This window comes from Taurulus bubalis, assembly GCF_910589615.1.
Source record: "Taurulus bubalis genome assembly, chromosome: 12".
NCBI lineage: Eukaryota > Metazoa > Chordata > Actinopteri > Perciformes > Cottidae > Taurulus > Taurulus bubalis.
Window position 1 is genome coordinate 23459958 of NC_136600.1, and position 60948 is coordinate 23520905.

The 60948-nt window shown below is 41.0% G+C and overlaps 2 protein-coding genes across 2 annotated transcripts; one reads left to right on the plus strand and one right to left on the minus strand.

Moving 5' to 3' along the window:
* Nucleotides 1–34367: 34367 nt before the first annotated feature.
* On the plus strand, nt 34368–35983 carry nrsn1 (neurensin 1; the record flags this gene model as incomplete). The annotated part of the gene is made up of 5 exons (XM_079227624.1): nt 34368–34466; nt 34581–34673; nt 34777–34895; nt 35601–35788; nt 35880–35983. The coding sequence occupies 5 exons, from the start codon at nt 34368–34370 to the stop codon at nt 35981–35983; spliced, it is 603 nt and encodes a 200-aa protein (XP_079083750.1).
* Nucleotides 35984–40576: 4593 nt separating this feature from the next.
* On the minus strand, nt 40577–59715 carry LOC306744683 (uncharacterized protein; the record flags this gene model as incomplete). The annotated part of the gene is made up of 9 exons (XM_079227365.1): nt 40577–41359; nt 42219–42307; nt 53409–53589; nt 53798–53852; nt 54653–54802; nt 55187–55321; nt 55486–55562; nt 58716–58770; nt 59429–59715. The coding sequence occupies 9 exons, from the start codon at nt 59713–59715 to the stop codon at nt 40577–40579; spliced, it is 1812 nt and encodes a 603-aa protein (XP_079083491.1).
* Between the last annotated feature and the right edge of the window lie 1233 nt (nt 59716–60948).

Here is a 60948-nt window from a genome sequence, read left to right on the forward strand (position 1 = left end):
TCCTCTCCCAAAACAACCCATAATGGGGGACTGGAGGCTGTCTATCTATTTTTTTCTGCCAAGAGAGGGAAGAGGGAAAGAGAGAGCAAGTGAGAGAGAGGGAGAGAGAGACCAACCGTGAGCTCATCATCCTTGATTAGGCCTGTCACCACCAGGTAGGAGGCAGCAATTAGCCTTGGCCAGGCCTGTTCCACTGAGACACACGCATGCACACATGCCCACACGTGCTCCCTTACACACACATGCATAATTACGCAGACACAACAGACACTCATTCACACACACACACCCGTACACTTGGGAGACCGACTGAATGAGCGCGGCATCTGTTAGAGAGTGATTTGGCTGCTGGAGAGAAAGGAAGGATGGATGAATGTGTGGCGAGGAGGAGAGGAACAGTGGCACTCTGGCATGGAGGGATGGAGAACGGGAAGAGAAGTCATGGTGAAGGACAGGAGAGGGAAGAGGGAGGGAGGAAAAGTTTTTAAAAAATGGTTGGTAGACAGAGGACAGGACAGGTGTGAGGCAACAACAAGTGGAGGAGAGGAAGGAGGAAGGAAAGTGAGGATGCATGGATGTGTGAAAAAAAAAGGTTTGGAATTGGGTGAGGAGTAATGGAAGGAAACGAGGGAGCAGGAAATGAAATGGGGGGATTAAAGAAAAGCACGTGGCTGCTTGAATTGATAGTTCGTGTTAGGACAAAAGAGGAAAGGATGGAAGGCAAGAGGAAAATGAGGGATGAGGAGGTAGAGAGAGAGAGAGAGAGGGAGGGGGCGGGGCAGTAGTGCGGTTGAAAGAAGAAAGGAGGACGAAAAGGGAGAGGAGGTGGGGACAGATGGAATGAGGAGAGGGAAAAGGAAAGCAGGCATGGAGCAAAAGACAGGAGGAGAGGAAGGGTGGGGGGGGGAGAGAGGGAGAGAGAGGAAGGAAGAGCAGGGTGCTGAGATGGACGGGGGAGAGGAGATTGGCTGTTTGGTTTTGATAGCATGTGCCAAATCGATTGTGGCTGACTAATCCAGTTAGTTATGGCAGAGGCATGCAGAAGAGGCGCTTATGGGGGTGTTAGGTTATAGTGTAGGGGTGTGCGCGTGCGTGTGCGTGTGTGTGTGTGAGAGAGAGTGTGTTGGTCTTTGCACAATTGTGTGTCTGGTGTATGTGTTCTGCCCTGTGAGTCTGCATGTGTCTGTGTGAAGCATGTCCAAAGCGGACATGAGGCAGAGCTGCTGCCATGCTGTGAGACTTCTCTCTTGGAGATAACACACACTAGTCAGAATGCACTGACACAAGCAAAGGATAAGCGCTCAAACTTTTAGCTAAATTAAATCACTTTTTATTTATTTATTTTTTCATTAAAACATGATCATGACAACAGCAATGCTTTTTTCCTAAATGTTGTATTAATTAGATTCAAGATTAGTGAACGTTTTTAAGCACACACACACAGATGAGGACAGATGGAGCCTGCTGGCAAATAGTAGCAGTTACAAAGTGGGGTATTTAGCTGTTCAGTTTTTCTTCTAGACATTTAGACTCAGTCTACATCTGAGAAATATGGCACAGAATGACAATTTCTCTGTCATATTCTATTTAAGATGTTGTCAAAACTTATTTCTGTGGCCGCAGTCATTACAGCGGCAGTGCTATAGGGTGCTTAGCACGCTCTGGTCCCTTAGTCTGCTCTTTACAATGAGCCACTTATGTAGAGAAGGAACACTGGCATGTTAAATCACTTCATCTATAATTGCCTGCATTTACTTCTCCTTAGAGGGCTAAACATAAGACATTCTCCCAGGCCCAATGAATGCTGCTGCTGACCGTATTTCTGATTAGGAGCTGGGGGCGGAGGAAAGGGTTTGACGCTCATTTTTCACAAACAATTTTTCCATTTTTCTTCACAGGCAGACAGTTGGCATTAGATTAGGCCAGGCCTAACAGAGGCAGGGCCGCTAGCAAATTGTGCGGCTTGAAGGGCAAATGCCCCTCTGAATTTATCAACTTATGGCTCCAGTGAGCTGCGAGGGATGGTGATGACCTTAAGATACCCTCCTAAGGATGCCTTTTACCATCACTCCATGCTACATGCAGAGGCTCTTTACAGGGCCATAGGCTATGAGTCTGAATGTTTTTTTTAAGTTTCATTTTTAATAAATCTGTAACTAAAATGGCTACATATAGCTACAGTTGTTTCATGTGGTTTCACCACTAAACTGTACACAGCAGTATGTAACATTTTTCTCTGCGTAATGCTTTTAACAGTACACACACAACTGGTGTACTGGAGCATATGGGTGATCTAATGTCAACATATTACACGTATAATACAAACAAATACAATATTTATAACGACGGTTACTACTTATATGGTTCTGAAAGTTGTACTGCTTGGCTCAGTTACATCAGCAGTATTATGTTAAGTTATGATAAGTTATGATGCTCTTTATAGGACATCGGACAAAGTTGGGATACAGCGAGTATGACAGAGACGAGTCTGTGCACACAGGAAGTGTGTGCACTTGTGTGAAGATTGTGTTTTCCCCAAACTCCATCACTCACCCTCTGTGACAACTCCATACAAAGAAGTGTTGTTCCACCGGGGTCGTAACTTAACTGGAAGGACAGACACAGTGGAAACACACACATTACGCAAGGTATTCCAAAATATACTGCTGTCATGACTGTCAAGACCTGTTGTGTGTTCGGATTAAATTCATTTGAATGAATGCATTGTGCCTTAAAAACCATCCCGCACATTATTCATCTGACATGTGGCCATGACAGTGGATACACACACACACACACACACACACACTCACACACACAGGGACACACTTAAACACGCAGGCAGAGGATCATAAGCGTGGAAAACGGTACCTGTAATTGTGTCTAGCTTTAGTAAAGGTAGAGCTAGATGCACCAGATCTTTGACACTCAGCATCGTGTACTCACACAGCCCGATTGTCTGATTATGTCTTATATTTAGCTCATTGTGATAAAAGCTGGCCAACAAAATAAGTTCTTTGCTCTGTATAAATAGTCACAATGTATGAGATGTTCTGTGTTGTGTCACTTCGATGGCTCACTGGCTTGTTTTTGATTCAGAACAAAACGTTCCTACATAACCAGAATATCACAACCCACACATTAAAGGGACAGTTCACCCCAAAATAAAAAATACAGATGTTGTCCACTTTCCCGTATGCTATTTATCAATCGAGATTGTTTTGATGTGAGTTGCCCAGTTTTGGAGATACATGCAGAACAGATGTCGGCCTTCTCTTTAATACAACTATGTAGCCCGAAGCTTGTGGTGCTCAAAGTGCCCAAAAAATGAACAACTCAACAGCCATTTATCTTTCCAGAAATCATGACCCGGCTACTCAAGATAATGCAGAGACCTTGTTGTGAGAAGTTACTTATATGACAAAAAAATCTATATTGTTAAATAGCACGACAGCAAAGACAAAAAATAGTGTATTTTTGATTTATGTGTGAACTGTCCCTTTAACACTTGAAAAACACTGTGATGTTTTTTTAAGGATAATAATGTGATTATCACGGATATATTGCATGGGTATGATTTAATGCTCATACAGAGTCATTTATTCTTACTGTAATTATCATGTAATCTAGATAATAAAATTGTCCGTTAGTAGTTTAGAGTGAAAGGTCACCCTTACTAATGCCTAAAATGAAAAATGAGGCGTTTCAATGTATGCTAATGTCATAAACAGCAGCAACCAGCCACCAGTGTGAGTCACTGATCATGTCCCACTTCATTGTATGATCTATACTGTCATGTTGTATCTGTATAGAGAGGCTATAGAATGATGGGTGACTTACATGATGTTTTCATGAGCAGCATTAAGAATATTAGTCTGAATGTAATCCAGCTGCAGCAAATAGACAGGTAGCAAGTAACGTAATGAAGAAACAGATTTAAAGCCCTTGTGTTTTGTCTGAATATAAAATTCTCCACTTCATTGTGATAGCAGTGGAGAATTTTGGTGGAGAAACTAGACCATTATTGAGGCAATTGTTTTTTTTGTTTTTCTTCTATGTATTCCCCATGCACAATGTCTTGAGCATGAAGGAGGGCCTCAATGAAAACAAGAAAGGGACTTCCTCAACCAGAATCAACTGCACTACAGGGGCCACTTCTTCAGTTACTTGTCTTTCACAGGTGGGAAGAGATCTAGAATATCACACAAATATTGTCCAAACCAAAAGACGGGTACTGTGCAGTAAGCGCATAGAACAAATGATCAATTATTAAACATTACTGCCGTCCTTATTTTAGAATCAAATGTAGAATAAAACATCACCGAAGCAGACAACGTGGACATGTATAAACAATATTTACTTAACTCCACGGTCCACAGACACACATATTAGCCTCCAGCAAATTATTCATGGTTTTTAAGTTATTTTAATTAATTTTGTTCTGTGGTTTTACATACTGCGTTGTACGCACACACAACTTGCTCGGCTGCAAAGTGATTATTGACGTTCTCATCTAGAGAGTTCAGCAGTGTGTTGTTTTTACTTGTTTAAGATAGATGAAACATTTTAATTGTATTTAACTATGCCATGGTACAATTATGCTAATTCTAACCACACCCCATGCAATCATTCATTTATTTGTGCTTGAGTTAGCCCCTGCCTGTGAACTCGGGCCACAGACGCAAATAATTCTGATGTATAATTTCCGGACATGGAACTGCCCATCTGCTGCTACCTGCAGCATCTTCTCTGCTGGAGGTGCTGATTCATCTCTTTTCTTCTGTTCCATCCCCACATTTATTCGGACTTTTGATTTTATTTGACTCTGTCACGGATGCGACATGACATGTAGCAAAGCACACTACTTGTGATAGGTAGTACTCAAAAGCAAAATTTCAGAGTTGTCAAAAATACTTCAAAAAAGTAGATCTGGTGAAATGAGGTCATTTATTTTCCTGTTCCTCTAGGTGGGTCGGTAGTTTGTATATGTAAAAAAAAAGAAAAAAAATGGAAATATCAGTTAAAGTACATATTTACTGTATTATGTGCCTGTCAATATTTCCAAATAAAAAAATTACACAAAAAACAATTTGCTAAAGTAACAAGAGTAAAGTCATTTGGTACTTCCACCCCTGCTCTTCTACAATAACGAAAATATAATCCTCCGACCTGACAATCCACGCTCTCGTCATTTTCTTATTAATGTTAATTAATTAGTCAAAGTTATATCGGCCTACAGTCTGTGGTCCTAGCAATGTTGGTGCAGCATTGCAAAATGGGACTGCAACTTATTTTTCATTCTGACCTTTTCTTTTAGAACAGAATACGTGTGATTGACAGAGTTCTGGCAAAACTGATTGAAGACTTTAAAGCTCTTAATTAAACAAAAGCGCACATATCAAATAGAAGGGGATCTGAATAACATGGAGAAGGGATTAGGTCTCCAATTTCAATCTGATGTTTTTATTTATTTTTAACATCTGATGATGCTTGCTTTCTGAGTAACTGATTTGAACTATGTTTGTATAAGTTTATACAAAGTATTAAATATATATATTATCTTCATTCGTAGACTGATGTCCCCTTCCACAATGTCGGAGGCATTTCTCCAGCACCAGCATTTACAGATGAGGGAAAATCTCCTCCCTGTTTTAATGTTGATGGTAATAACATCCTTAAGAATCAACTTTAACATTCATGTATGCAAACAATTCATAAAGCACTCCCTAAAGTCTCTCTTAAAAGGTGTGTTCAGTTTGATCCATTAGATCTGTTGTTGCCTGTGGCAGATTGTATTATTTTAGCATTTGATGAATGGAAAACTGCCTCGCATTTAAAAGTGCAAAATGCAGTCACGCATGGCGGTACTCTCACTTCACAGTCTATAGGATATACAGTCTGATGGAATTTACCTTTCTGAGCATAATCAATGAAATCCCGACTTCCAATACAGTTTATATGATGCCTTTTAAATTGAAGTATCTCTGTCTTAAGCCCAAGCCATCAATCAAATGGTTCAGACGTATTAAAGTCTGGAGATATTTTCATGTTATGACTATATGACGTTGAATCATATGTGTGATTGACTACCTGCATATGTGTGTATATTTGAATAGACGTGTGAATAAAGACACCCCCAGGCATATATGCACATTGCTGAGTTTTACACTTCATAATATGCAGAGAAAGATTCCATTGTTGCAGAATTGTGGCCTCATGTTATTTGTTTTCCCTCACAATAAAAGCAGAGCATCATCTCTGTGAATATAGTAATTGATTAACATAGTGTAATGCATATGCATTGATTAAAGATTGACGTGTCTTTATCCATTATTTAATGTTTGATAGAGTTTTGTCAAATACTGGGAGGTAAAGGGAGATGCCATGCGATGGCTCATGGTTGGATCAAAACTGTAGAGGTTGTGGTTTTTACGGTGCAGTAGTGCAAGTGCCTCATCCATCAATCACCTCTTGAGGTGTTCCCAGGGTACCTGGGATGTATAATCTATCTAGTGTGGGTCTGCCCTGGGGGTTCCTCCAGGTTAGGACGTTTGAAATAACCTCGACAGAGTGCATCAGGGAGTTATAGTCACCAAATGCCTCGGTCTTGAGGCAGTCTTGCCTTGTCTCTCTCAATGCGATGAGGCTGTGGCCCAACTCTGACCTCCTGACCCCTTCCTGAAAGGTGAGTCCTGACACTTGGCATGTTGACCAAGTGCAGCGACCGTATAGGTCTGCTCACTTCATCGGTTGGCCACTAACCAAACTTGGGTTTGAACTGAAGTTAAAGAGCATAGACGTCCGGCTCATTCCTCACCACACTGCTGCTGCACAGCGACCACGAGTCTGCAATTGCTGTCATATCGATCTCACGGGGAGAGTTTCAGACTCTTTGGCAGTTACTCACCCTCAACCCAGGGGGGGTACTAATACACACATTCTCTACAAATAACTGTACATGTCCACTGAATATAGCACCCACTATACAGAATAAGCTTCACTTGACATAGTGATAAGTACAAGCTTGAAAAAAGGACAACGTATTCCCCATTTATGGACAAATATGCTTCAAACAGAAGTGCAAAAACAAAGCAGATATATTTAGTTTTGACTGTTTTCTCATTGGAAATGTGAAGACTAAATGCTAATGGTGGAATTACTGTTTAGAGTCCAGAGGTGGAGTATTTACAAGGACCCTGCAACAGCCATTAGCACTGAGGTGACCTTCTCGAATTGGAGAAACTCCAACACTAAGAGCTCAGCTGGGCCCCTGTGAGTATCCTCACCACCTGCTCATTACCTCTCACTCTGAATAACTCCAGAAAAAAAGTCCAGAAGGTGGTGAGGACACAGAAGTCAGAGGTGAGCTCAGCTATATATATATATATATATGTAGCTGCCATCATAGACGTAGCAAAAGCCTTAAAACATCTGATCATGCACAACTAAGCCTCTGAAGAGTATGCACATGCAAGCACACATTTGGTTATTTACAAAGTAAAAGAAGCCATAATGAAGATCCAAAGAAGAGGATTATCAAAAAGGAAAGATGCACCAAGCAGAAAACACAAGCCAAGTTAAAGGAAATGCAATAAATAGGGACAATCTGAAGGTTAGTTTTTTATTAAGTCATGTGGGGAAAAAACCCAAGCTTCCAACTGCAGCGTAAGTCTAAGATTACAGGCTGTTGTGTAATGTGAAGTAATGACACATGTCCGGTCCAATCTTTGTTCTTACATGTATTAAATCACATCAGCCCTAGATGTAATAAAGAAAACCATGATCTTTTAGAAATCAATGCAATTACTGTGATCAAAACAATCAAGCTATTGCAACGGACCTCTGGGAATTGAGCGAGCCAAACATATGAGTTCCAACTACATGATTGTCTTTGCTTTCGCTGTACTCGCTCTTATGGCTGCATTAAATTAAGAGCTCTGTTTCATAACCCCAGGTATTGCAGAGCTTAGCAAAGCAACGGATGATTCAATTCACCACACATAAAAAAAATGAAAAAAACTGGGACAGGGGACTGTAATCAATGGATAATTTCCACGGTACATGTCCGGTGGACTTCTGGGGTGTCAAATACAATCAAAAGTGTCAAAACCTGTAAAACTTCCTTTCAGCGTGTGTACGTGGGAATGTGTGTGTGTGTGTGTGTGTGTGTGTGTGTGTGTGTGTGTGTGTGTGTGTGTGTGTGTGTGCGCACTTTCGCAGACTGCTCTTTGAACAACAAGGAAGCAACTGCTGTGGTGTAAATCCAATTTTCAACACCCAGTAGGTGTCATTGTGTGCCTCAAGTCAATCGCTCTACTTTGCACATTTACATCATTATGACTTCAACATTGCTTTTGCATATTTTCAGAAAACAGAGAATTACATCAGTGCTAGATATTTTCACTTTCAAAATAACTATCTAACTACTGACATATCCCTTTTCCAACATTGTATTCTGCACTAATGAGCATGTCAAACTCTAAGCTGTTTTGATTATTGTCCACATGTGCAATGTGGATACATTATTTTTTTGTATTGCCACAAATGCTATTTAAAGGCACAGTGTTTATATATGCTTAAGGGACATACCTCTTTATCAATGTATCATTAACACAGTAAGTCTATCATTTAGCATTAGCTTAGCAGCAATACATGTAATACATACTGTACAGTATGCACATCAATCACATTAAATAATTTCAAGAAATGTAATATTCCCTATGATAGACATAGGAAAATATGACTTGTTATGAAATGTATCTTAACCACTGCACCCTCTTAAGACATGAGAAGAAGAGAAATTATTAAATGTATCTTATTTTTTTGTGCTTGCTAATGGCATTACATCTCTTTGTTATGCCTCACTGGTGCAGGCAGCAGTCCCTCAGTAATTAAGTACAAACGCCAGAGAGAGAAAGAGAGCGAGAGACGGAGAAAGAGGCAGGCTCAGCTGGTTCCCTGAACATAAAAACAGGTCTAATTAACAGCGTTGACTTCACACATGAGATTGACTCAAAGGGGAGTGAATTGCAGGCAATTACTCATACAGCAGAATATAATTTATAGACAATTCATTTGAAAACTGCCAATTTATTCATTTAAGTGCCAAGCAGATTCACCCCGAAGCAAAGTTTAGATGTTGTGTATTTTGGAAAATGTATCAGGTAAAATAATATATACATTAGTGATATCTCCTCTAAACACGTATGGAGATCAGAATCATTCTTTACATGATTAGTTGTCAAATTCTGTTTGGTTTAGAGTGGAGAGTAAATAAAATATATTTAAATTTGAACACGATATTTAGATAGTGAATACTGCACAATCCACATTGATATGACTCCATCATTCACTATACTGTACTGTTGTTGGGACAAAGGAATACATGTATTTCTCCTGAAATGTAGGCCAATTATCGTCCCTTATTTGGTCTTTGTATAGAGTTGTTCCAATTTCACAAAGGGGAATTTACCTGGTGTGTGGATAGTGCTTTGTCATCAGGTTTGTCTGACAAGGGATGGGAAAAAAAACTTCAGTCCTCTCTTCTTTTCTTTTCACAGGGAGGTGTGATAAATGGCTAGTCAGCATCCCACTAGAGAATAATATAACTCCAGCCTTTGCTGTCTGTCCAAGCCTCCTGTCTCTACCTCTGCCAGTATTTTCTATTTTTCTCTCTTTTTTTTTCTTCTTCTTTTACTTGCAGTCTGAGACACTCCACCTCAGTACACACACACACACACACACACACACGCACACACACACACACACACACACACACACACACACACACACACACACACACACACACACACACACACACACACACACACACACACACCTCCCACCCATCTTAGCCCTATCTCTCTTTACTGTCTGGAAGACTATTTTCTCCCTCATACCTCCCCTTTCCCTCTCTCTCCATCATCTCCCCTCACCCTCCTCCCCCACAGAAAAGAGAAAGAAGCCAACATTATTCTAGCAGAGGAGCAGGTGAGGGTTAAAAGGCGACCGCGGCCTAGTCTTCCAGGAATTAAAGGGAAAGAGCTCGGGGAGGGAGGGGATAAAGACGGGGCCTGTTTAAAATTCTGACACCTCTCCGCTATAAAGTAGGATTTCTGAGCCACTTGGGGCACAGGGAGGAGGAAAAGAGACTTAAGCAGATGCAGAGGGTAAATGCAAGGCTTTGTTATTTCTGACAAGCCCACAGAATGGAAATGTCATTAACTGACTGTAAATATTCAAACTCCATGCCTCTCGTTTTTACTCTCTGATGGCGGTTTTTACAATGTTGTTTTGTCTTTAGGCATATGCATAGATAATCCACTTTGTGCACGGAGAAGAAATTCTCTGAGACTTATATCAATTATTCAGGCGTATAGGTAGATAAAAAAAGAAACACGTACGTGAGTCTCTGCGCGAAGAATTATTCATTTCCATGCATTTTGTAAGTGTGAGACTTTTTTGAATTATAAAACTTTGAAATGAGAACAATGTCTTGCACAGTACAAATGGTGCAGTTTATGAAAATGATAAGTTTTATGTGAGCAGGCAGCTGTATTACATTATACTGAATTTCTTTCAGAAGGATTTCATTGCATTTATGTAGCACAGTTAAACTTGAAGACTATTAGAGTTAAACTTTGAGTGTATTCATTTCATTGTATATTCTGTTCAATAACCCTTAGCTACAAGCTTCCGTTAACACTTGGGGACTCATTAAATATCCTATATCGAAATGTGATTTTGCTCGTTTACCTTTCATATACTGTATCGGAAAATGTGATGGAAAGACGAGAATACCTTAAGGATGGGGAAAAGGGAAGAACAGGGATGAGTGTCCCAGGGATGAGAAGTCCAAGAACAAGAGAAGAGAGATGTAGAGTAGGTACTGTACACACACAAACTAGGCACAAAAGACAACCCAAGCAGATGACAACATTTTCAGCCAACATCTTCAAGGACAAATGGAATAGTGCTGGCAGTCACAGAGCACCTTAGGGCAGCCAGCAGAATCACTCTCTACCACCAACAACATATATTTGTCATTTAGCCCATGGCAATTCAGTCCCCTCGAGACATTTGGAATGCCTCATCAAATGATGCCGATGTTCCCTTTCGCTGGTTTTGTGTTGTGTGCCCAAAAGCTGCAAGGCACATTCATCTTTGGAATAACCCAATCCCTTTCTTTCTTTCTCCCCTTGGGTATGTTGAGAGGCCTGCTGATGTGGGTTATTTGTCCCCTCATGCTGAACACATGGTGTAAGTGTATTTGGGTTGATGTTGTTGCAGTGCACTCTACACTATTGCAGCAGATTGGAAGGCTTGAAACCATAAGGAAAGCTATGGCTTTGTTTTTGTGTTGTTTGCCAATGATTTTAGACATGCTAGCGGCATGGCTTTAGGGATGGAGATGTCAGACGATCAGTCAGTCCACTGCATCTGTCCAGACTGAAATATCTCGAAAGTAAATGATGGATTGCTAAAATACTTTTTACAGAGGTTCCTAGTTGTCTGAAGTTGAATCTTACTGAATTTGGGGATACCCCAACTTTTCCGTAAGCGCCCACCAGTCGTTTGAATTTATTGACTTACGTTTTGAATGACCATAACATTTTGTGCAGACATCCATGGTGCTCAGAAGAAGAATGCTAATGTCCTTGGTGATCCCCCCTTGCTTTTCCTCTAACACCCAATATATACATCCACAAGATGGATTGGTAGATTGGTACTCAGATATTCACGATTCCCAGACAATGCATTCTAATGACTTCAGTTATTGTGTAACCACCATGGGGTCGATGTGTCTGTATTTGAGTGAAATGTCTGAATATCCACTAGCTAGATTATCTTAAATTGTGGAACAGGTGTGTATGTATCTTGGCATTTGAGTTGTGTATGTTTTAGCATGGGTGGTTTGACACCAGCATTATTTGCTTACGTATTGATAAGGAGAGTTGGTCTTGCTGCCCCTTTCTGGATCGCTGCATTGTCTTTTTTTACACAGGCTGGTGAAAGCGTGGCAACTTGTAACTGCTTGCATCGTCTCACGTGAAATCCGACCTCCTTGGAATAATCGACAACATGCTCCTCAGCTAATCGCTCCACCAACAAGACCAAAAGTGTGGCTTTTGTTTATCGGCAGCTGCACATTCTAACGCCCACAGCCATAATCTCTCGGGGAATCCAACCTATTTGGAGGACGCGAATGGCGCACTTTAACCGCGGGTAATTTGAAAGTAATAAGCAAAAGGAACAGGGAATTTAACGCCGCTAACCAACACGCCTCAACGGTACATGCCTCAACGGGACACTTGAGCTTCTGTGTCAGAGTGTTGAATATATGAGGGGTAAATAGGGCCACTGCTGCATATTTCCCCTTTTCTGTTCACAAGCATAATGCAAGCATATCACAAATGTCCAAACATTCTCATTGTCCAAACAGGAACAATAAAATAATAGATGCCATGCTCACCATGTCGATGGACAGCTGGTTATTACGAGACGTTTTCTTGCCTTGTATCAGCGCCAGCTGGCAAAACAGTTGGAGAAGGGAGGTTCTGACCTAGCTGCTGCCAAGCCCTCAGTCCTGATAGTTCTCAGATCCCAGCTTCATCTTGCCGCCTCTCTGGACAGCGCCTGTCCTGGGAGATCATTGGGGTGAATCCCTTGGTGGTTTCCACTATGCCTCCATAGTAGTTTCTGTTTCCGCCCCCACTGACGGGGTCAGACACCATTTTCTGTTGTGGCAGACTCTCAGCACAGTTGGGTTCTCTGTGCAGAGGTCAACTCTCCTCTGGTCAAGAAGACTATCAGGGAGTTGAAGCAGAACAAGCAGCAGGCTGGGTTCTATTCATGTTACTTCCTCATTCCCCAAAAAAGTTGTGCAATTCAGACCGATTTTGTATTTGAGATGGCTCAACATGTTTTTGATACCTTTGCAATGCAATATTTGTCCAAGGCAACTGGTCGACCTGGAGGATGCACATTTTCAGATCCTAATATAGGAGGGACACAGTCGCTTTCTCAGGTTCACCCTCAACAGTTGAACCTGGTGGGCAATCTCCCTCTACTTTCATTGGAATGGTGGCAGCCATGAAGGCAGCCTGTGTTGGGCTTGGGAAACTGCTGAGCCTGAACCCCACGTTCCACCCTAAGGTTTCGACTGAATCCCTCGTCACTCAGTCTTTTGATCTCCAGCCAAGCGCTGACAGTGGAGATATTACTGTGTACCTTCATCAGACTTGTGCCCATAGGACACAAGACCAGCTCTTTGTCTGTTACAAACCTAACTGCCGAGGACAACCAGCATCCAAGACTAGGCTCTCTCATTGGGTTGTGGATGCAATCCAATAGGCGTACAAGAAGGCAGGAATGCCTGCCCATCATGGGCCATATGACGAGGTGCCTCTCTGTCTGAATAGCAGCTGCCACCTCATTCTCTCAGCGTGTCCTGGGGTCAATGCGGTAGGACATGGTCTGACATACCATGCCTCATGGACCAAGAAGACCTTGGCTCGGACTGATGTTTTCTTCTTTCAAAGTTAGCCTTGCAACCTGACAGGCTAGGTGGCCTTCCACCCATTTACAACTTGCCTTAGCTATCTGGCAGAGCCAGCTTAGCTTTGGTGGTGTCTTGCACCGAGGCATGTAATGGGTGTGTAAATATTGTTATTTGACATATGAGCACATGGGTGAGCACTCTGGTGCCGTTGACATCTCATTTGAACTCAACTGCCATTGCATGCTCCCACAGAAGCAGCTTGGTCTGCTTAGTTTCCTTGTGGTGTGTCTTTGAACGTATAACTTTTCAAACAATGCCACCATCAGCTCAAAATCTTAATTTGTTTAATACTTTGGTTTATGATCTGGTTTAAGAAACTAATGGCATTCCAAGCAGCTTCAGTGATACTAAGTCTGTAGTTCTATAATTGACAAATGTAAGCATGCTAACGTGCTAAACACAGGCTGTGAACTTAGTCACCTGATGTTATAACTCAGCCCAATGAGCCAATCACAGAGCCTCTTGCATGACCGTAAACTGTCTTGTTAGGATTTCACATAACTTTGCAACCATAGCCCAATGCATTATTATGGTCAAGTAGATAACAGGGATCTACTGAATACATGGTGAAACACCAATAGACGTTTGAGATATACACCATAAACAGCCAAACAAATAATTGGTGCAAATCGGTATATTGTGTGTTACTCTGTTGCTTTGTGAGGCTGACTCAGGTTAAATGATTATAAATATAAGTTGTTGCAATACATTGCTAAACCAAGTAAGTGGTAAACAACGGTTAGAATAATTCTCTATTTATAATAGGATGCAGACACAATTGTAATGGAATAGGCATGCTCATTATCTATCCATTTAAAGTCAGAGGTATTCATTCTACACACTGCAGTTCTGTGCAGGCAGCTCGTTATGAAGAATGGAAAGGTACTGAACATCAATAGCATGCATGACTTCTTTTATGAGCCTTGCGCACGGTTAAATTGGTGACATTTGGCCTTTAATAGGCTGACTGAAAACTCATATCCGTTCTAACTACTGAATAAGGACTTCTAATGAACACCCAGCCGGCTAAGAGAGTTAGCGGCCAGTACTCACTGAACTGAGAAACCAGGAAAGGCAATTATCAAGGTTCCCAAACAGCACTGATCGAGGATTGCTGCCCAGAGCAATGTTTTTAACCTTGGTTTTAGGACCCTGGTTTTACTGCAGCAGCCTCGCAGCAGTTTTCAATATTAAACAATTGCCATTGCACTCTCTTCATGGACGTAGTAAATCTGATCCTCCAAAGCAGCTGTAAATCGTAAATAAAATTAAACACACTGGCAAAAAGACATAACTTACAATCCAGTCTTATCAGAAGTTGACATTCAAGCAGTTTGGAGTCCTTAATCACAGCTGAAGCAACCAAACCTCAAGATCAGCTCGTTCATGATTATCTGAAAGGCCACACGGCACCAACTCACTGACCCAGCTAGCTGTGAACTTGCTGATGGGGAACATATGCCACATGTTTTATACTTCAGCATCACTTTTCATGCCGTCATTTTTTAGCACGCCGACTGTGCTATTGATCTACGAGCGAGGTGATTGGATGTTGCGATTAATGACCTTAGAGGAAAGAAGTATTCCTCTGAGCTCCATTCCCTGAAATGCCACTAGATTACCTTCCGCCTTCCACTAGAGCTTATGATCAGTGTGAGCGATACAGGGGCTGCAGGTCTGAACAAATGACGGCGCCTGAGTCACAGGAGACCCGTGAAAGTGTAAAGGTAAGGTAATTTTTGTAAAGAGCAGAGTCTCCATCTCTCTCTTTCTGTCATTTATTCATTCTCTCATTCTCCCACTTCCTCTTCTCCCTGTCCCGCATCTTCTCTCTCTCTCTTTACTCACCCCTCCCTTTGCACTCGCTCAAGTCCTCAATTATTTTCAGACTGCCAGGCAAGGCACTGCGGGGGCACAGGGGACCATTTGGACTTAGTACATTAAAGAATTCATGATTTGAAACCACCACAGCCCACCCTGACGACTCTATGATATGACTTTTCAGTGCCTGAAGCTCCTTCCTTCTTTCCCCTTTTTCCACCAGACTGGCTCTCATTCCCCCTGACGACTGACATTGATCTATCCTTGAGTCTTTTAGCTCCAGGACTCCCATACCTTAAACTTCTGACTACTGACCATTAAAAGAAACAGAGCAGCCGATATTTATGAATCTGTCCGTAATGATTTCCTTGTCTGTTTCTTGTGTCGCCATCTGTAAATTGGCCTGTTGGTATCAGGCACATATAGCGACAGACATGACAGCAGACTGCTGAAAAAGAGATGAAATGTCTCAGCGTAACACAGGAAATCAATCTATAAAGAAAGTGTATGGGTGCGTGCGTACGTGTGTGTGTGTGTGTGTGTGTGTGTGTGTGGGGGGGGGGGGGGGGGGGGGGGGGGGGAGGGGGGGCGGGAGGTAAATAGAAAAGGGGTTTTCAATCTTAAATAAGAACACAAAATACAATGAAATATTGGTTATAGTATTACAAAATGTGGTTTGCAATTGGCTGCTTGCCAAAAGGTCTGAAGAAATGTGAATCTTTTTTTAATCCTAATAAAGATTAGATTTTCTCTAAATGTTTGATTAGCCCAAAATCATATGTTGTCCCAATGAGTTTTACAAGCCCAAACCGCAACATAACATCAACATGTGTTTTCTAAGATGATAAGGACAAAAGAAGAAAAAGGCCAAACCTTAAACCTTGTCAAAATCAATATCGATACTACTAATATACATGTATTAGTGAAATGATGGGTCTACCACCTCCACAAGTAAATATAATTTGGAGTTTTACCTGGCAGAAGTGTTATCAACAAACAGTATAAGTGCATCTATGCAGAGACTCTGCATCCTCATGTGCACCTGTTTGCTCTTCACAAGAGGGGATGACATCACCGCTTTTCTCTACCGCACAGAGATAGTTGAATGAAGACATTGCAGACATCCACCGGTACTACTCTTCTCACATTGGCCTCATTCATAAATTTCTATCAGCCACATGCGCAAGAAAAAAAAATAGCAGTAAGCAAAACTAGAAAAATGTCAGGTGTGCAAACAACTTATGCTTGTAATGTGATTGCGGTTTTCACGATAGTGAGCAAAATATAACATTATAGATGCTGTAAATATTTCCAGCTTCTCAGATAATGTGTTCAAATATTGATGTAAAGCACACAAAGTAAATGAGTTATACAATGAAAAAACTGCTTATGTAGTGTTTACTTATCAATCTGAAGTGCAACATCACCACCTAAAATCACACATCAGGTTGTCTGTAAGTAGTTAACTGATGTGGTTTTTCATATTGTTTGCATGATCAGAGTACCAACACTACATAAATGCCAGAACAGTAAAAAGCCTTGGCTTTTAGGCAGTCAACCATTCAGCCTCTACCTTTTCATTCAAGCCCTAATGTGCATCCAATTTTGTATGTTTTTGTGTGAAGCATCCTGTTTTTATAAGACTGTGCAACGCATGCTGTTTGCAATATGATGGGAACATAGTGCCATCTCCTGGACAGAGTGGCTACTGCCATATTCTTTAAAGGAAATTATCTCACTGTCTGAAACATCTGGTTGCAGACATATAAAGTTGCTCAATTCCTGGAGACTCAGTCTCTCCTTTGCTTTTTTCCCTATCCAACCTGGTGTTTCTATTCACTTGTGCGTTCGTCCGGCACGGCGAGAAAGAAACAAAGCGAGGGAGGAACCGGTAGAAACGGAGTGAGAGTCCTCGTCAAGACACTGAATGCCCTAACATGTGTTTCCAGAACACAGGGGCATTCTTGTCCACAACGCCCGACTCCAAACAAGCCCTCATCACTGTGGGCGGTATGCTGCTCTCAGTGTGAGTTCCCTAATGGCCATAATGGAGGACAAGATCATTTATTATTACTGGGGGGTGAGGTATGTATACGGCTACAATTAAGGAGAAAAACATCCTGGTGCTTGTAAAGGGCAGTAATGTGACTCGGGGAGTGATGGATGCTGGGGAAATGAGTCTCGCAGGCCAGTGGGAGTATCTTATTATCCAAGGCAGGTGGGGGATCCGTCATTGAGGTAAATTAGAAAAGGGAGAGAGAGAGAGAGAGAGAGAGAGAGAGAGATAGGGAAGGAAATAAATGGAGTAAAAAGAGAGCTATCTTGAAATTGGAGAGAAAGGAGAGTAAAGGGGTCAAAAGAGGAAGTAAGAGATGTTCAGAAACAGTTGCACAAGACAAGTGGATAAAGATAATTGCAAATCTACTAAAAGAACGAGCTGCACCACAATGTGGCCTTAAAGCAATGCCTTTAATTTTTCATTTAGTATACTCCACTGGGAATTGCATCATTGATGAAATTACTGTAGATCATTTCACTCCAACAATTACTTCCGCTGGTGGCGATGTTTCTAAGTGTGCAGCATGTGACGGTGAGTGAAAGTATTCTTTCTGTGTGTGTGTGTGTCTGTGCAGCTATCCAACATAAGTATTACACGCATATTCATTATGCAAACGTGCAGAGAAACAACAGGTGTGTATGTACACATGTGTACATTTGTGTTGATGTAATCATGTATCATGTTTGTTTGCACGCACATGTTTCTCTGCAGCAATCCAGTGAAGTGGTTGTGTCATTGCAGGATCCGCAGTCATTAATTTGTGCCTGGAAACACATTCTTGCATGCATGTACAGAACATGCCTGTATATGCTTTTTTCTAATATGTAGCTATCTGTTTGAATTACTGTATCTGGCTGCAGCCACAATCACTATCTTACCCTCGGGACTTAGTCAGACAGACAGTAAGGGTGGTCAGTAGCGAGCCAATCTCAATTACACTGACAGGTGACAGTGAACTATAAATTATTATTGCGTCGACAGAGTGCAGCCGAATGTATCACAGCCTGTACAGCGCGTCTGTGTTTTCGTGGACGCCTGGACACGTGTGTTCCCTCTCGGGATGAAGAGCCATATGCATGAATTCATTCTGTGGGGCAGAAAATGCCAATGAGCTGCCTAATGGCACCATTAGGCTCTGACAAATGAAAATACTAACTTAGTCCAAAATGGAGATTCATGTGTTTCACTGCAGTTGGTTTCGTAGCCATCCCTCTTGGGTCAATCTTATGATTATGTATGGCTGTGACATTTTGAACTGCCATTGATTCAAACGGGACATTCATGCCCATGGATCACTGTGATTCAGGTTCTACAAGAGGTGGAATTGGAGAATGTAATGTGGAATGATTGTATTATCATTGGTGATTGGTAATGTCCAGCTCTGATATGAAACAAAGTCTGTTAAAGTCTGGGAAGGTTAACTTCACACTCGCTTCGACTTTGAAATACCAACATGTTATCAAACTATATGTAAGTAAATCCAATTGAACTAAACTCAAAATAACACACAGCTTCACGCGATACAGATGGGCACATGGACTCACAAACACGGTGGTTGTGAATGTGAATAACTGCTCTTAATAGAAGTCCACATTATAATGCATCCGCAAATGAGTTTTTTTTAAACATGGATTAGGTTTTGGTACAGTGTCACACGATGGGGATCCTCATTACCATTGTTAAATGTGTATTCATGTGTTAATTTAATTGCAAATTGTCATACAGTATGTATTTATTTTTCAGAAATACAAGTTATATACTAAACAGAAAAATATAACCGTAGAAAAGCAATTGGTATTTTGCACATGCTTTGAAAATCGGGGACTCAGGAACATTCCATTTAAACCATGCTGATACGCTGTGTAGACACCATGCAACATTTTTTCCATCTCATCCTTATCTGGATAATCCCAAATTCCCAAAATGGGAATAAAATGTCACAGTCCTCTATCTCATGTACATACCCATGACATTTCCAGAGCATGGAGTATAAACTTTGTTTATCCATGTGTTTGCGTGTGTTTTGCGTGTGTCTATGCATCTGTGTCTTCAAGTGTGTGTAATGTGTGTTTATTGTGTATATAACCTCTGTTGTGTTGTGTGTGTTTCTATGTGTGCAGGTGGACTTTGTAATGTTTTTTTTTTTTTTCTTGGTAGATGTCCTTGATTTGCAGCATCAGTGGCGTGCAGTGAGGGACAGACCAGTTTAATGCACAAATAGTTAATCCCCAGTCTCAGGGTGGATGCAATATGATAAGAAATGTATTGTCGTACTAATGTGCTTTCATTGATATCATCATATGCCAAAAGCAGAGCGGTAGAGAGAGTAAAAAAACGAGAAACCGACCGGCACAGGGAAACAGACAGAGGACAGACACTAAGTCATAAAATGAGACAAAATGAGGACGGGCGAGAATTTAAAAACAACAACATTCAGATATACAGACAGAAAAGACAGTCAGACAGCAGGAGCAAGAGATGGAAGGAGGCAGATGGGGGACATTAAGTCAAAGTTAAGTAACCATCGTCTGCTTCTTTATCTCACCCAGATATGCTAATCCAGTGAGCCTCTGCTGATATGAGTTTAACAGCCTGGCTGGTGTGTGTGTGTGTGTGTGAGAGAGAGTGAGAGAGAGAGAGAGAGGAGAGAGAGCTTGAGTGTGAGAAAAGACCCAGTTGTCCATGCTCCCAGTTACACTAGCACTGCTTAGCCAGTACTGGATGACACAGTTATAATCTCTTTGCAATGGAAAAGTGAATATAAATCAGGTCTTAGGCACTCAACAAAATTCAACTGTGTGTGTGTAAGGCCAAGGGAAAAAACAAGAATTAAGCGTGTGTGTGTGTGTGTGTGTGTGTGTGGGGGGGGGGGGGTAAAAGAGAGCAGAAGTGTGGTAAGTTCATGGAGGAAGAGATTTATGTGAATATGTTGCAGAGGCAAAGCGACAATTGGTGCATATACATATTTAGAGCTGGAGGGTGAGGTCATTTTTGCTTGAGTAATATTCAAGGCAAAGGTGTTGTTTCAACAACGCTGATGCATTTGGATCAGCTTGAGCCGAAAGAAAAAATGTACCCACTTGTTCGTGACATTGTAGTTGGATGAACTGGCACAGACAATTAAATTCAGTCCGAGATTAAATACAATGCTAAATACTAGCCTTATGAGGAAATCTTTTTTAATACACGTGCAAGCAATGCTGTGCAGTATTTGCTCAATAACCTAAATGTGTTTTTTGTGATTACACATCTTTACCTGGTTAGATGTACAGTGAGAACATTCAGATAGACCAGCCCTTATTACCATTTAAAAAATAAAAAACGTGTCTCAAATGAGCCAGCTGTATTTTGAGTGTGCCTCCTAGTTATTAAGAAGCTTTCCTATAGGTGCTCTGAATGTTAAACAACCTATGTTTTGTGTCGCTTCATCCTCGGTAAAATTGCCTAAAAGGCTTTCCATACATATCAGAAGTTTAATATCCGACAACCCGCAGACACTGCAATTTTACATCACATGGCGACACATTTATCTTCCATTCTTGTGGCCAATCAATCGGACATGCATCTCGCTATCTCTGAGACTTGACCTAGTAACACATTTAGATTATAATCTAAACAGCACTTTTCATGTAAGGACATGTCTCGCCAGAGACAAGCTCTCATTGCTGTACTATGTGTGTGTAGTGTGACCGATCACCTGGCCCATCTGATTCCAATATACCTTGTTTCATTCTCAGTGACACATGTTCATGGGACTTTGGCATGCCACGATTAAGCGTGTCCAATCATCGCTCTCCCCCGACGACTGGAGGAACATATAACAAAGTATAAACCCCTGTACATGGTCACATGCTGTGAAATCCATGGCACATCTGCAAGCACAGACATGCACCAAGACTCATGCATGTTCCCCGACAAGCAGCAGAGGTTTCACAACCCGCGACTGGCAAAAATGACTATTTCAGGCTCCGATGGCCAAAGTGAATCAAGCTCCATTAACTCTGTATCTCTTCTTTTCTCTATAATTCCCTTCATTTTCCTCTCAGCTTCTGCGTTTATTTCCTTTCTTGTCTCTTCTCTCTCTCTTTCTCCTTCTCTTTTCTTCCTTGCCCCCTGCCTTCTATCCATCTAACTCTCCTTCCTCCTCTCTCTAATATCTCCCCTGCAGCCATTTTCCAGGACTCTACAGGGAGGGAAGCAATCTTAGATTTATTTTACCTCCAATTTCCAATTTGAGAGACCCCTGCTGCTGGAGGCGAATCTTCAGCGGGTCTGATGTGAGTCGTCCTGTTAAATTAAAGTCTGCAAAAAAAATGGCAAAATATTTCAATGGCCACCCATGTTCATAGGGAAACAAGATCAGAACACCATCCATGTTCTGTACACAGAGCAGTATGCATCACTTACCACCTGGGCTTCTAGGGCTTAACAAGTTCTCATATGACATGAGAAGTAACATGACTCAAAGAGGCTAAACCCAGGGTGAGACAGAAATAGGCCCAGAGCTAACAAAATCTGTAAAAACACTGCCTTGAATGGCAAGTGAACCTCATGTGACGTGTTTAGCTCCTTCAAATAGAGACGTTCGGATAGACTGGAAGATATATATTCTGGTCTTTGTATTATGCAACTTTATGCTTGCTGAATGCTTTTGTATTACATTATTTGTTGCATAATGTGTCTGGGATATATACTGTATATCTTCGCTCTGCCGAAAACATCCAACATTGGCGATAGAATGGAAGCTTTCTTAGTCTCTGTGTTACTGCTAATCTGACCCCCTGCAAAATAAACCCCCATCTATTCCCAAAATGCCCTTTGATACTCCATTACTGCTGAAAAGAAAACAGTGTGCCTGTAGTCTCCATATGTTCATTCTCAAATCCTCACATAAAAGATCCGCACACACACTTTCTTTCTTTTCTTGCTCTTGATCTAGCAGGAACACAAACTGTCTCCCTCTCCCAAAAAAATAAAAACACACACTCTCCCTTCCACCCACTGTGCTCTTGCATTCACACTCACACAGCACACGGTCCTCTATCCCCAGTATAAAGCCGGGAGACAGGTGTTGGATTAGCTTTCTGGAAGAAAAAAGCTCAGCTCCTTTGATAGGAGTTGAGCTGGCCTGGAGAACAGGGAGGCAGGTGCACCACGAGAAGAGAGGAGGGGAGAGAGTGTGTGTGTGTGTGTGTGTGTGTGTGTGTGTGTGTGTGTGTCAGAGGATGCAGCCCAGTCATCCCATCAATTGAGAAGAAAAGAGGGGGCTTCTGGCAGAGGTGTCCACTGTAATTGGAGAGCTTGGCACGGCCAGAAGTGAAGCGAGCTTGGTTGTTGCCACGTGGTGACAGTTGCTTGCCAGTCGGCACACACACACACACACACACACACTCACACACACACTCACAAATACACACATTTAGGCAGACGTTTAAACTTTTGAGTGCCTTCCATTGACTAGCATTTGTGGTAATCCTGTCCTTATTTTTTCCCCACAGCAACTGCTACTGTACCTTCATCTTCAAAAAATGTGATTATCAACCTCCTGTCTAAAAATATTTTAAAAAAGGATATCATCAGAATGGAACTTTCATTAATTTTTCAAGCAAGATATTTCATCTGCAGAAGATAGCAAATACTGACATTACAGGCTCACATACTATACAAACAAAACACAAGCTGCCAGCCTGTAACCACGGTAACCGAGAGAGCAAAGGAGGCCTCTTCCAGATGCTTTTGTTCTTAAGGACATCCTTTGGACGCCGTCTGCCATATCTCCATGTGACTGTCTTTCTCTCTCTTACTCACTCATGCTAAGAGACAGAGAGACAGAGAGAGACATGTTCCTCTAATCCTACAATTTGAGGCTTTTTTTAATGACCATGGCAGAGACACAGGGAGAAAGAGAGGGGAAGAGAACCAAAGTAGAGGGCACTGCGATTGCAGATGGATCTACAGAATACAAGAGGAGCAGTACATGGGAGGGGCATCGTGAGCTGGGCCGACCATCGCCCTACTGCCCGTGAGCAAGGTGCAAGATTGCATAGGTTAAGGATTCAGGGTAACTCAGTCAACGATAGCATTGTTTTACAAAATATGCACATAGTGTCTAGAAACTAGTTGTATGACATGTTTAAGATGCCAGGGCAGGCCACACAAATCATGCATTTTGAATTATAGGCCATCAGAAAACACCATATCTCTCCAGATTCCGCTGTAGGGATAGGCATCGATACTCAGATACCAACCCGACACAAACTCTTTCCTACAGCTAGCCATGATTGTAATATGGAGTGGAAACCATGCCACTGAAAGCCAACAATTCCTCAGAAGCCTGGCCTGATCTATACTCTTTAAACGTATACTTTATTACATTCGTCATATTACATATATACATAAAATTTGGTCTCTGCATTTAACCAATCCGAAGCAACTGGGGTTTCAGTGTCTTGCTCAAGGACACGTTAACATGCAAACTATGGGGAGACCAGGGATCGAACCGTGAACCTTGCGGTCGCGGGACGGCCACTCTCCCCACAGCCGCCCCAACTATAGTATGGTTTCCAAATAGGATGTTTTGTTTGGCAGTTCTCACATAAATGGCTATAAAACAAAGAATAGGGAAGTATGAGTGTGTGTGAGAGCGAGAGAGACAGTGTGTGTGTGTGTGTGTGTGTGTGTGATCTAGCATGAGTAATTGCTATTAAGTGTGTCTCTCATAAGTGATGCTGTGCCTGGAGAGCAGAGCAGAGACTATTACAACTCAGACTCATCCATCAAGCCCCATCGGCCGGTGACTGATGACCACTCTGTAAATGTGTGAGATGGTACAATTAAAATATGGGGGTAGCTGCATGAGGATCACTGTAGGAACTCAAGGCTACAACCCCAGGAACGGTGTGTGCACATGTGTGTGTGTGTGTGTGTGTGTGTGGCAGGGCCAAGAGGTAAAGAGTTGTCCAAAAGGCTTATAACGATTACCCGTTGTTTATGAGTGTTGTTTATGATTAATATATGTACTATCATATTTCAAACAGGAACTTTTAGTTTTCTTCTGCCAGACTTTCTAGACGTGTAAACTAAAACATGAGGTACTTTAATTTCCATAAACACTTGTGTCCCTTCTGCACACAAGTTTGACATTTATTGAGTAAAGGATGTATGATTTATGTCTTCATATGATTTCTTGACCTAATTACTTCCATTTTAACTCCTAATTTCATGAATAATTTCAACATTAATATGATATTTGTTCTAGAAGATTCTATATTAAAAAAGATGTAAGTTTAATTTGTATTGGAAGCCCAAGTGTCTAATGATGTTATACTTTCATTATAAAGAAAAATATTGTAAAATTATGTTTTGCCCGTATAGCGCTACGCCTACCGTAGAGTATTTGTTTGACTGATCTGTTTGGAACTGCGGCTTTACCATCCTAACCTGATTCTCTGTATTTCCCCTGAAGCTTCTCAGTTTGTTTATAAATGATTACATGAAATATGAGCAAAGCATTCTCATAACTAGATTTGTTGATGGGCAATAAAACAGAGAGCCTTTGGCCACCGTTTTAATATATTGATATCATAATGATGGGGGCGTTTGTGTTAGAATTATAATACAATTTGCACCAGTGTTATCTGTATCTTTTGTTTTTTTTGTTATTAAAAAGAGAGCAAAGTTGTATTTGCTTAAAGTACTCTGACTTAAATTAGAAAACTGGTCTTTTTTTTCTGTACTTTTCTTGAATCACAATCAGTGATTGTTGGTACGATGTCTCCAATATTCTAATCGGGGCACATTCGCGAGGCTAAAGATTGATTTAATTATGGCAGCTTTCCAAATAATGTATTTGTGGTTTTATTAAGATGTTTCCTCACATGGTCCGCCATTCTTTGAGGCTGCATAAATATTGCCACACTTTAATGCCTGGATAGCCATAACTTTGACAGCTTTCTCCCACAGAGAAAGATCCCTTCCATCAGAGCAAGACCTTTTTGGCCCCTCCAGTCAATATCTTATGAAATACAGCAAGGCCCAAGTGGAGAGACCGAGCTTCCAGCCCTGGGATGGCAGAATGACAGAGGAATCAATAGGATGAAGAATGGACAACAACACCAAGGCTACGTTCCCTGACACGGACAGATCAGATGTCCCTCCCTGTCATCTAGCATGAAATATAGAGAGGTGATGGAGGGCTAATGCAAGTCAGCTCAATTCACATATGCATACATCGGAGTACAAATTTGAAAGACAGTTGTTATCGTATTTAAGAATTTCTACAATAAACCATTATGTATTACTTGTTTGAGTGGAAGCTTAGATTCCGTTTTAGATGGACACTGTAACCTCTGTATGTTATGTCATCGTCTTGCATCCTCATTATATTATGTCAACGGAATTCAGTTTATTTTGCATAGCCCAAAATCACAAATTACTCATTTGCCTCGGGGGGTTTTACAATCTGTTCACATACGACATCCCTGTCCCGGGACCTCACATCGGATCAGGAAAAACTCCCCCAAAAAAATAGAAAAAACCCTGAAAGAGCTATTGCATTATAGTGTTAACATACAGGACAAAAGCTCCAGTTGTTGTTGATTGTCGCACAAGCATGTTTGACGGATTGAGTCATGAAAGTTACACAAATATTAGAAGTCATTAAATGACTAGCAAACAGAAAAAGCTTGCATGCCTAAATCCAACATTTGTGAGGAGATGTATCATTATAAGGCAAAAACATAATAATGAATTCTGAAGGTTAAACTGCTTCCGTAGTTACACGTGCTCACTGTTGATGCAGAGGCCCGTATGCCCAGCAGATGTCAGCCTTGCTGGTTCAAAGTAATTACTGACTCCAGTGCTGCTGTTTACATTGGGAGTTAAATAGACAATGATGTGCTGTGGTTAACTGCTTGAATGGTTTGTCCGTTAATCTAGTTGATAGCGAGATCCCCACCATCATAATGGAGTATAGATAATCAGAAAACACATCATAACAACACACCATACGGAGAAACAGGGACACCATTTGACCAATAACAGAAAGAACACCCCATGTACTGTCTTAGACTTTATACTACTAAATCAATTTGAATATGTTTAGTTTTTTCTCATGCCAAATGTACAGCACCTGTGAATACCCACATATTCCCCATAATAAACTAGTCAATGTTTGACCTTTTTATTAAAATGGTGCAATTGCATAAACACGTATATGAAGACCTACATACATAAGTCAGACCCCACTCAAATTTAAATTTGTTTCTTCTGTTTTTGTATTTTTTAATGAGTGAGACACTAATGTGTCTCTCTCATGTGTATTTTGGTCTGTAGCTCATCAAGCATGCACGGGGAGTCGTGGGTGACGCATGAGAGAGTAACGTAAATGACACACACTTAAAGGAAACATGGCCCTACTTAATTCAAAAAGGTAGCCGACAGCAAATATAAGATACAACTAATGACTACAAGTTGGCTTAAACCCTTTTTGTGGTGAGTGGTGATGAAAAAACATATGAAGTCATTATTTTCCCATCCGTCAGGCTCCCACCCTATCATCATTCAAGCAAGCCCTCAAAACCCACCTCTTCAAACTCGCCTTCACCTGCTAACCCCTGCTCCCTACCCTCCACCTGCTAATCCCTGCTCCCTAGCCTTCACCTGCTAACCCCTGCTCCCTAGCCTTCACCTGCTAACCCCTGCTCCCTACCCTCCACCTGCTAACCCCTGCTCCCTAGCCTTCACCTGCTAACCCCTGCTCCCTACCCTCCACCTGCTAACCCCTGCTCCCTAGCCTTCACCTGCTAACCCCTGCTCCCTACCCTCCACCTGCTAACCCCTGCTCCCTACCCTCCACCTGCTAACCCCTGCTCCCTACCCTCCACCTGCTAACCCCTGCTCCCTAGCCTTCACCTGCTAACCCCTGCTCCCTACCCTCCACCTGCTAACCCCTGCTCCCTAGCCTTCACCTGCTAACCCCTGCTCCCTACTCTGCACCTGCTAACCCCTGCTCCCAACCCTCCACCTGCTAACCGCTGCTCCCTACCCTCCACCTGCTAACCCCTGCTCCCTACCCTCCACCTGCTAACCCCTGCTCCCTACCCTTCACCTGCTAACCCCTGCTCCCTACCCTTCACCTGCTAACCCCTGCTCTCTACCCTCCACCTGCTAACCCCTGCTCTCTACCCTCCACCTGCTAACCCCTGCACCCTACCCTCCACTACATGACTCATTCCGTTGCAGCTTCTCCAGTTTTCTTTTGTGCCAAAAAAGTTCTGTTTTTTTTTGTTTAACGGCTGCCTGTTATGCTTATTACTGCCTTGTGCAGAAGAAATGCCTAATGTAGCAATGTAGCTACAGCATTGATGCTAATGGTCACGATGTAGCATTAGCAGCCAGGTAGCATTATCCTACATTAGTCATCTTGTTTATGTCTGGATGATTTTCCAACCAGGCATGTGTGACATACTTCACAGACATTTTATTAGATCAATGTCTCGTGTGTTTCTTTATTGTTTCATGAGTTAGCTACATGGCTACAGTATGTTCAATTAGAGGGGACAGTCGACAATTAGCTCAGTGCAAAGTCACATCTGCTCGGCTGCTACTATTCCTGCTTATTTTTTTATCACTTATTACTTGCTATCTAGAATCTAAGTGTGCATATTGTATTGCATTTGACATTAAACGTGTGTAATATTTTTGGTATGGATGTTCTATTGCTTGTTTTGCTCAATGACTAATAATCCCCTCACCACCCCACCACCCCCAAACCCACCCCACCCAATATTTATTTTCCTCTAATGAGCTGCGGTCTGTTATCAGTCATTACAGGAAGCCTGATTATCCAACTGGCATTCTGCACACGCTCACAGAGAACTTCCTGAAGGTGACCTTTTCACGTCGCCATAGAAACCTCCTCTCTCCGCTCGGAGATGCTCGGCTTGTACACAGAGAGGGAGGATGCGAGCGAGATGACAGAACATTTTCTCCTCAACAAAAGTGCATTAGTATACTGTGATGTGATGAACACGTCTACGTGTGATGTAACAGCACAGAGTAGTGTGTTTACCAACAATGAATAGGATGAACTCAGGGCATTCAATGCTTACATTTCTCATTCTTTTTGGCACCTAATTTATCTTAAAAATCTGTCCTTGACTTAACTTGACCTGAAAGCAGCTCTCACAAACACAGTTACTACTGCGTGAGCTGATTTGAACATCTTTATAAGTGGATTTGGCTAGAAAATAACACACATAACCTAAAAAGGAAAGCTGACAGAGCCTCAGAGAAAGATAAGCTCCACTGTGTGCGTATGTGCAGGCACGACTTTGTGTGATTGAACACAGACATGATTGCAATGTATCTGCAATCGTTAGCTAGCACAAGTGGATGCTGTGAGAGGTGTTCTGGGATGTCTAAAAATACTCTTTAGAACCAATCACTCAAGATGCAAAAACAAACAAGAGCTTTGAAAGAGTATCAAGGCTGGTGTGACAAACAGGCGTATTCTGATTTAACCAGTACAACATGAGAGGTATGGGGCTGCTTTTTAGGTAAAGTGTTTCTTGTTATTGTACTTTTATGTTGCGATATTCAGGATCATAAAGAATGGCCGATCCCTATGACAACAGACATCAGACAAAAGACAGAAATACCACCTAGATGGGTCTCCAGTCCTTCACGTATCATCGTTTGTATGTGGTTCATAGCAGTAAATGGGTAGGCGCCGTTAAAGTAATTGCAAATAAGGTGAAATGCAATGTCATTTTTACATCTTAAAAAAACAAAACATGTCTTATCATTGAAGACTCATGTCTGTCAATTGTTATAATCACCCTTGAGATGTGAATAATATGTAATAATTGTATTATTTAATGTAAAGTCAACAACTTTCTAAAGCAACACAATATGCAGATATAATACAACTGAATTTACCTTAATACCGCGCTTAATTTCCAAGAATGAATTGACACCTGTCCTCATACAAGCAAACTGAAATGCTCATGTGCAGCACAAAACAACACATCTTCATCCTTGAGACAAAACAGCATCTCTTCACCGTATAAATATCCACAAGATAACTGTCATGATGACCTCTGCTCCCATCTTTAATCTCCTGTTGCAGCCTCTATAGTTCAGCTAATGTGTGCACACTAGCCTCACAAAGATGTGCTGTTCCACACCTTCCCATGAGCTGTACATTTTGAAAACATCTGACTCCAGCCATCCGTCCACCAGGATCCTCATTACTTCAATTTGTTGCCTCAGTGGTCCGGCCTTTATTCTAGATTACAGTACCTGTCTATGTTTGCCCCCTGAATATATATTTTGTTTTGCCTGAGAAGATGACTGAAATGCTTCCTTTTGACCAATAAACATTAACTTCAGCAGACCTGTAATGCCTCCGGAGTCTAAATTGTGAGAACCAGATCTGTAATCTAGTGTTGCGAATGACATCTCAACATTTACAGCCTTTGCCAATTAATAGGATGCAAATAGGATTCACTAATTTTAGCTGCCTGAGATCTTTCTTTTGGGCTAGCACTACTTATATTTCTTCCACAATGTGTTTTTGTATGGAAAGTTTATTTCTGAAAATCTGAAATGATAGTGGGGTCCCCATCCATCCATCCACTTTCATCCACTTAGTCCGGTTCTCACTTTGGCCAATTCAAACTACCCCACTGTACACAGTGTGCAAGGTCATAGACATAATCAAGGCTCTTTCTACGGCGTGGTCTATGCACCCAATGTTTGTTGTCCACTTTACGTGTTTAGATGAAATGAACTTCAGTGAAAATGCCGTTATTACAGTAGGGCACACGTTAAACACACCTGGAAACCGAGTTTGACTGAACAACAGACTCCTTCTTGTGATTTATGAACAGGAGTTTTGTACTTCAGTCGTGATGCGGTTCATCCTTCTAGGTCACGGTCCTCGAGAGGAGCGCTGAGATGGTGACTAATACTTCCTTCAACGGTATATGTCATCAACAGCGCTAAAAATAGACTGTGCTGTATGTGACTGGAATTGTGAGAAAGCGTGTGTCTGTCTCTGTGTGTGTGTGTTTACATTATCGTGTACCTGCTGTGGATTTTGAAGCACGACTCCTTTCCTCCACCCGGAGGTTTTAATTTGTGTTTCTGTGAATGCTTCAACATCCCATTGAGCCTATACGCATATTACTGTATTTTGAGCTGGTGACTGTATACTTTTGTGTCTATACGTTCTAACATGTACACATGTGTGCACTTGAATGCATATTTGAATGCTAATTATGATATTATGATAGAGACCAATACATTCTGTAGGCCTGCACCTGTCTTTGACTTTCAACTGACATTGTTATGACAAGCTCCCCTGAAACAATGTGTGTTCCTGCCCTCTGTTCCTAACACTCATCCGTCTCCATACATGCATATGTATTCATTCATCTCGGCATGAATGTTGAATCTTGAATGAATGTCTTTGCTGTTCAGCTGGTCCTCCCTCCTGCCTGGTTATTTATATTCGCCGTTGAATCATATATTGCCATGGATGTGACGCATGCGCACAAGACAGCGTGAAAATCTGAATCATCGATGGAGCGATAGAGAGAGAGAGAGAGAGAGAGAGAGAGAGAGAGAGAGAGAGAGAGAGAGAGTTGACTGTAGAGTGATGGACCCGGTTGAGGGAACGGCAGCGAGTGATCACTCCCCGAGCTGTTAATGACAGGTAAATGACGATTTCACTGATTTTCAGAAATATTACAGTGATGCTCAGACGGATTTATGTTTTTGTAAATATATCGGGGAATTATATCTCCTGCATATAGACTCGGCGTCACCCTTGCACGCAACATCGTCTAGACTCCAGCACATCTGGAAGTCGCGTTATTATGGGAACAGCGTCGAAAAGAAATGTTGCTTTAAAGTTTGTGTTGTCACCTTTTTACCTATTCGCTGGTTTCTATTTGCATGTCTCAAAGGTTTTGGGCGTTGCTATCCTACTCAGATGAAATAAAAGTTAAACAGGCTCGTACCTGCAGATGTCATATTTAGAGATTATACATTTGTTTTCAGGTGGTAAAACGTCAGACGAGCAGATTTAGTGTTTGATGCACATTTGTCCTCCTTTCCGGAGTTTAATTGAAACGCGTGCTGTGTCTATTTGCGTCTCACGGGGGGGGATGAGGATGAGGATGAGGTCTGTTTTCAGACTGGCGTCACGTATGACGTCTGTGTGTTTTCCTGCTGGGCTGGATGGTAATAACATGGCGCTCAGCGAGTCTGCTCCCGGCTCAACGTTTGAGAGGACAGTGTGTACACCTGTGGGTTACTGCGAGATATGACTATTGTAGGGATATATTCTGCTTTTATTTCCAAGGCTCTAGTTTTATGGAGGTCAAGGTAGGTCGAGAGGTATATTTAGTTCGTATGCTGTGGATGGAAAATGCATCTAAATACGAGAGGATGGACCAGTATAAGACTGGACATCGCCTTTCTAGAGACACACTGTACACCTGTTAGCTCATCTGCATTTAGTATTGGGACATTTTTACAATTTGATTTGGTCGTGTTGTGTTTATTTATTTATTTTTGGTACATTACATTGCAGTCATCTCATTAAGTTGATATAATAACGTTATCTGTAAGTCAGTTTGGACCATTGTGTGGCTGCATGTGTGTTTCTCTATGCTTGGATGCTGTCCTGGAACACATAAGTTCAAGGGCACTGATTAAATCTGCACACACTAAAGAAGTGCGTGCAGCAAATTATGATATGATTATGAAAAATGTGCCTAAGTACACATGTTTCCTACTCTAGTTAATTAAATGTTTGAATGGGGATACAGTAAGGCTCAATGGAGTCCCTGGAACAAGCTGTTCCTAATCTCATTTTTCATAAATTTTCATTTTACATTATTTTTGGCTTGATGATGAATATTTAAACTTCCTTGAATATGCAGATATGGGGAGAGAGGAGGAGAGAGAGAGAGAGAGAGAAAGAGAGAGAGAGAGAGTTCATAGCATTTGTGCAGCACCAGATGTCTATGACATGTACAAATTAAGCAGTAATAAGATTATTAACACGAGGTACCAGGGAACACTGTGTCTCATCTTAATGCAGCACTGCACTCATCACGCTCATATTATGCCAGCTGATATCTCCCTCACACTGTGTGAACTCATGTTTGGCAATTTGTGGAAGTGAGACACTCTCAACCTCACACGTTTCTGAACATCCATCATCTCTATTATCTATTTGTATAGATCCCACAAACAGTCTGTTGTATAGAATTACAACATATTTGTTGTTTCTTGCCAACATGTAACCCCCCAAAAATGTTATAATAACTCACAAAAACAGATTAAACCTGTGCGCTGTTTGACATTTAACCAATCTAATGAAATCTGTCAATCCGAAATCAAGGGTATTAGGATAGAGGGTGATATATGCTGTATATATTGTCAAGCTTTTTTAGGGCAATTTGTGATTTGGGTCTAGAAAAAGACTTTACTATAGCCTCACAAAGTGCATGTCAGCTGTCAAAGGCGAGCCAAATTAAGGAAGACACTATGTCTGTTATGGATTCATTCATATAAATGCCTTTAAAAATCTTCCACAGTTTAAACACACACAAGCTGTGTAATCACATTGATCTCAAAACACAGGTCAGAGGTCAAAGATGCTCTTTTGTGTTATTACTGCACAGCTCGCTTCAGTGAATAGCACAAATACTGTTTTGGCTAGAAAGCGCCCGCAGATGGAAGCCCACATTTATTCTCGACTCTATTGAAGTCAACAACATTCATGTTTTTCATCAGAGGTGTGAAACCACTGCTACTTTATTAAACGTTATATTACCCACAAGTTGATTTACGTTCCTTTCGAAATCATCAGTTGAAATATAGCTTTTTTGTTTGAGGGCAGTTTCTTTATCTAATATACGTGTATCATAAGAGCATGCTGCTTTTGTAGCATAACTATTGTAAATAAATGTGTTTCTGGAATGTGTCTTAACTGTGCTTTACTTCTTTTGGCATTGATAAGAGCTGTTGCCACACTGGGATCAGTGTTTTAGTCCCGATGCCGTGCGCTCGGGGTGCAACAGAAACAGCAGTTTAGATTTAGTGCCAGCTGACAGAGACTTGAAACATAGTTAAGTGAGTTTGTACAGAAGCTGAATGCCTCGAGATCCCAAATGGTTAGTGAGGGAATTGCATTTGTGTTCAAAACACGATTTCCTACAGCATCTCTCTTCCTGCCTTTACTATCATGTGTTTTAACAGGATGCAATCGTTTTGTTTTTAATAGTAAGAGAAAAGAAAAAGGTTATCAAATATGTAATATAATGTAAGATGGAATAAAACAGTGGGTTAGATTCCCTGAATTATCTTAATGTAAAACATTTGAATCATGTAAAAACAGGTGAGTTTGGGGAAAGTTATTTTCAACTGCCCATTACTGATCAAGTTTTATCTTTACATAACTGATATTATATGCCTTGTAAGAAAGAAAATCCTGATAAATGTTGACATTATGTCCCTTTTATCATCTGTGAAACCTTGTAAACTACAACACACTAAATATATCGCACAAAAAAGGGTTCCGGTGTTAAACCACAATATGAAAAGAGAAGATTAATTCTGTGCACGTCAGCCCTCTCACCATATTGAATCTAAAAAGGAGGGCTGATGCAACATTTCATGGCTTATTTCATAACAGCAGACAAGGAGGATGCATCATTAATCTCAATGTACCGAGGCGCCCCTGCTTTTAGAACAACGTTACGTAACTCTCGGGCTCCGCGTGTGAGGGTACATGTTATTGTTTATGAATGTATTAATGCACTGCATACGGGTGTGCTCTTACAGCGAGGGGTGCAGTCATGCATGTGTGTGTGTGTGTGTCCTCGAGCAGGTAGGCCGGTGTGAAGGATGACTTCTTGCCCAGAGATCTGTGGGTCCGAGTATGGGGAACAAGCTCAAGCCAACGGGAACTGTCAGCAGTATGGAGTCCGCTCCTACCTACACCAGGTATATATATATATATATATATATATACACACACATTCTCTTTTATCACAAACACCCTCATCTTCAGATTCCATGTTTATAAAGTGAAGCATATCTCTCTGATCTCCTCTCCAGTTTTATGAGGAGTGCACCGCTTCTATCTGGGAACGTGATGAAGATTTTCAGATTCAGAGATCGCCTAGCAGGTGGAGCTCTTTACTCTGGAAGGTGAGGTTGACCTTCTCGCTCAAACACACATCCCCGTCTCACCTGACGTCATTTGGGTCGACATACTGTAAATGCAAACATTCTCCTTTCCCCCCTCCGACAGGTCTGTCTCGTGTTCGGATCCCTGATATTGTTTGCAGGCCTCATTGTTGTTTTGGTGGGTTATGCCACCCCAGCCAGGATCGAAGCATTTGGCGAAGACGACCTCCTTTTTGTTGACAGGTACTGTATATAGGTCTATATATATATATATATATATATATATATATATATATATATATATATATATATATATATATATATATATATATATATAGACCCTCAGTTCCTTTAAATCCAGATTGAAGACTTTTCTGTTTGCTGTTGCCTTTAATTGAACCAGATTCAAGGATATTAATCAATTTCTGCATCTTACTACTGCATTTTATTTCTTAATCTGCACTGCAACTTGTATTATATATTTTTTGCTTTTTGACTGTTTTTAATGTTTTAATGAATGTTCTTAATTGTTTTTAAATCTTCTTTTCTTCTGCATTATGTTTTGATGCTTTTAATGATTTTATGTGAAGCACTTTGAATCACCTTGTAGTTGAAATGTGCTATACAAATATATAGGAACAATGCAGGAAGTACTACTCCTCTACTTTGTATATTTAACATAAACAGATATGTGCAGCATTTTCACATTATGATCATACGATCATAAGGGAGAGCACCTTGTGTTGGTGGAATGCACATACAGTATATTTATACAACAGCGCACAAGTCAAGTCTAGTCTAGTCCCGTGACTTTTGAAAATAGCAGTAAAATGAAGGTGACTTTTTGGGTGTAGACTTCCTTTAAACTTCCTTTGAGGTCACAGTTAAAGTTAAATATGTTACCCTGTTAAATAACGCTTCAAACCAATTGTCTTTTTTCTTGAACAGCCACGCCGTCAGTTTCAACCGCGCATTGGATGTCTGCAAGCTGACCGGTGCCGTGTTGTTCTGTGTGGGCGGCACCGCCATGGCCGTGGGCCTCCTGCTGTCCGCCTTCGCCAAAAGCTACTCCAAAGAAGAACTGTACCTGCAGCAGAAGTTCAAGGAGAGGTTGGCCGACCTGCACGCAACAGTTGGTAAGGCCACGGAGAGAAGGTTGAGCTGTCATGCTGTACCCAAAGGGCTTTGTGTGAATATCCCACATAACAGAACTGCCTTGCTTCACAGGTACCCCCGTCATGAAAGCACCGACTCCCGGAGAGGGAAAGGTGCCAGTCACACTTTCCAAAGTCCAGAACATACAGCCAGTGACCGCGAAGTCGGAGACCTGACAGAAGAGCAGATGAAGTGAAGACGTGTGTGTGATGATGGATTTAGTGTGCAGACTGTGTGTGAGTACGAACATGCGTGTATGTGTGTGTGGGTGTGGTGATTTAAGTGTGCATTTTCTCTTTTTCTGAAAAGGTCAGCTTACATGATTCATAGTATTAGTTCGTCATCTTTATTGGCTGTGTTTGACATTAAAGCTTGATTTGGGGGTTATATAGGAGCAGATTTAATGAATACAGCTGAGAAAGGTTTCAGCCTCGTGTTTGAACATCAAAGCTCTCGTGCAGGACTTGAGGCCGACCCAGAAAAACAAACCGCAGAAACAAATCAATAGAACGCAGCAGCTGAACGGCAACATCGTAGCTTCTTATTCTTCCGTCAAGTGGACTGGCGTTTACTGCTGGAGGGTTAAAGAGCAGCAGATGCAGTGTGTAGTTTGAACTTATCGAAGAAAATGATCGCAAGCAGCACTGAACACAACAACCGTTATCTCATTGCCTATAGTGTCTAAAAGAACATCAGAGGATGATATCTTCAGTGTAGAACACTGTGTGTGTACCGTGTGTACGTGTGTGTGTGGAGCGCAGCTTCATTGCACCACTCGGTGAGAGCTGTCAATCACAAACGCACAAAAGGAGTGCATGTGGATGCTCCTTACGTCTTACGTTGCTAGAAGTTCTCACATCCTCAGATTAAAGATGGACGCTGATTGGAACAGACCTTCAGGGTAGATTTCACGCGGGCATTTCTTCCGTCTTGTTAGCCGCCTGACCTTGTCTCCTCCAGCGGCTCTTTAAACACGATCGGCAGACCAGACCAGACAGACTGACGAAGAGGTACACTGAACCGGACGTAACATGCAGAACAACATAGCCTGTCACTTGATGACAAAATCACAATCAAGCGAATGACTTTCTTCACAATACAAATGAGGCATTTCATCACGTCTTTTATCGTTAATTTTTATTTTTTGCTTGTTTTTCTAAACGCTTCGTTACCCCATACTCTTCCTTTATTTGTTTCCAATCCCAAGCACGTGAACACACCATCCAGGCGTGCACATTTCTGCAGTTAGCAGTTGGTTAGAAAGAAAGAAATAAGATGTGCAGGTGCTGCGTGTTGAAGTGGAGACAGAGCGGTTATGTTACGCAACGCGGGGGATGGAGAGATCACAACAGCTATGTACATCCAGTGTGACGGCTCTCTGTCTGGATGCACAGACGCTCTCAGCTCACTAACTGCCTTCATGTGCTAACAGAAGAAACTTGAAACTACATTTTGCAGGAAGCTGAACAGCGTACAGTGTGTATGTATCATCCAAGCTGTCTTTTAGCTGGTTACATGCATAAGAAACAGAAGTTACATCAAGCAGGTTTTCAGTTTGTATCTTTTTTTAAATTTTTTTATTGGCACTGTAACTTTAACTTCCAAGCACAATGAGCTGGTAATAGTCATGTGTTGCTGCTTTTCAAAACTATTTGTCTTTATATGTATTTTAATATATATATTTTAAATATTGTGACCCTGCCACTTTCAATTGTTTTGTTTGTTGTTGCTTCTTCTTTGTTTGTTACTGTAAAATAATTATCTTTTTGTATTGTTTTTGACTGTACTTGGTTAGAACAATGTTTTTGTGGTAGTCCCAGTCCAAGTGCCATCAAGCTACTTGCCTCCTACTGTGCATCAGTGCTGCAGGTCTTTCCAAATAAATCATCCTCTTCAAATCCATGCCAGATACATACTGGCTGAAATATGTTTATATACTGGTTCTATAAACATATATTCCATAAGCTAATATGAGCTTTTTCTATGTTGGCTGCCATATGTTCATGTAAATTGACCTTTTAATATCTCACAACCGCCACTCTATTCTGTTAAGTCAACACATTTGGTCTCAGACACAACACACACATGTAGCTTTAACTATGAAGAACATTATAATAATAATAATCAAGACATGTTCAAGGAATTTACACAACCACGTCAGTCAAGCTGCAAACCAACGGTACAAGAAAAACTGTTAAACAATCAGTTATCACCAAACCCTTCCAGTGTTGTCGGAGCGTTATTCAATAATCAAGAAATGTGCTGACTTGTAGTTCCATGCCGTGAATTGTGAGTTTTTTTTTAGTTTTTCTCTTTACATTGACCAAAGTTGAATTTTACATTACAATCCCAAATTTACAATGGATATCCGTCTGCTCCTAATCGGACCTTTTCCCAGTTTAAGTGTCTCCTGATGTAAAAGTAGATTCTCCCAGTAAATAAAACATGTATACTGTACCTATTGGAGGTTGGATTGAATAAAGAACAAATATATATCAATGTCTATATACATTATGTCTATTTTTCAAAGAACACAATAAAAATTGAAATATCTGCAGCTCAAAACGTGTGAATATTGTATTTTATACTTTTAATCAAAACTTACTCACGAATATTACATTGTCAGGATTTTCATGAATCATAATACTTTATACATAACAATGCTAAGAAGATACAGGGCTATAGCTCAATGTATTGTACAACAACAACCTTTAAACTTCTGATTTATTTATTTATTCCTGCGCAGGAAGGAACACGTCTGCAGGACGACGAACGTCCAGCAGAGAAGTACAAATGCACATTGATTTTGGGCTCAGTTATATCCTATGAAAAGGTGACGTCATTGTATCAATAGGGAGGTTACGAGTTTTGGGATCTTCAATAAGGGGATACCCATAAATTATGCGATATCTCGGGAAGTTGAGAGGAGTTTCACAAAATAGGGGCCTCAAAAAGGTTGAATATGATATGATATTCAAACCTGCAACAATTATAAGTGCAGTATTTTTCCCATTACAGTAGTTAATGTTTAATAATTCATTCATTTGGTTTTAATGCAGACGGTCAATGGCGTTCCAACCTACTAAGCTAAGCCTCGGTCACACCGTGGATACACTCTTCCTGTAATCAATCAGGAAAAGTAGTTTAGGGAGGGGAAGCGTTGACCAGGCAGGCCGTGTGACTCACATCCTCTGCCTCTCAGTGTCTCTCTCTCTCTCTCTCTCTCTCTCTCTCTCTCTCGCCCATGTTTCCCTCTAGTGGGTTGGTGACTCACCAACACATTGACCGAATCCCAATTTGAACAGCTGCAGGGATGAGAGGGCGGCGAGGCCATCACAGACACTGACTTTGATCACAGTTCACGCGACAGCTTCCTGCCTGTGGGAGGCGGTTCACGGTGGCCTTTATGCAACCGTCTTTCATGGGAAAACAATGCGGCAAAAACAACAAAAAAAACTGTGCAAAATAACGAGATGCGTCAGCTCCATCACATTCTAAATCTGGTCGCATCCGTCTTTCTAATCAAAGCTGTTCACGACTCAGGACTTGTCACTTGCTGAGCTTGACATCGTGGTTCCTTGAGTTAGATTAAAAGGCCTAAATAAGTTATGGTTGACGCACATTGTCATCATATTTATTGGTGCAGTAAGAAGACGGTTTCACTGGAAGCACTCACACGTTATTATCATGCACACACATCGCTGGTTTGCATGGAACGACTGTGACATGAATGCTGGAGATGTATTATCTTCTGACTGACAAAAGCAGTATAGAAACGTTGTGTTGCTCATGATGTCATGCTGAGATGATGTCATGCAACTTCAGCTTCCTCTACTTCTGATCAGCTGTGCAAGAGCAAAAACACCATTACTGTTTTTGTTTGTGCTGGATTTGGGGTCATTGTTTAACAAATAATAATGAAAAATGAAACAATATAAAAGGTACTTGCCAATAAAGCATTAAAAAAAAGTGTCTCGAGAGAACATGAATGTTTATCTTTTCAATTTGACCAACATTGTCTAATGTAAAGTCAAGAATGAAGCTATTATTATCACACTCTAAGTATTATTTTTTATTATTTTTGACAAATTTGATTACACATGGTTATAATGAAGTGACAGTATTACATCATCCTTTAAAGGTGCCTCCCTTTTCTCTTTTATATTATGGTGAGAGATGGATATAAATAAACAGATATCATAAAACGTAATGACAACCTAATAAAGGATTATGATTTGGAAAATCATTCAGACGCATATAGTATGCTTACAATATTACACATAGCTTATTGTACTTACAAAAGTTCATTTGTATCACTTGTTTTGGGAAATAGATGAAAATATGCCATCCATACATAGAAAAAGCATCTTAAAAAGAACCAACTAGTATAATCATACCTGTTAAAATAAACATATCATTATTCAACATTGTAATTATATTTAAATGTCCCAGCATCACTCACTACAGTGCTCACAGACAGTGTATAATGAAAGGATGACGCAGCCCAGGAGGTAACAGTATGTCTTAATCAAAAATAAGAATATATAAGCTTTAATTCAGGCGTGATAGTTATGAATAATGTTTTTGATGAATAGCTTTTGAATCCAAACCCTGAAATGTCGAGGGTGTGTTTGTACCCGACATCACGAAGCTGTCAGACTTCTATTGCTTGCTTGACATCTGTTTCCTTCTCAGTGCTGACTCTACATGGCCGTCTAGTAAAACTTTAACTTTAACTCTATCGCCTTCCTCATTTTAAGATAAAGTCCTTATTTCCTGTTTTTATCTCGGTTCTCTTCATCATAATCTGCCCTTTTCTCTCCATTTGCAGCGCCGTCGTTGGATGAATTCTCGACAGTGTCCGGCTCTGTTCCACTCTCCGCTTCATCATCTTCTCCGCTGACCTCTCCATTCACCTCTCTCGTTTCCTCTCTGGCCTCCTTGGTCGCTCCCTCTTTTGTTTTGCTCACATCTTCTTCCTGGTTGCTGTTACTGCTATTTCTGCCATTATCCTTCTCTTTTGTCTCGTTATCTGAACGAGTCTTCCCCGGGTCGCCGCTGTTTTCTGTCGCTTGCTGTTCTTCCCCCACGTCTTCATCGTTAACTGGGTCCTCACTGCTCCTCTCCCCATTCTCACTGTCTTTATCTTGCTTCTCGTCTTCTATGTTTTGGTCTCGCTCATCTTTTGATGTATGGCCTCCGTCCTCTTTCTCTTTACTGTCCTGTGTGTTATCACTGTTGCTACTGCTGGACCCCTGCTCCTCACATTTAACCTCCTCCTTACTCTCATCTGTGGCCACCTCCTGTACATCTTTTTTTACCTCCTCCTCCTCCTCAGATCCCGCCGTTGCTCCCTCTTTTTCATCATTTCGCTCGACACTTTCCTCCTTATCTTCCCCTCCTTTTTCGCCACTTCTCTCCTGGTTTTCCTTCAGCTCGTCTTTATTAGCGGAAGGGTCTTCTTCCGTGGTGTTTTCATCAACAGCCTCCTCCTTATCTCCTGCCGGTTCACCATCGTCCACTGCGGCTTTTGTAGCATCGTCCGCAGGATTCTGTAATGCAATAATACCACAGAAACAATTTATGCTGTGGCTCTAAATATTTTAACAGGCATACAATGTAATTGCATTGTAACGACCATTCTCCCTGTGACCTACATCCATGAGAGAAAGAGATAGCTCTATTGTTTGCTACTATTATATATATATATATATATATATATATATATATATATATATATATATATATATATATATATATATATATATATATATATGTATAACAAATTAAGAGGCGCCAAAGTACGAGTTACACATTACTTAGCAAATCAAACTTTTGCTTAAACTACGGGTGATATTAATATGAATTCTGTCCCTTAAAGCAAAGTGAAAGCATTGAAATAGACACAAACATGTCAATATAAGCATCTTCAAAAGTAGAGCAGGCTCATAATGAATGAACGGATATATACTTTATTAATTTGTATATATCATATATAATTTGGTGTGGAGTAGCAGCAATTTAAAGACAGAAAATAAGATATCAAAACAGTAGGGATGAAAGATATATACAATAATAATACTAATAAAATAAAATAAAAATATCTGGGATGAAAGAAAAGCACAGCATTAATTTAGGAATTAAATTAAACTTAAACAGCAAAAGTGCAAGTATGTATGTATGTGTATATTAAGTGTGTGAGGTGTAAATAAACAATCAATAGCAAACAATAGGAGAGTGCAAAAATGCAAGTTATGTATGTAATATGTGAAGTGTGGATAAACATAAACATGTACAGTGATTAATCAGTCTTCATCATTCTTTAGTAACAGGCTACCAAACCGAGTGCACATGGCACAGCTCTCTACACAGATGCCATTGCTTGCTCCCGTAATGATATATATTATGAACAGTGCTGCATGTCTCTACCTCCTCAGCTGGCTCGTCTTGGGCGGTCTTGTCCTCAGCGTTCGCACCATCAGCTTTGGATTCCAGGTCATCTGGAAATAGAAAGAAAACACTATTATAGTACCTGTGCACAATGTTTGCGAATAGCTGACATTGAGAAATGCACATTTCTGTTCAATAAAGACTGTGAATAAAGTATGTTTAAGTGTGACATTGTGAGATGTGACTCATCCAAGTGTGTGATAGTGTGCCCTAAATTGGCTTGCTAGGGGCAATATAACAAGAAGGATGATTATGGGCGTCATCCTGGCGTAGATATATCAACATTTATTCTACCTCGCACAGGCTTAAAGAGACTTCTCTTGGCCATAGACGATACAATGCTCAAAGACATGAATAATATTTCGATTCAACATTCTGTTTTGTAGAAGATCAACATGACTAAATGCAGAAAGTAACTCTGCACATCACACAATGTATTTAACGTAAAACAATCACAAAAAGGCTATGCGCTGGTTAATTCAAAGTCATGCCTCTCTTGTTAAGTAATTTGTTTTCCATTCCCTTGTGCAATTGGTTTAATCTAAGGAATACTGCTGAATTCTTTTCAGGACCCTAAGCCCAGTCAAAGCCCATTACATCATTTTCAGAAATCCATAAAATCCCTCCTATAAATAAAAGGAGCTTTTATTCATCATCCAGTTATTGAAATGATACATCTTTTATCCCACAGCTGTGTTTTCAGTCTTTCATGACCAAAACACAGCACAAGACTGACACCTGGTGGAGAAAAAGAAAAACACCCAGAACCATCTCAGCCAAGTAAACAACATGCCCAGACAATGGAAGTGTGGCAGAGAGAACCAAAAAAAACACCTTTATAAGCTCATAATCATCTTCATCATTGTTATAATTATCACCACTGCGGTAATCGTCCTGATAATCCCTGTTGAGGTAGATGTAACATCTGACCAACACGTAAATATTAATATTAAAAGAGTTCATTTAAGTCCCCATGACCAGTGTCGGGGTTTATCCAGGACACTGGCTTTCAATGGAGGCACTGAACATTGAAATGGGACCCAAAATGTATTTTTAATATGGAGAAATCACTTGTTTAATCTGCGGGAGCTTTTTTTAATTTCCTATATTCTTATCAACATTGTTGCAAAATGCAGTCTAAATAATTCTACCCAAGACAAGGTGTGCAAGACAGACTGGAAAGTACATTATATATATATATATATATATATATATATATATATATATATATATATATATATATATATATATATATATATATATATATATTTGCCGTAATAGAAGTCTGCAAGACAAAAACATAATGCCCAGTCCCCCAAAGGAATCACCTGTCATAATTGACAAGCAGTGGTGTTGAAATGAAGACATCATAATACAACTCTACACACTCATTTCTATTCGAGCAATCAGCTCAGCAAGGCAGGTTTGTTGGAGTGCAAAATTATTACTTTAAAAAAAAAAAACAGTTTTTGTGTGAGCCTGTGCATCAAAGAGCTTGAAGTAATTAACCCTAAACATCATAAGCGGAATACAACTATACGCTCTGATAAACAACATAATTACACACTTGTTGTGAAACACTGGATGCGACTGAAATTTCCAATCAGAAATAAGCAGCAAAAGAGTGAAGAGAAAAAAACATTGTAATTAATGTCTTTAATATTATTTTCCCTTTCTACACAGACCAGTTAAAGAAGAAAAATGACTCGGGTAGAGATTAGAAGAGTTTATGGAGACATTTAATGCATTTCAAATGCAAAACTGATTGAAGTTTAGCTATGGTGGGAGATGAAACGTTATGGTAATAATACCGGACCTCTTTAAGAATATTTTATGGAAATCGCCCGCATTCATTAACAGCGAGAGCCGAGCGATTGAGTGTAAGCAGTAAGCAGCGGATGAGCCGCGACGACTCCAAACATCTTAACATGATTTGAGGATGAGGCACGGGCTCATGGAAATGCTAAATCAAATTAAACACAATATTTAGAACCTCCCTTTCTGGCTCTTCATTAAATCCAGTAGATTTAGGTTGTGGTGTTGCACATTACTTTACAGTCTGTGTGTATATGTGTCTGTCTGAATCTTTTTTTCAAACAAACTCCGACAGCACAGCAACACTTCTGAAGTAATGGCACGTCTCATCCATCAGTGGGAGGCAAAACAAGGATGCAACTGTGAGTGTGTATAAATTACTCACATAAAACAGCTCGAGCTGTCATTCTGATGAAAAGGTAAAGTTATAAATGAATGGTGTTCCAGAGGAATGTAATAACTGCACTGCACTGCAATAACACAATTGAAGATGAAGTCATAGCAGGTAGTAAAGTAAAATAAACTATTTCTCTCTCTCTTTAAAAACACACATACAGACATATTCTGCCTCACTGCTGCAGGTTTTAGTTTTCGGGAACTGTTTTGTATGACAGAAAATACAAACAGGTGATCTGATCTGTGTCTCTACACTGCAGCTGCATAGAGTTAGAACGTGCAGCATTGCTTTGATCTGTGTTTCCATTTGATCATCCAATACTGGCAACCCAAACACACTGGGGGAATCCAGTGTGCAGTTCACGCTAGGTAAATGATGTAAATACTAGTCCATGAAATACTGTACGTATGACTTCTATTCATCAACTGAATTAATAAAACAATATGCAGCGCAGCAGACACATCCCACATGGCTCCCTGTGCTCAGATGAACCCTGAATCTGAGCTACGTTGTCAACAATGGATATTTTCTTTTTAAATTCAAGTCCCAGCGCAGTGTAAGCAAGAGCTGCATCGCTTAATGAATTCCAGCCAATGGCACAATGTTGATTGTGTCATTTTGTGTATTCTTCAGTCCTCTACTGCAGAGTTGGAGTGGGAAACAGTGTCCAGCAGAGACTTGGAGGGTCTAACATAACATGTAATTTAAAAAAAATCCATACTTTACAATCTCGTTCATGACTCCACAGGAAATATGTACTCAGACAACGGCATGAACCCATCTTTTTTTATTTCATGGCGACTGGAACTGCAAAATACGTGTTGCGAAGCCACTATGCTGAATACATCTTTCCTTTAATGTTCTGCAAATCATTATTCTAGTTTCTCTAAAATCAATTTCAACACGTTAAGACGCTCCCAGTGCTTCTGTCTGTTGTCTGAAATAGTTGTGTGTTGTATGGTGTGAAGGCGACCTAACAAGTCGCTAAATGAGACTTCTAAATGTCATCAAGCTAAACACTCGTCCACCGTTAGCTAGTGGTGGTGACGCAACGTCACGAGACTAGGGTGTCGTACGATTAAAGCCTAACCTTTGACCCTTTATTATAAACAATATGCATTCAAGCTTCCAAAATGTTTAGATCATCTTGCTGAACAAAAATGTACAAAGTGGCATGAACGTCTGTTTGTCACAGAGCTGATTTTCTTCATAATTCGAAATCCGATAGAAAAAAATCACAGGGAACCATAGTAATGCTAACTTCCGGCCGACACATTCTAACACCAATGCATCACATGCGTGGCTTGGTCAAGTTTCACACTACCCCTCACACTCATTTCATGTCTTTCCAAAATAAGGGTTTTGGCAACAAAAAGCCCCTCCCCCTTCCTCAGACCACGCCCACCTTCAAACTTGACTTTTATTTTGATCTCAACGCACCTGTAAAGTTCTGTGACTGCATCTTGCACGTTTGGAACGCTAACAACACTGAAATAGAACCTCTGGGGATCAATCATCTTCTTGAAGTGGTTGAAATTTAATTAAAAAAATACTTATTTTGATTTCTAATATTAATGTAATAGTAATGTGGTTGAGCTGACCTTTAAGACAGCCAAGAAGAAGAGAAGCTGCGGTGTATTTCTGGGGATAAAGATCACCTCTGAAATTGTACAATACAACAATACCCCAAAATGAATTTCTGTGCGACTGTGAAATGGAAAAATCTAGATAATAAAACAGTGGACATGACACAATGTAAGAACAAGATTGAGTACGAGATGTGTGACTTTAGGGAACAGATCAGACAGTAAAATAAAAATGTCCAACAGCTGTGCTCAGTACTGAGAGAGCGACTGCCATGTAACAAATAATCTATTTAGCTGAAGCGTATAGGAGCTTTGATGGCGACTGAAAAGGAATCGTTCTCCTTTCTTTGTGTCACGTGCGTTTGTGCTATTGATTTAAGTCTTGGGAGCTTAGATGGTGACGAAGAAAGGTCAAGGATTCTCCATTCTCAGTGAGAGAACAAGTGAATGGGAATGATTAAAAGTAGGATGCAGTGATCCTTGACTGAAAATGAATGTGGTTTAGGTGCAAGGAGGCAAGGAGGCAAGGGGACCAACCTTTGTCTCTCTTGTTCTTTGTGACGAGTGCTCTTGAAAATGTTTTGGATTCCATGGTCAATGCTCGTGAATTTATTCTTTTTTTGGGGGATGAGGAAGAGTAGAATCTTTATTTCAATGCCATTTCTGAAAAAAACAATCTCTCAATAGCAGAGGTTGTAGTTCTAACACAAATCACAGTTTTAACACACACTGTATCCGTGCTTCTACAGCGGGGCAGGGACAAATTGTTGACATGGCCTCCACAAGCCAATTCTACATTTAGCGGATTAGCGCTGCAGTGTTAAATAAACACTTGACTTGCTACTTAATGTACTTAAATCACTTCACACAACACTCCCTGTATATCACCATGCAGTAGATTATATGGCTTATTTACACCCAGCTGATTTAGCCCACTCAGCTCATAGCGGAGTTATGGCGGGATGTAAACCAACATGGGTCGTAACTCTAAATGGTAATTATGAAATGTAGCCACTCAGCATGTGTGATCCAGTCATAAGTCTTGTTAAAACATTTAATGACTGTAAGGCTGCGGCCAACAAGAGAACAACCCAGTTGGTGCTGTGTATACAGTGATGGGACACAAAGGAAAGCAATATAGGCTAAAAGCTGATGAACTCATTTTCGTTCATTTGTTTCTCTCTCTCTCATGCGTTCACATACTTTATTTTAATGTTCATCACAGCTGTATGAGGCTTATAGCAAACATTGTCGGTATCAAGAGAATGTTTAGTGGAAGAGTGATGCATGTTATGCAATCAGCAATCCGGCTTATCATATCTGTAATGGTAATGCTTTGTAGATACATAACTGTATTTAAGGGGCATGCCATCATTTTAACACATGGCGTTTAAATGACTTGTCATTGAGCACTACACAAATCAGTTGTGTGGCTCTGGAGGAAGCTTTTCAAATGACAGTTGCATTGTGGGAAATGTAGGATCCAGTGTTTTCCAGGGCTTGACCCAGACTGGAGCCTAAAAGTCATGATACGTTGGGCCCTGCTGCTTACATTTTTTTTTTACCTTCCTTTTAAAAATCCTCCAACTTTAATGCAGAGCTAAATTGCGTCATGAATGAGCCTGGTGGAAGCTGTGCTATGGGGACTAAAACATCCATCTGTTATCGGGGATCACTCACCCTATTCAGGGTTGTTGGGACCTGGGGTTGATCTGAGCAGATATTGGCGGATGGCAGGGTGTGACAGGTGGCCAGGGTATCACAGGGCTGACACACAGAGACAGACAACCATTCACATTCACACCTATGGTCCATTTAAAGTCATATATTGACTTTGGAGAGGCAGCTGAACCTGGTGAGGCCACCACACCACCGTGCAGACTACATATGATACGTGTAATTATCTTAACATCTTGAATGCACAAAGAAAAATGTGAGATGTGAGCACAGGCGGCCCATCTGCCTGTGCCGGCTTCAGGGTCATCAGCCAGGAGCCCCGTTTACGAGGGTTACGTTTTCCAGGATGCATCTCAACAAATAAACACCGTTTTACTAGCTACTTTTTCAATAGTGTTGAAATTCCCGCTCATCTAAAGTTATGGGCATCTCTGTGCTTAGAAGGTTTTGATTAAATGAGAGGAAAGTGCTGCTTAACAATGTTGTAGTCAGACAGGCAGAGTAATATTCATAAAGGTCACATCTTTAGTTAAATATCTTAATAATCATGGTGCTTGTTCTCTCTTACTTTTCTCACACCTGCCAGCGTCTTTATCGCATGGAAGGTTTATTTCAAATGGCTTCTGTCTGATCAGTATAATAGGACTAGATATTGAATAAGAAAAAAAACATTGTATGTCCAATATATGTTTTCATGTTGTCTTTGCACCCTAAAATGTACTATTTTGATCAAAAATGATAAATGTAGAACTTTTAAACGTGAATGTATGACTGCATTTAACAAACGATGATCAACAAAAAGCATATTGCTCTGGCAACACAGAGCCCAGCTCCAACAAATGACTCTTGCCATTTAGCTTTAATGCTAACGCTGTTTCACTGTCTGTGGCTTATACAAATCCTGCAAAGGCTGATGTTCCTATCACAGCTACTCCAGATGTGCAACTAGCTAAACCTTGAAAAAAAACAAAAAAAACATGCAAAGCAGGTTAGATTACAAGTGAGAGAAATTAAGATTTTTCTTTTTTCATTGAAAGTGTCACACGTTACCCTAACCCTATAAATGACGTGTCACAGCCCTCTCTGTTGTGTGTCACAGCTGAAACACTTGTTAGCAGATTATGTGGCAGATTAGTACGGCTACCCTGCACTTTAATCCAGTAATCCGGCATCAAAGGGTCAGCAAGAACCTTTTTGAGCTGCAGTGAAAAGGCAGAGATGAAAGGAGAGGAAGAATTGAGGAGGGAATTGGAAAGGATGGCCATGTTGTCTGAAATGTGACATGCAAAGCGAGTGCACATAAAAACAGTCACGCACATACACATAAATACCTTTTAACGCAGCGCTCACACACCACACTTTCTAAGAACTTGGCAAGGAAAAAAAAAACATCCTTTAAATGTTGCCATCTCTCATCCTTTGCTGCTGAGCCCCTTTTTTTTTTGACACAGACACACAATTTCCGACACACAGACTCTTTATGTGCATGTCTCCTGTCTCCCAATGCTGTTTTGAACCCTATTTCAGTCTGACAGGCGTTATAGATACACATGCTAACAGAGCTAATTCCCCAAGGCAGCATCACATTTTATGACACCGGAGGCAGAAAGTGGATCTGGCTTGGACGGCTCGTGCATGTGTTATGGCGTAAACACACAGACACGCTCGCATATGCAGCCATCTTCATTACTCTCATATTCAACGTGCAAATAGCACCAAGAATATTTCCATTTAGAGTTTTGGAAGTGAGTTATTCGGGAAAAATACGGGAAAACTTCCTCGACTTCAAATCAAAGTCCCTTCAAGAAAAATAGAATGGACATAACGTGTACCTATTGTGTGGATTGGCATGGATTGAATTGGCTCCCGCCTCATTCAAGGATGCAGCCTCGAGCATGAAAAGGAGGCAGCATGGCTCCTCTGTGTTGTGTGCAAAGTGGATGTCCTTGAGCTACTGAGTCGTCTGCAACTGCTGTGATAATAAGAATTCACAATTTGAGATTCCAAGACAATTAAATTAAAATAAAGAAAGGAAGATTGTCGAATTGTTCGTTCTTTTAGACACTGTTGTTCTGCAAAAGAATTAACCCATGTTCATATTTACTTTTTAGGCCTTTCGTGGCTGTAGCAATTATGACGGGAGCAAAGGAGGATGTCAGGTGACGTAGTATAATGTCTGCATAGGGAGGACGTGAGGATAATGGCGCTGTTCGTCTCCCATGACAAACCAAAAGTCCACATTGAGTCCTTTGACTTTCATAAGTGGGCTAAATCACTTACTTACCTAAAACAACAAACATGGCCCTTTTAACCAAATCACTTTTCAACAACATAACTAAGTAGTTGCGTTGCCTAAACCGAACCAAACTGCGACGTTACTTCAAGTTAAGAGGACATGTTAATCTCCTGCCTGAGGGACAATTTGCTTATTTCGGCAGACACCAATCATGTTCAGAGTAGACTTGACGAGGACACAAACAGTTTTGCAAATCAGAATGCGCCCTTACTAATGCATGCACAGAGGCATATACAATCCATGTGAGTGTCCTGATAATCAGTGGACCCCTTCATCTCCCCTTTCCTTTGGCGCTCCTCTTGTCCATGCCTTTCTGTCCGTCCGTCCTTCTTTAAGTGCGAGGCTCTTTTGTTGATTTTCAGAGCAGCAATTTGGGAAGTAAAATGCAGCTTTGATGACTCTAAATGGAGAGATTATCCAAATGAAAGGCAATTATTCCAGCCCCTCCCATCCTTCTACCTCCACCGTTTTTTCTCCACTCAATGCTTGGGCTCCACCGTCTCAGGCGACTCACTATTTGATTCCACCTGTACTCTTTTTCTCTCTCTTCTTTTCTCCATCCTCATGATGTCCTCCTCCCTTCATCATCTCAACTCTGTATTGCCCCTTTTTTAACCTTTCTCTTTTATTCTCCCTTCTCTTTACATCCAATCTCTCCTCCAACTGCCAAAAAAAATCCTTTCCTTGTTCTGCTATCTTTTTTCTTCTTCTCTGCTCTCCCACTCCTGCTGTTTCTCCTTTTACTCCTCCTCTCTGCTCAAGGGAAACATTAACTGAACTGGTCACCAAGGCCCTTTAAGAAAGAGAACACTGGTAAACATCCTATTTCTATTTAGAGGTGAGCAACTACTGCTGACTGGTTAAATAGAACCTGCAACTTGAATGTGTTTTTGATTACTGGCAACATTGGACAACTCCTTCTCCTGATTTAAAATGGCTGCCATGAAATAGAGCTATGCTGGGTTCATCGTAGGACAGGCGACGTGTCTTGTCGGTGAAGTATTTTACTGCAAGCATCTTTGCTATAGTTCAGATGCCGTCCGTGACCTTTGCTGCATGAGTGCTTGCGCTGCCTCCCCCTTGTCTTCGCTGTCACTCACCACTGTGTTCACTCTAATGAAGCAAAATAAAAAGTCAGAAGCTTTACAACACACCAGACAGAAACTGCTGGAGTTATCCTCAGTCTGGCTCCCAGCAGCTGATAGACAGTGAATAATGGAGTCTGGCATTTCTGACACACACACACACACACACACACACACACACACACACACACACGCACACACACACACACACACACACACACACACACAACTAAACCCACTGTCACAACAGAAAATCTCGAGTTACGGGGTCACTTTGTCTCCTCCTTCCTGTTCCTTCTCTCTCTCTATATTTCCCTGCCCCTCCTCTCTCAAAAACATTGATAATGCCATGACACCTTTATAATAATCTTTTGTTTTCATTCCAGTGTTCCAGCACACCAGAGATGTAAAGTGTGGGTTTCATGCTGTGTTCTTTCCACAGCCTCTGCCAGTCAACGTGTTGGCTGTGTTCCTTTTGGCACCAGATTGCGATGTGTTTACCTGATGTGCAGCCAGGGCAGGATTTCCCAAAGAGACACCAAAAAACACCTCTGTGCTGCTGTGAATCAGTAAACACAAGTGGATATGAACACTGTGTCCCTATTGAGAAGCTAAACTGGACAAACATGAACACTAAATGTAACTGTTAATGGCTACATCAATAATTGTACTACGATTTCAGCTCTTGTTTAATTTGCTTTTGAGAAGCCAAATGCACAATTAGCATTTTAGCATTGATTTGCTATGGGAGAGAATGCGGACCAAGATAGGAGATTCCTTTAGGAAACCTCAACCTGCTGAACCTGACAAACAGTGTGTTCAGCACCATGGACAGAGACACAGAGACTGCATTACATGGACTATAATTAGCTGTTAAGCCAGACAGATGAATACATATTGTTTCTAAAAAAATACTTTATAGGTCAAACAGTGACCGATGCATGAGAATATGATATGCTCTCCAAGCCTTTCAAACAATCTCTTCTGATGCCTGCTCTTGTTTTCCGTGCTGTCTGTCTGTTGTAATGTAATCTTTGCTCAATGTCACCGAAGGGGACCAATAACACAACATGTTTTCTCGACCCGTAATATGACATGCCACGCAATCTGATGCGCGGAGGATTTTGAGGGTGACATTACAGGTTTTCAAATGCTCACAGAGACGAACGCACACACATTCCTGATCCCTCTCTCGATGCAAAATGCCAGCTCCCCTGAACCACAGACACAATTCTCCACGCTCCTTTGGGCTTCTGCTGTCAAGACTCCTGCCAGAGTAGCAAACAGGCAACATCTATCATGAGCCAGAGATGACGCAATGGTGGTCCGTACCGCAGGAGGAGTTAGAACAAGGTCAGCGGCAGTCTGCAGAAAATCCTTTTTACTGTAAGATTTATTTATTTTTAAAGAGAAGAAAAGCTATCAACTCCTTCTTCACAATGTATATATCTGTATATATCTACAATGTATATACCCGTTCATGGAAAACATATGTATCCAGAGCAACAACACAGCTTAATGTTTAGAGGTGAAAACTGGCGTTTCTGCAGGACATTATGATACTGATCACAAGCCCAGAAGATGACGTAATGTGTTTCTTATAATAGTAGTTAATGTCATCATGCAAGACCTACTTTCAATATGTCCTGCTTTGGGTTTTTTTGCGGAGCGACAGCGCCACTATGTGGGCAATTTAAGATTGCAGCAGGTTACATAAGATTTCAAAGGCCATGCATGACATCATCTGGATATCATATTCCTTTAACTGTACACTAGCCCTGTTTGTGCACATGTTTCTGGACATCATTTCTTTAGAAGGCAGATATGCAGACGTGAAAACGTAGCTCTTATGGTATGTGACATTCTTGTGAGAAGTGTCCTTAAGCCAGGCACTCATCTTCTTGATTGCACAAGCACCTGCACCCACACATGTAAGTATGCACCCACGAGAGTATTCACTTCATCAGGGATTTAGAAGCACAAACACACAGACGCACACAAAACTCTCTCCCGCTTTTAACCTGCAGGGCGGAACTTTTATTTCCTCCCTCTGGCAGTGAGAGTAATAACACAAACACTATCAACCTGTGCAAATAAGGGAAGGTTTTGAACAGGCACTTTTTGGTCTCTTCCCCTCCCTGCCTCCTGGACATAAAATTTCATTGGCCACATCTAGTTTGGAGGCATCGAAATACACGTATAGGAGCTACAGTACTATCTTCTAGCCAAAGTCACATGCACCACATTGCATTGCTATTTGTTTTTCATACCGCTCTATTTTCTTTTCTCCATTACCATTTTTAGCGATGCTGAGGGTCATGCTTTGTCCACTCATCTTCTTCCTGAGGGACATGAGTCGGGCCTGAGAGATCTCTCTGACGATGGAGGACAGTTGGTCCTTGCTGCCGCTGTGGCTCGGAGGAGAGGCCTTTGAGTCTCCATCACCACTATCGCTGCATCTGACCATAGACTTACTCTGGAGGAGAAACACGTCTAGTTCAGTTGATGACAAACTTGTGGAAAACATGACCAACAATAACCTAAATCTGACAGAAAATAAAATACTTTGCTCTATTTTATGGATGTAAATATGTGCTGTGTACACAAGCAGATTTACTTAAGCAATTTGAAACTAAGCAAAATAATAAAAAACAAATGATGTGGAAGGCACATGTCATTCTTACATTTCCATTTTGCTTGGAGAATCTGTAGATAGGAGGTAATGAGCAAGCTTTCATTCTGTGAACAAAAAATTGTTTTATTAACATCAATACATACTAGAGAGTGATTGTCTTTATTTAACAAAGGAATCCAAAATGAAATGTACATTTAAAACTACAATAGAACCAAACTCCCTCTGTAGAATAAAATGTTTGAGGTTTAAACACGGCTATGTGATATCTGATTACCAAATACCTAAATTAGAAATAGATAAATACATAGAGTGTGTTTAAGATACTTTAGATATGTGTGAATTCATGTGTAATAGTAAGTATAAATGTTCTTTCTGGTGATCTGTGTTTCTTTCTAAAGAGTATTCAAACATTACAGAAGAAAGGCAACATGTAGCAAGTTATTTGGAGCTGGAGGATGTGGGGTCCAGGACATTGGAAAGCAGATATGAACCCCAGAGGAGTAACTAGTTACCACACTGGAACGCAGACGGACACAATCGGATCACTCTTCAAGAACCATCCCTGATAGATATAGTCTTCCTTTTAATGTTGTGTTACACAACTCTTCACAGAGGACTCATGAATGCACACTGATGGTGCTTATCATAAGCATCTTTGGTCAATGTTGGTGATGTTAAATGAATGACCTTAGTTACCTTGCTCACTATAAGGGAATTGTTGAGTTTTCAAGGACATTCAAGGATTTTCAAAAAGTGTGGTATTTAGGGCAGGAATTGAATATGACATATATGTGTAAATATATATGACTACACACTGCACCTTCAAGCTTTTCTTTTAACATATAGGTTTGAGAAGGAAAATAAAGACGTTAAAATAAAGATGTTCTTATACGGCATTGCTCACCCATTGACTCTCCTGGTCCCTCTGGGTTTGGTGAAGAGAAGATCACTGTAGGGCAGCTTCTTAAACCGTTCTCTTCCCACAGCAACGTACAGCTGGCCGCTCTCCATCTGATTCCCATCAGTCACCTGGTGGCCCTCATAGGTGTAGAGACTGGGAAACAGAAACAACGTCACCAGCCCCACAGTTTCCATCGTGCGTTTGTACCAGTTTGTCAAAACAAGTTGCAGAAAAATCCTCCCGTAATCATCAGATGGTCATTTATGGAAACACACACATATTGGTGTGTCAACATACTGTGTTTATAGACCACAAGAGAAGAAAGAGCTTCAAAATGTCCATGTTAACATTAGGAAGTAAGTTAAGTTTTAGTAGTTTTAAGTGCTAGAGAATCTTATGAGATCATGTGATAACATGTTTGCTTGGTTAAAGGTATAATATTCAATATTACAGTAAAAAAAAATGATACGGTAATGTAGAAGAAAAAAAAGTACAGTCCATATAAAAGGTGTGAGCATTTTTGAGTCGTAGGCCTACTTTCTCACACCCCCGAGGACTTTCAAACCCATCTTCTCCGTGATCATCTCCAGGATTCTTTCAAACTGGCTGAGCATCCTCTGGTGGATCAGCAGCCTCATGGCCGGGTTCAAGACATCGCCATTCGCTACCGCACTAAGTAGAGAAAATATACATCATGAAGCAAACACTGACACAGACTAGTGCCCCTTGTCAGGTGCATCCCTCTGAGGATATGTAAACAGGCAACATCGGGGCTTCATGCATATATAATCAACTAGTGCAAAATGGTCATGGGAAATAGGAGGAATTGAACTTACAAAATTGTACACGGCTCCTTGATGGGTTTCAGAAATCGAGCTGACACAATGATCCGATTCGGTGGCAGAGGTTTGGCCTGGAAATAATGAAACATGTCACACATACAGCTGCTCAGAGATCATTTAGGACGTTCTGTCACACAGCTACATCTGGTATGGGCCACGACAGTGAGTGTATACATAGCGTGTGTGTGTGTGTGTGTGTGTGTGTGCCTAAGACTGCTTTGAAAGCTTGTTAGCAGATCAGTGTGTCCAGTTGGGGTTTAAGTAGCGCTCTTGTTTCCCAGTGGAGACTCAGAACAACAGACCAGTGCAAACTTTGGGGACTTTTACTTTAGGGACCAGCTCTAACACTGGAGTCAGATAAATATAGCAGCCCAAGTCAGGGCAGTCAACACTAATACTAATACTGAATGTCCTTTAAAGTCAGAACTGCTTGGAGAACCAGAGCCACCAAGAGTGGCAACAGTGTGATGTGTCATATTGGTAGATAATAATATGTTTATTCACTAAAGAAATCTATCCCCTGTATGGTATCTTTTTTTCTATTTTTGTTGTAAGAGACAAACGGCACAAAAAAAAGCTTTAACCCCTGCCAGCAAAAACAGAAAGAGCTATTGTATACGCAAAAAAAAATGTGCCTCTCGTCCCTGTGACAGCAGCAGAATGAGCCGTCTGAAACCCTTTGAGGTTGTGAGGTTGCAAAGAGTGAGCTCTGCAGGTTCCTGTCCCATAACGCCCGGTAACCCACTGTGACGCTAAGATGTGGATCCTCTGAGAAGGAGAGAGAGATAAGGAAGGAGGCATATTAAAAGTCTTCTGGGGGCCTCTGAGAGCCCCCTGGCAACAGAGATGTGGAGGCCAGAAGTAACTTACTTCATAAGAAAAGGTGTGGGACACATTCAGAGGTCTACCAGAGACACACACTGAGTGCATACTAGCAAAGAGAGGTTCTTATATCATGCAATTGCACTTGTATGTGTACCACAAACAGCCGGGACTAGAATAAACCTCATAGCTAGTAACCATTCCCAGACAGGAACAAACAAAACAAGCAAAGTGGACATCAGTCTCTTGGGAGCCATTAGATGTACTAGATTTGTTTTTCTATACAGATAATAATTGATATAAGCACATGAGCTTTCTGGGAATAAAACAGGAAGGAAATGTCACCTCAGCTCATTTTAGTGTCCATGCACACATTATGTTTGGCGAAAAGCTTGGTAGCACTTTATAATAAGTAGACACTTTTTTAGCATTAGTAAAGCATGAATTAACAATGAATTCATCATTTATAAAGCATTATTCCAACATGAATACTCATTAGTAACTCATTCATAAACACAGTTACAAATGTTATACAGAGGACAGATGCTAGATGTAGCTAAATTAATATGTACATTTAGCGCTAATTTATGATGTAAGGATTAGCCAGGACTTGACTGGAGGTGGAAATCACTACATCTGTCCTCTCACTGCAACACTCCATCAATCTACCATCACCACTGTTCACTGCAACCAGCCGGCTTGAAGTGGGTCCTCTCAAGCCCACCTCATCAACCACTGAGCAATAAAGAGGGACATTTCAAGGTACAAGAGACAAACTGAAGATCTCGTATGTGCAATAAAAAGTAAGAATGTCTGTAACGTGGGAGTATTGTCACAGGCTGGGGTCATAATGAGCCACATACAGAAGCAGTGACCTTCCTATAATGAGCCCTTCCTCTATCGCCTCAGAATCAATAAGGACAAGAAACAAACTGGCCAGCCATCCAGCCGGCTGAGAGTTCTCATCATTAATCGACACAATCAGGCGGGTCAGCTGGGGTAGCAGGGGGGGGCGGGTCCTCGTCAACGGACTTGGCTCTTTTCATGCCCGCCACGTAGTCACAACAGCAACGACGAACCCTTGAGGTTGACTGTTATTAATGAGCTCGTACGGCTGGAAAACAAGGATTATTTGCATTGAAATAGCCGGAGAAAAGAGGAAATCAAGAACGCTTCCCAATCAGTTCCTGATTCAATTTGTTTGATGAACGTGTGGAGAGGAGAGGGAGTCAAAGGAAACATATGACCTTGTGTTTCAATGACTGATTAAAATCAGCAGCACAAACTTTTAGCCCCTATTTATGTGTTGTTTTATTATTCATTATTCTATTTCATTACGAAAAAGAAAAACATAATTTGGAAGAGGACCTGCAGTTGACTTTCAAAACAGAAACAATACACCCTTGAACCAGGTCTTAAGCTGCTCTTGTTGTGGCTGAGACTTCATAGCTGGTGATTAAAGATGCATTGAAAGGAGGGATGATTATGATACATAAATCAATAATGCATGGAAATTGAGACAACAACAAAGTGATTATTCACAGTGAACAATAGAGAGGGATGCTAAACACAACACCTTGCTTAAAGGATCTCTATAAAGCCGTTACACTGTGACAAATCCTCATGTATCTTGCATTTAGTGTCAGTGTTCAATTTAATAAATTGGATTATGTCAGGATACTGTAACCGAAGCCACGTCTTGAAAAACCTTGAAGGGTTTCAATAATCTACAAACAAAAGAATATATATATATATAATGGAATAAAGTAACAACAATTTAGACAATATGTCTGCAATTAAAGTATTCATTCTAATGTGGCTGAACGTTAACTGCGCTTACACAGCAACATGATGCTAAGTACAGATCCTGGGATACTGGGATACCGGCTGGTTGAGTCAAATGAAGCTACTAGTTCGTCTTACTCCTTAAACTAAAGGACCCAGAGGTGGAGTGGAACCTGAGGATCTTCTCTGGCACGAGCATGTAGGGGCTTACTGCACTCAGAGGATGTCTGAGTGATTGACAAGACAATGTAAATTATGTAAACAGGTTCCATTTCTGCAGATTGAGTTCATAAGATGCCAAAGATCATACCGATTGGGGATTCCAGGCATTAGCAAGCACTTTGCACGTACACTTCACTCTTTTACACTTAAACGTTTAACTATCGTTCATAAATTGTGACTTTGATCTGGATGAATTCATCTGTATTAATAAAGCTGGGACCAAGTCTTAAAGCAAATACTCACATGTGAAGTGTGCTGCAGCTACTTCACTACTTCACTGAAGACAGTTTACTACATTCAGCTGGACTTACCTTTCTTGAACAAGATGCATAAATGACTTTCTGATTAAATGAAAGAATGCATGTTTCATTAATTTAGCATCACTTGTGTCTTACCTGCAGTGGAAGAGTCTGCATCATCTTCTTCCTTCTTGAACCAATATGTAGGTAACTACAGACAAAGCATGGTAAATGTGTCTCAATTAAACATATATCAGATTTTTGAGAGACAATGTTTGTATATATTCTATCAATCTGGGATAGGAATGAGCTGACATGTACATTTATAGTATGACACATACATCATCTTGGGTTTCCTCTGCTGTTAGCGTTGCTGCCATGGTAAAAGTTATGTAATGTGTATCATAAGGAAACAGTTAGTTGGGGAATCATTTATGAATGCATCATCTCTTGAGATCAGATTTTCCACACAATTCCTTCCAACATGGAATACAGTGAGAGGAACAAAAGGGATAGTGACGTAGTGCACTTTATGTCCAGTTCTGCAGCAGATGAAAAAAACCTCAACTTTCCCTGGAATGGTGACACAGCAACAGTACACACGCGCCTCTTCCCCACTTAGCTGCTTCACCAATACATTCTATGAATAACTCCCTGCACAGATCTCATTATCTGCAGTATAAGTCCACTTATGTTGAGGCCAGAGCAGAGCACACTTCTCTGGAGTGTTGATCTCCTCTGCCTCACGTTGTGACTCAGCACCGGGGCAAAACTGTTGAGTCGTGGTCTTTTTCATTTAACCTTCAGACACCCAACACCACATTTATGCATGTATATGTATATGTATATTAAAAAGGTGTTCTTCTTACTCCAGCCGTTTGAAGCGCTCCCTCCCGGCAGCGACGTACTGCTCCCCGCTGCGCAGGCTCTCCAAGCAGTCCACCTTGTGCCCTCCTCTCGGGGTGTAGATGTTCCTCACCGCTCCAAACGGGGCTTGGATCCCACCGGTCACTTCTCTCAGCAAAGTCTCGAAGTTGGCAACCCTCTTTTGGTTGATCACGATCCGGCGGGCATCGTAGTAAGGGTCCCCGTTCCGGTACATAAACACGTTCTTCACCACCGGCTGCGACAGAAAGTTTGGCTTCTCCGAGCTCATCGTTGTGCGTAAAAAGAAAAAAGAAAGGAAAGGAAGCAGGTTGGCTGGCTGGCGCGCGACGGAGAGAGATCTTTGTTATAATAAACTCACAACAGGTTGATTCCAATTGCGAGACAAAAGCTCAGAGGCCATTATAATGACATTAGCGCTGGTCCATCCTGGCCAAATGTTTAGAGTCGAGTGGCTGAAGCGGCACGCAGATCTTCCGAGAGGACAGCAGCTGGCACAGATGAGGCGTTCAGGGGCAACAACAAACTACTGCTAGGTTAGATAAGGTTACTGAATGAAAATAAATACATATATGAGCACATGCACACAATTATTGATGTGTCCCGGTGTCATAAATGTAAGCTATCCATGGATTTTGCAGAAGCTACTAGAGTTATCCGCTCCGTGTGCGCACCGCTATGCGCATCAGACGATGGAGCAAGCGGGACTCTGTGAGACTCTGCGGGTCCCCACGATGTAGGCTGCGTGGGTATCATGGGAGCTGATCTGTTGGGGTGTATCTATGGGAACACGCCGCTGCTCTCTCACCGATTACCATGCAGGGACCTCCTCACAAAGCTGGAACCAACAGGTGGGCAATCATTGATTAACTGAGGCGAAACTAAATATTTATTTATTCAAAAGCACATTATTAAAGTGTAGGAAACATGAGGAAATGTCCACAAGGAGCTCTGTGAGCAGAGGACATACACATGATGAAGCTGTTGCATGGAAAAGACGCGGTGAGACTCTTCAACATGTGAGAACGTTAATTGGGCATCAAGAGACCAATTGGAAACCCGGCTGTGGCATCCCCAAAGTGGGACAACAAACATGTTTGTCCTGTTTACCAGGACAACAAGGAGTTCTGTACTCGATGTTCTTTTTCACATCATGGTCACGTGGCACGTTTCCTGTCGTATACGATTAAAAGTAAAATAGTTGTAATACAAAAGGTATGGGTTGTTTGGTTGTTCATGAAATAAAACAAATGGCAAATATATTTAGTTGTGAAAAATCTAGCACAGCCTGTATATTAATGTATGTTTAGTGTTGTCAGCTGCTATATGGTGGCCAAAGGGATAATCATCATTAAAACCTATTCTTACTTTTATATTACTGATCCAAGTGTTGGGTGAGGTCAGTCAGTAGATGTAGAAATATAATATATAATGTGTAGGATAGTGTACAATAAGCTCTGCCAGCAGCTGCACCATTTATGTACTGTAGTTCATAACGAGACAA